Source organism: Nicotiana tomentosiformis, chromosome 1 (assembly GCF_000390325.3).
Source record: "Nicotiana tomentosiformis chromosome 1, ASM39032v3, whole genome shotgun sequence".
Taxonomy (NCBI): Eukaryota; Viridiplantae; Streptophyta; class Magnoliopsida; order Solanales; family Solanaceae; genus Nicotiana; species Nicotiana tomentosiformis.
In genome coordinates this window covers 47,318,761-47,390,849 of record NC_090812.1, presented here as the reverse complement: position 1 = coordinate 47,390,849, position 72,089 = coordinate 47,318,761, and the positions used below count along the sequence as shown (strand labels likewise).

Sequence of the window (72,089 nt, the reverse complement as noted above, 5' to 3'; positions counted from 1 at the left end):
CCATTAAAATGGGTAATTAAGCTAAGTATGTATTGTTGGCTTGCCTGACAGATTTTGGGTCGTGACAATCCTAAAGTATAATTGTAAGGATAAATATGTCAAAAAGGTATAACGAATGACAAATATAACTCTTTTGAAGAGTATATGGGCAAATATGATCCTAAAGTATGACGATAAGGATAAATATATCTAAAAAGTATAACGAAGGACAAATATAACCCTTTTTAAAGAGTACATGGACAGATATGACCCTTAACCGTATTAGATATCAAACTTAGGGGTCATTTGGTAAGGTGCATAAGAATAATGTTGAATATGGTGTATTAATTAGAATTTAGTAACGTTGGTATTAGTTATGCTTGCATTAGTTATGCTGACATATTTATTATCCATTGTTTGGTTTGATGTATTAAAGTATTGCACAATTTCTAAAAGAATTGTTTGTTTACAAAAATACCCTCAAAACCAGTCCATCACTTTATCCTTTTAAAAGAAACATATGTTGAGGAATATTTTTATATGAAAAAAGGTTTAAAAAATTATTTGATTTGTCTACCTATATTGTAGTATAGAACTGAATATATATTTATATAAGAAAATATACTAAGTATTTATTTATCTAATAGGGATATAATTTTATTTTTCACTTTTTTGAATTATTAGGCAAAGAAAGTTTGAATTAAGAAAATAAAAGGAAAATGAGTTGATTACAAATGCACTCCATTACGTAGTAGTAGTAGTAGAGTGCATATTTATAAATTTACAATGAAGAAATTGGCAGAGTATAGATATAAATAGTAAGAACAATTTCAGTATCAAACTTTACATCAAAGTCAAACTTGCATTAATATAATAGCTTATTTTAATCAAGCATGAATTTTGAAGGACAATTTTATCTTTAACTAAACTAATGTATGTATTAAAACTCATTGCATCGTTAATACCATGGTTTCTCATGCATTAGTTATGCACATGATAATACCAAATATGATGTATAACTAATGTTTGCATAATTAATGCATATGTTCAAAAAGTATACCAAACAAAATATTATTAATACACAAAGTTAATACATGCATTATTTTATATCTGACGCATCCTACCAGACGACCCCTTAACATCTTCCTTTGTTTATCTTATCAAATCTAAGTTTAACAAATTTTATTTATACTCAACTTGCACATGAAGTTCAACTATCTTATTATTTTTCTCCTTATTTATTATTGTACTCCTTTCATTCGATTTTATTTGTCCATTATATTAAGTCATAAAAAAGATAATTTTTTTTTCCAGTTTTACCATTATAATTAACTACTCATTCTCTAAATTATTTTTCAAGACTTTTGAAAATACTATTATTATTATGAGTAAAATTATAAAATACATATTTTTTTTTTTTAAAGGAAGTACAAAGTCAAATTTCGACAACTAAAAGTAAACGGATGAAGTATTAGTTAAAGTTTGAGTTTAAACATTTTTAGGAGGCACCTCTCACCGACTCCTCCTATCTTTCGCCACGTGTACTCAAGATTCAAGACTGCATGAGCCACATTAATATCAGACTCATTGGCCAATTGGTCATATTCTAATTTCTAGGGATCTAATCTCACTAAATTCAATCAAGCCAATGTTTTTTTAATAAAATAAGCTGGAAAATATTTTGTCAATAATCATTATGTTATGCGCATCCTGCAATTTTCACCTCCTCATTTCACCACTTTAAGAAATTTTCTAGTTGAGAAATAAGAATAACGTTTTCTGTAAATAGGTAATTGTAAATTTCTCCAAGAATTACCATAATTCGTTAAAAGAAAAAAGGAAAAAATACAGTCCTAATTACTTCCTCGTAAAGGAAAATTTGATTTCATTCAAGCAGTATGAAAACACTGATTCTGTTGCCAAATTGTGAATTATTACACTCGTTCACAAGAAGGGTATTTTAGTCTATAGACCCAAGCTTCAATTTCACTTTACAGACAAACAAACCCTCACCACTAGGCAGCGGATCTGATATCGCACTAAATTCTCCCTCACGCCTACTAGCCTTCTCGACAAATCTAAATTATCGTTTCTTTTTCAATTTCTCGTCTAGGACAGCTCTTTTGTCCAAAAGTTTTTCATTTCCCACTTCTGCAAATCAATCTACCCCAAATTAATTTAAAATGATATCCAATAATAATAGTATTATCTCTGATTCATTTTAATTGATATTTTTAGTTATTTTTATTTATAAAAAAAAAATTTACCTTTTAATATTAATTAACAGTAAAAATAATCATATTAACCTTAATTTGTTCATTGAAATACAATAAATACTTCTAGGTTCTTTATTTTTAGGTTAATTTTGACAAAAAAGAAGTTATTTCCTTTGTGATATTTGAATAAATTAAACATTTTGGACTACAAAAAAATCTAAAAAATCACGTGAGAAAGTAGTACACAGTGAAGTTTGACTGCTTCTAATAAATTAAATACCTTCAGTCCTTCACTTTCCTCTAGGTTATTGACTCACATATTCTCCTCTAGAGTATAGAAGATTACTTGTAATTGGTTAAGTAATTTAATTGTGTAATATTTTCTATTACTCCATTAAGAAACTTAACTCCTAATTTTATCGAATAAGATTTCTAAATTTCTACAATAATCTGTATACTTTAAAAATATGTAAAATATTATACTCAATTTGTAAAAAATTACTTGCATCATATCCATCATAATAATCCATTAACTTCCCACAACATTTTTTTGAACCAAATGGATGTACCAAAAAAAGATTTAGGTTATGCAAATAATTGCAGCAACAACAACAACGATCCAGCGAAATTTTACAGGTGCAACATACAAAAAAGTTATAATGTAATGGCTATAACAAATTATTTTTTCTCTATTTTAATATTACCAATGTATACTTTTAGTGTAAAATTATATGTAATTAGTCTTTTAAGCAACGAAAAATAATTAAGTTTTTTTATATGGAGTATTTGAATTGAGCAACTTAGATATTTACAATCTGTTAAGCTTTTGTTCGAAAATTCAAATATTTTGTGTACCATCATTGTAGTTAGTGCTATTACAATCTGCGTGTATTTAGTAGATTGTGTATATTACGGTTGACTAACGACGACGACCAATGCCACGTAAGCAGAGCAGCCGCATGGGCTCTATCTTAATCTCTTATTGCATCCTCTGCTCTGTTCTTTCTTGCATCAACAATTAGCCATATTCTCTTTCCTTTTTCATATAAAAATTACTTAATATATGCAGATTTTTATTTTTTATATTTAATGTGATGTAAGCTGCCTTTAACTCAAGAAAGAGAAAAAAAGAAGAAGAGAAAAACTCACAGGCATCTTCTTGATTTCTTTAGTGGTAGAAAACAAAGACACTCCCTGCTATTTCTTCTTTTGACATCACAAGAAATATTCTTTTTAAGCTCTTCCAAATACGACTAGGAGAAGTGGATAGCTCTGTTCTTGAATTTCCGAAAGGTTCTTTCTTTAGTTGCTTTTTGCTTCTATGAGTTGGTGCTGCATATAAGATTTTTTTGTGATTATTTTGATGGGACTGTAAATGGGTTCTCTTGAAAATGGGATTTCTTTGAAGAAAGATCAAAGCTTGCTTCGTTCTGCATCAGCAACTGGTGGGAGGAGTAATGCATTTGGTCAAAGAGCAGTCAGATCGAGATTTGCAAGATTCTTGTTTGTTAACAAGATCAATTATTTGCAATGGATTTGTACTGTGGCTGTATTTTTCTTCTTTGTTGTTCTCTTCCAGATGCTCTTGCCTGCTTCTTTAATGGAAAAATCAGGGAATCTGAGTTCTCAAGATAGTGGAGTAGTGGATTTAGCTTTCTTGAAAGAGTTGGGGGCTTTGGATTTTGGGGAAGATATCAAGTTTGAGCCTTTGAAGCTTTTCGCTAAATTTCGCGATGAGGCTGTTGAGGCCAATGGAACTTTTGCTTCAAGAACTGTACTGAGATTTGGTTATAGAAAACCTAAGCTGGCTTTGGTAAGCATTACTCCAGTTCAATTCTTACTAATTTAAAGTAAATCTTGATTGTGGTTAAGTCATAATTTCAGAATTTTGTTACTTTAACTGTATGTTTTTGTTCCTTTGAAGTAGTTTCTGATTCATTCTGTTGGCTGCATATATAGGTATTTGCTAATTTGTTGGTTGATCCATATCAAATAATGATGGCTAATGTTGCAGCTGCATTACGGGAGATTGGTTACGAAATTGAGGTAATTTTTGTGTGTTTTGCTTAGTACCTGAAGACTCATAAAAATGTAAGCAATGCTAGCTGCTATGTAGTTAAACTAGGTTTTGGAATTGATCAGAAAGTTAAACAAGGTTTTGGATGTTTTCCTCTGAGATTAATGATAGTGATAACACGATTAGGGATGTCAAATACTTTCTTCCTCTTTATTTAGACTTCGTAAGTACTGGTAATCAATGGGATGTCTTTAGCCAACTCAGAGTCAGTATGTTATCACTATCAAGAGGAAGAAAGCATCTGACATCCCTAATTGTGTTATCACTATTAGGGATGTCAGCGCCGGAGCGGAATTTTCACTAAGGGATTCAAAATATAAAGAAGTAAACATGCAAAGCAGCCAAGGGGATTCAACATATAACATGTAGTATGAATACATAAAAGAATTTTTTTTGACCTATCTACACAATGTAAGGAGAGTCAATCAAGGGTAGCTCCGCTCCTGCTCATAGTACTAGTGACTACTGAAGTCAAGAACTAACATCACCTTAGCTTATTGTATAAAGATGCTGGAATTTCAGCTTTTGCGCACTTGGTGGTTTAAGAATGGGCAACCTGAAAGTGTTCAACTTATGGATAGCACCGTGAAAGATTGTTTGTGCAATCCAACAGGACCTGTAAATAAGTTCATGTCAATAATGTATTCTCGAAACAATTACTGTTTAGTTTCCTTAATAATTTTTACTAGCACAAAGAAGGCATGAATGTTGCTTGGTCTCTACAACTACAGCTGGCATATCCTGCTAGGTTAGAAGTATCAGAGGTTATGGGATAAATCAAGTTTGCACCTTATCTTGAATGAGATGGTTATTTCTTTTGCCACTTATGACCTTCCAAAAATGTGCAGGTGCTCTCACTTGAAGATGGTCCAGTGAGGTCCATTTGGAAAGACGTAGGAGTTCCAGTCATCATCATGAACACCAATGGACATACAAAGATCTCTGTAGATTGGCTAAAGTATGTATCTTTCTATTTTGTTCTAATAATTGCATAAATTTTGATTAATGTTGATGATTATTGATGTTAGAAAACTTTTTGGCTGTAGCTCAAGAATCATTGTTCTACTTGTTGTATACCTTTACTAGGCTTCTGGAATAGACGTAATTTTATCTACTCTTCATTAGATATATTTTTAGACTACATGGCATGTTAGGGGTTGTAGTTTCCTGTGCCTTAGAAATTTAAATATTTCACCACCCAGAATCCATCCATTACCGAAAAATCGGAGTGACGTACTTTCTGATTATTTTACAATACTCTATGTAGCTATGACGGCATACTGGTGAACTCTCTTGAAGCTGTCCATGTCTTGTCTTGGTAAGGACTTCTTTTTCTTTTCTGTATCAGATATCTTCGTTCACTCTCTTGTTCGTTAATACTTTTGTCATTTTCTTCCTTTCATTCTTCATGGAGTATGCGAATTGCTGCCTTACCTGATAAATATCTACATAACCAATTCAACTCATAATTGTTTGATATATCCAAAGATACACACAGGAGATGCTATAAAACTCAATGAATTCAAGTTAGTTATGTTCTGGTTCTGGTTGAAAGAATTGCTGATGATTTCCTAGTTGGGGCTCTTCAGGAGTGATTTCGTGGGTGTTTTAATTTAGTAGGCTGATGATCTTCAGCTCCCTTTTCTTTAGGTAGAAAATGATCTAATCTGGATTTTGGTTTTATGTGGTGCATATCTGGTGCAATTTTCTAATATATTTTAGGCCAGATCCTATTAATGGTGTGAACATATACTAGACTGTACAACCGTGCATTTTAGAAACGGTATAGGTGTTTAATAATATATAGTATTATGTCTTCCTTGTTTTGAGTTTTTTAAAAAAAGATTACGTCTTCTTGTGAAGATCTCATAATTTTTTGAGTTCCAGACAGGTTTGGTTTTAGATTGAATTTTTGGTCAATCTATCTCACATGTTATATAGGCTCAGAGAGAGTCTTGTTAGATAACTTTGTCACTTAAAATGATCACATTCTATTAAGTATTGCCCATTTCTTGCGTATCTTATTTTCAAAGCATTTGTATTTATGTTGCACTTTCTTAACTATGGTGATAAGAAGTCTAATTTGCATCATTTTCCTTTCTCTTATCGCACTCTTTTCCAGTGCCTTTTTCTAATGATATTTGTGACAGTGTAATGCAGGAGCCTTTCAAGAATGTACCTCTGGTATGGACCATTAATGAAGTTACACTTGCTTCTCGGTTGGAGCAGTATATTTCAAGTGGGCAGAACAATGTTGTGGACAACTGGAGAAAAATCTTTACTCGTGCCAATGTTGTTGTCTTCCCAAACTATATCCTACCGGTATTGCTCTTTAATCAAACTTAGTTCTCTCCTTTGTCTCTCAAGTACAGGTGTGCAACAAGAGTCTAGCTTCCATGCATGTCTAACTACTGAAAATTCTGGGTGAAAAATGATTTGCACTCATTTTATGTGTTGGTATTCTGTAATGCACAATAGAGTTGTCATGGTAGAGGTCATCTCACACATTATATTGCCTTCCCAAGAAGGAAATAACATGTAATCCATGAAATATTTAGATATCCTTAATTTCTGCCAAAGCAAACACAATTTGTATGTCCTCATCATCAACTATTAAAATTATTCTCCTTCTGAAACGGCTGTTATTCAAACTCCCTTCCGCATTCTCATACTTTGGTTCTTGTTAGTGAGGAATCAGTGTTATCTGTGCGCTAACTATGAGTCATACATTATTTAGATAGCTTATTCAGTCTGTGATGCTGGAAACTACTTTGTTATTCCGGGTTCTCCTAAAGAAGCATGGGAAGTTGATATGTCGATGGATGTATCCAATGATAATTTACGAGCTAAGATGGACTATGCACCTGAAGACTTTGTTATTGTGGTTGTGGGGAGTCAGCTTCTATATAAAGGCCTCTGGCTAGAACAAGCCCTTGTTTTACAGGCTTTATTACCGGTTTTTCCTGAATTAACAAATGATGGCAATTCAAACTCCCGTTTCAAGATTGTTGTACTGGCTGGGGGTTCAAATGCCAATTACAGTGTGGCTGTGGAGGTAGGATCTTTTTTTCTTTTCTTGGTATATACTTTAGCAATTTGAATGTCTGTAATTTTTTTTTTCTTTTTGGTTCTTCTCATATGTACGGGTAGTAACTTGGCAGTATGATTTCCATAGGCTATTGCGCGGAACTTGAGATATCCCAAGGGAATGGTGAAGCACGTTGCTCCTGCCGAAGATACAGATAAAACTTTGAGTGTGGCTGACCTTGTCATATATGCATCTTTCCGTGAGGAGCAATCTTTTCCAATCACTTTGCTAAAGGCAATGTGCTTTGGGAAACCTATAGTGGCTCCAGATCTACCAATGATAAAGAAATATGTACGTATCTTAACTCATTAATGGTTAGTACTTGATATGTTTTAAGACAATTATAGCTTTTCTTTGGCCTAGTTTAACACACCCAGTGCACAAAGCATTTGGTCAAACATATCTCATGCACTGAATAATTTGTCTTCACGGACTTAAATGTATAATAATAATTGACATTTAAAGAAAGGAATTAAGTGTTTTACTTATTAGGTCGATGTAGGGTGGTTTTGACTTTTAAAGCAAGGGACTGACTATTTTTACACTCTTATTAGGTCAATGATAGTGTGAATGGCTATCTTTTTCCAAAAGAAAATGTCAACGTTTTAACACAGATCATGTTGCAACTCGTATCAAATGGTGAACTATTAGTTCTAACCCACAATGCTGCTTCTGTTGGACAACATACTGCAAGGAACCTTATGGTTTCAGAAAGTGTGGAAGGGTATGCTTTATTATTGGAGAACATTCTCCGATTTCCATCCGAAGTTGCTTATCCCAAGGCTGTTACTGAAATTCCTGAAAAACCAAAAGCAGAATGGCAGTGGCATCTTTTTGAAGCGATCGAAACAAAATATTCTCAGAACCAGACTTTGAAGACCTCAAGTTATTTGAGTAAGATTGAAAGGCAATGGAATCCGACTCAAAGAGAGGGTTCTGCAGCTGTGGTGGAGAAGAATGAGAACTTTTTGTACGGCATTTGGGAGGACCACAGAAATACTGAGATAGCCAATGTGAGAAAGCGAAGAGAAGACCAAGAGGTAATTGATTCTTGGACTTGCTGTTGTTTCCCTTACTTCTTCCGTTTGATCTCCCTTGAATACTCGACTTTGTGACGTAGTCATTACTTCTACCACCAAAGCAAAAGGAGTTGTTTTGTAATTGGCACATTCCGAAGATTAATGTGACTTTTATCTGCTTGCATTTGAATTCGATGCAGTTGAAGGACAGAACCGATCAACCTCGGGGAACATGGGAAGAAGTATACAGAAATGCCAAAAGGGCTGATCGGTCCAGGAACGATTTGCGTGAAAGGGATGATGGGGAGCTTGAAAGAACTGGTCAACCATTGTGCATTTATGAACCTTATTTCGGCGAAGGGACCTGGCCCTTCTTGCATAGTACAACACTTTATCGTGGTCTTGGACTTGTGAGTCATCTTGATTTCAAATTGGTTGCTATTTCTCTTTGGCTTGCTTGGCAGGTTATGTCTGGTAGCATAAAGTTATTTGTTCTCTCCTTAGTTTTATTCATTTTCTTAAGTCATACCATGAACCCATATGTAAAATAAACTGAAATTTTGTGCTACTGAAAGAAATAGGAATTGAAGCTTTGCAATAGTGTTTGTATGTTTTAAGCTTAAACAAATCACTTTTTCCAAGCGTGTCACAAAATTGCTTTATATATTTGGTGGTTTTCTCTTTTCCTTTTCTTTTTATCAATTTCTCTGTGGGAAATCTTTTCAAAAGTTGAATTGACAATTTGCTATAGGAGGGGTGTTTCCTTTGGCTTATCAATGCCCTTTTATTTCTCCATTGAAATATGCCAACCTGACAGCGAGAGAGAAAATATAACTTAATTTGCAAAATGACATGGTACTAGCTATAATTGGTGAAGTACTATTTATTTTCATTTAGTGTCGATATATTTAGTTATGATCTTTCAATGTGATTTACTGTCAAAGCTTTTGATAGTACGATTCATAATCTTTTTGATGCTGGTGGATAATAAAACGTCACTCCCCAGTCTGATGTGTATCTGAATTGGCTCATTGTAGTCTACCAAAGGGAGACGATCCGGTCATGATGATATTGATGGTCCTTCTCGGCTTCCACTTCTAAATAACCCTTACTATAGAGACATTCTAGGTGAATATGGAGCCTTTTTCGCTATTGCTAACAGGATTGATAGGATACACAAAAATGCCTGGATAGGGTTTCAATCTTGGAGAGCATCAGCAAGACAGGTACTCCCGCCGTTTCAATTTATGACGTAGTTTGACTTGGCATAAAGTTTAAGAAAAAGATTTTTGAAACTTGTGGTCTTAAACATTCTATAACATTTGTGTGGCTATAAAAACTTTTCATTAAGGGTAAAATGGGTAAAAAATGATACTTTAAAGTTAAATTGTTTCCAAATATAGAAATGTGTTATTCTTTTTGAAACAGACTAATAAGAAAAGTGTGTCACATAAATTGAAACAAATGGAGTATATATTATTCATGGATGTCACCATTTTCGTTTGTACTTTAGGCAACTTGTTCTTTTGCTACATGATAGCATATCCACAGAAGAGAGAGTATGGCCCTTGTCCAATTTAGTTTAGACGCGGCTCAAATACCTTTTATGCTATAGGTTGTGTTAAGCATGCTTTCACTGTATGGGGGCAGGACTGTCTAGATTTCTCTCGCTTTTTCAGCTCTAATGAATTGCCTTTTTGACAGACTAGTTTTGGTGACAACTATCTCCATTTACCTTCTTGATGTCAAGTAACTATGTGAATGTTGGTTCACCTGTCACGACCCATACCCTGCAGTCTTTATTAGGAATAACTCGTATAAATTTGATTTCAGATGCTTCAACCTCTGCACTCAACATATTTATTAAATAAGCTATCCAACATCCTAAAAATAATTTCAAACCTATTGAAAATGGTAGTCTATACCTGGAGTGACCTAGAGTCGAAATCACATATGACTGTTCAAATTTAAATTCATTCAAGTAAAAGTCTTGAAGAAAAACAAAGGTCCAGATGTATGCATCTAAATCATAGTTTAAGAATTTCCCGCATTGGTTGAGAGAATGAACTGTTGTCTCCTACATTCCTTATATGGTCTTGGAAAATCCTCACCTCTTTAGCTAGTTTATGTGGTTGAGTTACGCCCGAGGTCCATTTTCTTAAAAATAGTTACAATATATGCATCTATATCATCACCAATGCCTCATGGGTCTAAGTGGAGTATGATTTCTTCAAGTTAGGTTGTGCATAGAAACCTAACCTTCCCAGATGGGAAGTAAGGGCTTAAGGTGGTCCACACATGGTTGTCTCCAAAGTACGAAGTTGTAAAATAAATTCCAACTCTTCCCAAGGAAATTTGACTTAATATATTATGATCAAATAGTTAAATTCTATTACCAGAATATGGAAAAAGAATTTTGAAATCTTCTAGTATTAACTCATGCATAACTATAAACATGGCTGTGAGTCATTTTGATGAAGTACAAACATAATCATTTCTGTTATAAGTTTATGGAAATGTTGAAAATCCAGTAAAGTATCAACAAAGGCTCAAGTCTGAACATAACTTTCTTTAGCAAAATGCATAAGTTCCGTGTTATTATTCCCTTTGAGATAATGCGTAGCCACAAATATCCTATTAAAATAAGAAATTTCAAGGCCAATCACCATAATAGGCCACAATGAATCCGTTTTAAATCCTCAATTTTCTGGCTGAATAAACTAGAAACCAAGAGGTCCATCCAATTATAAAATCTAAATGTTTTACAGCATAGAAAATCTTGATAGTTTTTTTTTTCTTTGAGTGGGGTGTGTGTGTGTGTGCTGATCAATGTGGGCTTTGGAAGGTAGTTGCTATCCTAGGAGGTAACTTGTCGTGTATTGTCTCGGCCAAACAATGTGACTCATCAAGTAAAGGACTGCTAATTTGCGCTCTCAAATTTACTGCTTCAGCTGAATCTTGTCTAGATTTAAGTGGCCAGAGGTTCTTCACTTCTGCCTTGAATGGGACAAGTAACTTACCAGCAAGTTTGTTTGAATATTTTTGGTGTTGATAGGTCTAGCTTGGCAAGTGAATTAAGTGAATTGATGCTTTTAGTGCAAGTTGCATTACTGTACCCATTGGTTTTTATGATTTACAATTTACACTAACATTGTTGCATAAACAGCAATTGTTGTCCAACACTGCTGAAAAGTCACTAGTTGATGCTATTGAAGCGCGAAGGCATGGTGACACACTCTATTTTTGGGCTTGTATGGATGCGGACCCAAGGAACCCGCTTAGACAAGATTTCTGGTCATTTTGTGATGCTCTTAACGCTGGAAATTGCCAGTAAGACTCCCTACATTTATTAAATTTACTGTCATGATTCGCAACATCCTTGCTTCAAATAAACACTTCCTATGTTTGATATCTGTTCGTGATGTATTACCTAATGTCTTTCACGTGATCTATTGAAGGTTTGCTTTCTCTGAGGCGCTAAAAAAGATGTACGGCTTAAAACAGAATTTGAGCTCTCTTCCTCCCATGCCTATGGATGGAGACACATGGTCTGTCATGCACTCTTGGGCTTTGCCTACCAAGTCCTTCCTAGAGTTTGTAATGTTTTCAAGGTTTGAACGCTTTTTCTTAGTTGAATCCTGAGATTGAGGTCCTGGTTTATTTTCCTTAGTGAAAGTTCTGTTAAAGATGTCATCTTTCTTCGCAGGATGTTTGTTGATGCACTCGACTCACAATTTTACGAAGATCACCATCGAAGTGGCCGATGTTATCTGAGTTTGACCAAGGTAGTGTTCCTAATTTGGAAGGCACACAACATTAAAATGTGAACAAAATGCATCTTTACCATCTTTTATTCATGCATTTGCACATGCTATGGAATTTGCTCACTAAGCTCCTGTTTCTGAGACCTGGTTATTAAACAACTAGCAGATTGAGCTAAAGGAGGGAGTTATGTGAAGTCTTTAGGAAATAGAGAAGAACAACAACAAGAAGAAACCCCGTGTAATCCCATAAATGGGGTCTGGGGAGGATAGTGTGCACGCATACCTTACTCCTACCTTATTGAGATAGAGAGGTTTCCGATAGACCCTCGGCTCAAGGAACAGTGGAGGAGCCACCCAAAAAAAAAAAGGAAGAAAAAAACTTGGTGCCCAGAAGAAAATAATATTATTGTTGACATTGTTATGGACTTAGCTTGTAACCATCAAATTTTTCTGACATTTTTCAGGACAAACATTGTTATTCTAGAGTCCTTGAGATGCTTGTAAATGTTTGGGCATACCATAGTGCAAGAAGAATGATGTACGTGGATCCACAGACGGGCTTAATGCAAGAACAACATAGACTAAAAAGCCGTAAAGGCAAAATGTGGGTGAAATGGTTTCAACTTAACACTCTTAAGAGCATGGACGAGGAGCTGGCTGAGGAGATGGATACCGACCACCCAAAAAGAAGGTGGTTGTGGCCGTCAACTGGTGAAGTGTTTTGGCAAGGTATCTATGAGAAAGAGAGAAATTTGAGAAACAAAGAGAAGGAGAAAAGGAGGCAACAAAGTAAGGATAAAATCTCGAGGATTAAGAAACGAACTCATCAAAAAGCATTAGGAAAATATGTCAAGCCTCCACCCGAGGAGTTGGAACATCCAAACACAACGACGACAACAGCAACAGTTATGAGGTAGCACTAGCCTACAGTAGTCTGTCCAAAGTTAAGTAGTCTAATTTGGTTAATATTATTTTTTCAAAATCCCCACCATTTTTTCATTTTTGTTCAGAGGGATGCTATAGGTTTATGTTGAGTATGAGAGGGTATTGAGCATAGATGCATCCTTCTGATATTGTTGCCAAGCATGTGCATGTATGGTAGTGTTTCTTTTCTACATTTTTTTTTTTTTTTTTTGCATACCTAATTTTCTCTCCAAGATTCCCTCTCTACTCGTTCATTTAGGAGACAGTTACACGCTGAGCTTCAGCGATTGTATGTGTTGTAACTTAAAAGAAAATTCTCTATACCTTTCTGTTAAGATAATAGTTACGTTGGTGTATACTAAGATGTAACTGAGTTCAGCTGAACATTTGCAAAAATCCATCAGATCTGTGAGAGGCCATTTGGATCATATATGTTGCTATCGATTGCATTACTCCCGTTCTAGTTTTGTTGGAAGTGAATCTAAATTCTATAGGTTAGATCATTTATCAAGCAATTATGTATAAATCTCTTGGTAAGTATTAATCGGCGATCTAATAAATTGTGTAACTAAGTTATAATCATAGGTTAAATTTCACTCCAAATCATAAAAAATCGAGTGTTAGGTAATGATCGTTTGACTACGCAAAAAGTAGCATTGTTCTTGGGGGTGGAGTATATGTTTTTTCTTGTCCTTTAAACCAAGAAATAAAATTCACAAAAAAGCTGCAATTAAGTCGTAACCAGAGGCAGCTTAATCCGATTCATCAGAGCAAGAGAGTTTGTTGTGAGCACAAATTGTGGCAAAGGAAAGATGGCCAAATCAGACAAGGTTGATAACACCCCCTTACACATTAAAGGAGGCATGGATTATAGTTCTGTTTGGAATGCCTTAGGACACCGCTATTGGCTGTTTAATTAAGACACACGGGGGCAGCACCTAGAGATACTAACTAAACAAAATCGAACATATTTCTTTATCATTGAGGAACACATAACAATCCACCGGGTACAAAATTGAGATTCGACTGATACTTCAGCATTTTTCGTTGCACAACGCACCGAGATCTGGTAATCTATGCAGCGACAGCCGTGATGGGAATTCGAACCACTATCCAAGGTCTTGGAAATTCCATTGTTTGACTGCTCGAAACACGTACTCAATATCTTGGAGCTGCAAACAACGATGCAACGTATTTAATTTTGCATCAGTGGACGTTTTGTATAAGTAAAAACAATAGACATTAGCAGATAAATTAGCAGGAAATAAGAAGGATAAGGAGAAAGAACTCAAGTAATTATCCTTCGTTCTCTTAATTGAATTGCAAGAATCAGATGAGAAACCAATTCAGGTGGAAAAGAATTTTTCCTTGATATTTTGAGTAGAAGGTTTTTGCAGCTAAAACAAGTGTATAGGCTTTACCTCCACCGATTGTTGCTTCAGGCAACCTTTCAATGGAGTATTTATGTTGAGTAATGTACATGATTGGTACACCAGGGACCTGACCATCCAACAGTTAACAGTATAAGTGAATAGTTAGCAGTAGAAAAGATGAGGAGGAGGTAGGGAAAAGAACAGGAATACCAGCTTAATATGTCATACCTTGCGTATTCTACGCTTCAAATCTCGATCACATGTTGCGACAATATAGCACTTGTGCTGTAGAGGAACAAAATCATCCACACACGTAGTAAAGATCATAAACAAATTTGCTTCAACACGACACGACAACCACAACTAATACATTCAGAGAACATTTATACATGACGGATTAAGATCATACTTGAGTAACTCTCTCAACAATACAATCATCAGCATATGTTCCTTTGTGAGTGCAGGGAAGCCTTTCAAATCGGGGATCTTTTGCAATTCTATTCATAAAAAAGGAAGAAAAAAAAGAGAGAATAAGAACATCATTAACATAGGGATAACAACCGAAGGCCCTCTGGTTTTGCCACAAATTTTACTGATGCTGAAAGATATTTTTCGTAGAAATATAAAACATTAAAAACAAAAGGGAGACACAGATATATTCTTTGCAACAGAACTTCCAAAAGAATATAGAAATATAAATCCAATAATACCATCTAAAATCTCCCGTGCTGGTTCCATCAATGCTCCTAATAACATGGAATTTACTGACTCAATTTACGACCATGCTATCCCGCTATTGCTATCAAAAACAGACTCTGGAAGGTAGTTTCAATGCACACATGACATGGATGGCTAGCCTAGAAAGCTTAAAATAAAAAACTAAGAGAAACACACAGATAGAGAGACATAACTAGTTTATTGTCCATTTTCCCCGATTTCAGAAGTTGTTTAGTGTCTACATAGGTCAATAATGTCAAGTTTTTCTTCTAATCATCATGACTGAGTTCCCAATTCATATTTCAAGCATAGTTCCAAAACCACGTTTAACAGGTAACCATCAAATTAAACATGCTAGGCTACGATATCAGAAAAGCTGAATATGGTATTGAGCTGTAACAATTTATATCCAAGCCGTGCTTCACATGAATATCGTCCAGTTTCCTTCATTTTAACAAGTGGCATAGAATTAAAAGATAATATGAAACAAGAAAGTACCTAAGAGCAACACGGTACTTCTGACCCAGCTTCTCCAGCTCAGCCATAACACAGTCTGTTATACACGGAGTACCTGTGGAAGGAAAACATATTCAAAGAAATTAAAATCACTGTAAAAGTTAATATAAAGCTTCACGTCTTTGGGATATTGCGGTGAACTCATAAAGGTTGTAACTCGAAGTACTTGCTTCACGAAAAATTTAAATGCATGCACTAAACAAACTACCACATTTCAAAACACAGTTATTGATCATATTCATCTGTTAATTGCTATTTGATTTCCAAATTTTACTTGGAATTATACTATATCATCCTACCCTGAAAACAAGTGCATAGATTTACTTTTGTTACTTTGATCACAAAAGTATCCTACTGAGGGAAGACTAGATCACGAATACAAGGCTTATAGCCAAGAGAAACTGTATAGGATAGAGAGAACTTACATTTGGCATACAAACAATCCATCATTCCTTTCTCCAAATCCAACTAAAACATAAGAGAACAGCTCGATCAGTTACAGCAATCAGAATTAACATATATCAAGGCAAATGAATTCATTAGACAAAGACCAAACAAAAACTATATATGACCCACATTGTTTGCTAATAACCACTATCATCTAATTGAAAATTAAGGGAGGGGAGGGCAACGAAAAACAAGAGAAGAGAACGTTTTTTGCTCTTTCTCATTCTAGGTGGGGAGTTGGAAGAACGTTCTCCAATTGGATGATGGTTGTTACTAGCGAAGTCTTCCTAGCACCACAGAAAGCTAAGCTAGAACTTCCATCACTTGTAAAATTTGAATATAAAAAACTTTATGATACTCAATTGAATACTGGCTGTCAAGCATAGGCAGGTCGATAAAATGAGATAACATGGGCTTAAACGACGGTGAGTGAAAAACTGTAAAAGCCGAGATAATATATATCATGCTCCCCTTTTCACCATAACTTCTCTTTTCTATAGCCAAAGGACACCAACACCGAGCAGCAATAATAATTTTTTAATTTATCAAAGCCAACAAAAGGTCACTCACTTTATTCTGAATGGAGAAATTGATAAAGTTAGTATCGACCAGAACTCGATAAGGCGGTCCCAGAGCTGTGTTGTACTTGAAGAAAAGCGCAGACGAAACGTAAGGCCTGAAATCATAACAAAATTCTGTGTTTTATCTTGTGAAGAATTTCTTTTGTCAAGTAATTTCTTTAGGTCAGAATTAGAAACTTACACGTTTTTGGGGAGCTTTTCTTTAGTCAAATCTTTCTTATTAGGGTTCAAAACGTCCTCTTTGTACCTGAAACAGAACACCATTGAAATTCGAATATTGAAAATCAAATACACAAGAAAGTCGAAGGGCTAGTGGAGAAAATCAAAAGAGGGAATCAATAACTCACTGTTTGATAGCTTTGTGAGTAACCATTTTCTTCATCACCGCGAATTTGGGGGCTTTCTTTGCTTTTCCCATTTTTGATTCTCCAACTGTGTGATCGAGCAAGTGCTTCTAGCTGGGAACGTAGTGCGCTTTCTGAAACCCTAACACTGATTTGGAGCGGGTCAAGGGTTTTTACTTAGTTCGGACGGGTTCGCATCGATACTAATTTGGACCCAACTCCTAAGGCCTCTCCAAACAGCACGGGCTAGCCAGTCCGGATTGATCATTCAAAAATAGCCGGCGTTTGCCAAGTCATTGAAAAATAACTACTATTTTGCTGTAACAGAGATCGGTCCAGCATAATATACTGGAGTTCGGTGCACCTGTGTATGAACTTACAACATATTATGCTGAACTGTTATACTTTGCTGGCTCCAGTATAATATACTGGAGTTCCAGTATACTTTGTTGTAACTCCAGTATATATACTGGAGTTCCAGCAAAGTATACTGGAACTCCAATATATATATAATGGAGTTCCAGTATATTATGCTGGAGTATTTTCCGGATTTTGAACAGTGTTTTCGTTTAGATTTATCTTTACATAAAAAGTGGCTAAATTTCGATGGTTTTTGAAACTGTGGCTATTTTTGAATGACCACTTGTAAATCTGGCTATTTTTGAATTTCTCCCGTGTTTATGCCCATTCAAATTCAGATTTTCATCTGTTTTATCATGGGGATTTTGGCATGGTGTAACAACTTACCCATATAATTAGCACTAAAAAGTCCTAGTTATAGATATTGGCACCAGATAGCCAATAAATATATATATCACAACAATAATATGTATATCAAGATGAATACCATAATTTATTTTACCTATTTGTGTATATTAAAATTTTATTGTATATCTAAAATATGAAATTATAAATATAATTGTTTAAAATTTATTGTTGACTCTATGTCAATGCATATCCAAGTGTATAACAAAAAATAATTATATTGTTTGTATATCACAATGTATAACACATCAAATAATATGTATACCAAAATGTATATTACAATTTTATTTTTATTTTATGTGAATATCAAAATGTATATCAATTGTTTTTTGTATATCAAAATATATATCAATTTTTTTTTCTATGTATAGCTCAATGTATAACACATAATTTCTTATGAATATACATGAATATAGATGGTAGAAATACATTAATATACAAGATGAGAATTAGAACTATTTTTCAATCAAAAAACAAAAGAAAAAAGCGAAGAAAAAAATGAGGATGAATCCACCCATCAAAAAGTATTGACCCCAAATGTATGATACATGTGCATATATGTGTAAGTATATATCTGCATTTTTTAATAACAAAAAAAAATTATATTTTGTTTGTTTGCAATCTAATTTGTCTTCTAAATAACGAATCTCAAGTTCATAGCAAAACAGTGACGAGGCGGAGTTTGAAATTGCAGTCGTCGAAGGAGGTTAGCATTTCATGCTCTTTTTCTCGTGCAGAAATCAGATGTAGTTGAGTCATGCGAGAGAATAAATAGGGAAGTAGGGTTTTCTAGAATTTGGCTATACAGTGCCAATTTTTTTGGGTTGTCTTTGCCAAACGTAACTAAGGCTAAAAATTTACCAATTCATGTTATATGTTGTCACACGGTGCCAATTTTTCTTTATTATGTTACTAGGAGTATTTAGTTTTAGGCATTTAAACTTGGGCAAGTTACAAATTTGGCCAGTCAGCCAAAAATAATTACATTTGTTAGTCAAATAATTTAAAAAATATGTATACATATAAATATTATATGTATATTATATAAGGGTGGCAAGTGAGTCGGACCGAATCCGGGCCCGCAGGCTAAACAGGCTGGGACCGTTAGGCCCGCTAGAGGTGGGCTCGATCCGGGCTCGTGGGCCGGTTCCCGTCCCTTGGAGGGCCAAACGGGCCCAACGGATATTTTTTTTTGGCTTTTGAAAAAAAGAGTTGTTGGGGGTTTAAAAAATAGTCATTTACCCCCTTTCCCCCAAACTTAGTTTTAACCCCAAATTTTTTATTATTACACTTTTTCCTATTTTCTACTATAAATATCCCCTCATTCTTTCATTTTCTTACAAAATCAATATCAATCTATCAAAATCTCTCTCTAATTTTCTTATATACTTGCTACAATTGTTTACTTTATCAAAAAAAAATAGTGAAAAAATTGTTTACAATTGTGCTCATTCCATAGGGGGGAGGAAGACTAAGAAATATATTGCCATATTTTTTATTGCTATAATAAAATTACAAGGCATTACTTTGAATAACTTTTTACAATATTTTTGTCATTAAATTTGAATTAAAAAATTAGGTCACAATTCTATAATATTTACAAGGCATTGCCTTAGATAATTTTTTAACATCTTTTTGTCTCTAATTTTTATTTAATTTTTAAAAATAATTATTGCTTAGTCGTTGGGCCCGTTGGGATCGCGAGCCCGGCCCATTTAGCCCGAGATCATGAGTTCATGGGCCCGATTCTTGCAAAAAGCACGTTTAGTCCGGGACAGTTTAGCCTGTTTATTTAAGGACCATTTAGGGCTCGACCCGGCCCACTTGCCACTCCTAATATTATATACTAATATACAAAAATTATATATTTTGTCAGTTATTATTTTTTAAAGCAGTTATACTGTATAATTTTTCCATTAAATTAAATTGACGTTTAAAATAAGAAAAGAAAGTATGACTCATAATTTTATTATTTTTGAGAAGTTATTTAAGTATCGCCAACCCCAACTTGTTTGGACTGAGGAATAGTTATTGTTATTGTATTTACATGGAAATAAAAAAAAAAAGTGTGGCTTCCATTCCGTCTACCCTTTTTAAGTACTGGTAAGGAGTACTATATAATCTCTCCATCATTTTTTGGGGTTGTCGTCTTTTATTTTATTCCGAATTTGGACATCTTTTCTTTAAAAAAATACGAAATAACACTCACAAGAGCTCTATTGTATGCCCTAAATTTATAAACCAATCTCCAAGTCCAGCCGTTCAGGAGCCAATATTCAATAGTTACAAAATAATTTTAATAAGTAATAATTAGAAAATTCTATTTTTATGATGTACAAAATACACAGTAAGCTCAAGAACAATCCAGTTCAATGCCACGTCAGCTTGGTAATTAAAAGTTAGTTAGGGGTCAGCTGAAGTTAGTTATGCAGTTAGAGAAAGATTCCTTCAATTGTAAGAAACAATAGTCAACTCTCAGTTTTTATATAGCATTGCAATTCATAGTTACAAATCATAATCAGAACTATTACATCTCTCTCTCTCTCTCTTTATCTCTTTACACTTCTTCCTCTTTACAATTCCATAGCTAGACTTCTCGAGTTCTCTGTAACTCCTGAACAGCTGGTCGATCCTCGAATTCCTTGTTGAATTCCTGCAATTGAGTTAACAGTGGTATCAGAGCTTATTATCCTCGGCAGTCATGGCGAAAGGTGTTCGATCAAATGACACATCGACAGAAGAACTAGGAAATTTACGTGAATTGATGCAGAGATTAATCATAGATGATGGGGCTTTAGCTGGAGAGGTCTCAAATCTGAAACGTTTGGACTAGACTATTCTTCTCATTCTGGAGAAAATCAAAGGGATAAAACTCCGATACAACATGAAGGTGAACATCTGATGAAAGGTCACCAAGAGAAAAGAGTCCTGCCAGTTATAACCATCACAACTCCAATTTCTCGAGGTGGTCGAGGATGGAATTCTTGAGGTTTAATGGGGAAGATCTGAAATCATGGTTGTTCAAAATTGAGCAATTCTTCTCCATGAAAAAGGTTCCTGCTGAAGAAAGGGTGGAGGTGGCTGCAATGCAGTTAGAAGGTGAAAGCTATACAATGACATTTAGCATTTATGAGATATAGGCAATATTTTTTACCGGCTACATGGACTGAGTATGTGATGGTATTGTTGGAAAGATTTGGAGTCGACTTTGATGATCCTACGGAAGAGATCAAGAAGATCATACAAACGGGTATTGTTAAGGAGTACCAAGCTATTTTTGAAAGGAATCTCACCAGAGTTAGTCTGTCATAAGAAAATGTCATCAGTTATTTTCTTGGTGGACTGAAACATGAGTTGAATATTGTTGTAAAACTCACCAACCCTACTACCTTATCCCAGGTGTACAAAACGGCTAGAATGCAATAGGCTTATTTAGCTGCTATTAGACAACCTTCTTCAGTAAACAATGCACCAACCAGTGTTCCCAGAATGATCATGGATCAAAGAAATAATAGCAGACCATTATTGTCAACTCCTAACCAAGGTAATGCTGGAACTTCTAAGCGATTGAACAGAAGGACTGAGTCTAGACGAGATGAATGAAAAATGGGCTAAAGGTTTATACTACTTTTGTAATGAAAAATATGTAGTGAGACATAAATGTAAGAATTTGAAGCATATATACTTACTTGAATTAGAAAAAATAGAAGAAGAGCTATTTTTAGAGGAATCAGTGAATGAATTAGAAGAGCAAGAGATGGATTTTTCACAACCAATGGAGCAGGTGGGAATTTCCATTCATGCTCTGAATGGATCCTTGGGGTACAGGACACTAAGAGTGAATGGGTATCATTCTAAAAACCATTGCACATCTTAGTGGATACAGGAAGCTCTCACAATTTTATGGACCCCGAGTTAGTTGAGAGATTAAAATGCCATGTGATAGCAACTACACCACAGATAGTAGCAGCAACCAATGGAAACATGTTGAATATGGATAAAGTTTGCAAAATCTCTTGGCTTCTACAGGGTGCTGAATTTTCTGTTGAGTTCTTGCTACTGCCCTTGGGATCTTGCGGGGTGGTACTAGGAGTTCAATGGTTATTAACATTGGGGGATATCAAAATGAACTTCAGAACACTCGCCATTGAGTTCTATTACAAAGGAAGGAAGCATGTACTTACAGGATCGGGAAAACAAATTCTGACTCCTGGAGCTAGAAAGTTGGCTATAATTTCAGGTAAACAATCTGAATTATGCACGATTCAAGTAACGCATGCTATGTGTAATGAAGTACAATGCTATTCTTTGGAAACTAAATAGATATTTGAACAAGATCCTAGACTACTGAACTTGTTAAATGAGTTTAGGGAGTTGTTCAAATAACCTACATAATTGCCACCATCTAGAGGAGTGTTTGATCATAGGATTATCCTTCAAGATGGAACTGAACCTATAAACAAAAGACCATATAGGTATCCCTCAGTCAAGAAGGATGTTATTGAAATTTTAGTAAAACAGATGTTAGATCAAGGTATTATCCAGCCAAGTAGCAGCCTTTTTTGCTGCACCTGTAGTTTTTGTTGGAAAGAAAGATGGTACTTGGAGGCCATGTGTCGATTATATAAATTTGAAGAAGCAGACAATAAAAAATAAATTTCCTATTCCTATTGTAGAAGATCTACTGGATGAACTAGGAGGATCCAAAATCTTCTCAAAGATAGACTTGAGGTCTGGTTATCATCAACTAAGTATAACAGTTGAGGATATATCAAAGACTACTTTTAGAACTCATACTGGTCATTATGAGTATTTAGTAATGCCCTTTGGGTTGTCAAATGCCCCATCAACTTTTCAAAGATTAATGAACTCAATTTTCTAGAAGTTCTTTAGGAAGTATGTCTTAGTCTTTTTTGATGACATGCTGATATATAGAAGCAATATGGATGACCATCTGTTACGTTTGAATTCTGTTTTTGGAGAAATGAAGAAGCACTAACTATTTGCTAAGCAGAGAAAATGTTTCTTTGGGGTTCAAAAGATAGATTTGGTGTATTTTATTACTGCTGAAGGGGTTTCAACAAATCCTCAAAAGGTAGAAGTTGTGAAGGAGTTGCCCTTATCTACTAATGTTAAATAACTTAGAGGATTCCTTGGGCTAGTTGGTTATTATAAGAGGTTTATCAAAGGGCTTGGTACCATTAGCAAGCCACTAACTGACATTCTCAAGAAAGATAATTTCAAATGGTCACATGCTGCTTCAGAAGCCTTTGAACAACTGGAGACTGCATTGATTCAGGCTCCAGCTTTGGCATTGCCTGATGCTAACAAGACCTTTATTGTTGAAACTAATGCAAGTAGACATAGTATAAGGGTTATTTTAATGCAACATGGACATCCTATTACTTTTATCAGCAAAGTACTTTCTCCCAGATATGCTGCCCTTTCAGTTTATGATAGAGAACTTTTAGATATTGTTTATGCTGTCACAAAATGGTCCCAGTACCTACTTGGTCAGAAATTTATTATAAGAACTGATCAGAGGGCCCTCAAATTCCTAATGAAGCAGAAACTACACACAAATTCTCAACTTATGCGACTAACAAGGTTGATGCCTTTTGATTATGTTATTGAATACAAGAGAGGGGTGGAGAACAAAGTAGCAGATGCCCTATCTAGGGTACCTGGAGCTGAGTTATTCTTATTAGTAATCTTCATGACTAGTTCAAAGCTGTTGCGGGCTATCTTTGACAGTTGGAATGCAAATGTTGATTTGAAGACCCTCATTGAACAATTGCAGACCAATCCAGCAAGTCACAGTCAATTTACATGGACTCACAATCAGTTGAGAAGGAAGGGGGAAGCTAGTAGTTGGAAAGAACCCTCCGCTTGGAAGGAATATTATATCATTCTACCCCTCAAGGTGGTCACTCTAACATAGAAGCAACACTTAAGATGATTCTGTCATTATTCTACTGGAAGGAGATCAGAGAAGATGTCAAGCTCTTTGTTCAAGGGTGTGATATTTGCCAGAGAAATAAAGCTAATTTGGCAGCCTACCTTGACCTTTTGCAACTACTCCCTATTCCTGAGGTAGTTTGGTCTCAAATTAGTATGGATTTTATAGATGGCCTTACTAAATTCCATGGATATGAAGTCATCTTAGTCATAGTGGATAGATTGAGTAAATATGGTCATTTTATCCTTTTGAAACATCCCTATACTGCTCAGTCTGTGGCTAAGGTATTCATGGCGGTCATATATAAACTACATGGACTACCGTATTCCATAATGAGTGACAAAGATGCAGTATTTTTAAGCACATTTTGGCAGGAGTTATTTGCAATTCAGGGAGTTCAATTAAACACCTCGACAACTTATCATCCTCAATCAGATGGTCAAACTAAGGTCCTAAATAGGTACTTAGAGACATATCTAAGATGTTTCTGCTCTGAAGAAGCCACAAATTGGTATTCATATTTACACATGGCTGAGTATTGGTATAACACCTTTTTCCACATTACCACAAAAACTACACCTTATGAGACACTTTATGGCAGGTCACCACCACTTCACTTGCCCTATTTACCAGGAGAATCAGCTTCCACTGAGGTTGATAACACCTTACTTAATAGGGAGATGAAGCTCCAATTATTACAGTATCACCTATTGAGAGCTCAACTCAGGATGAAACAACAAGTTGACAATCATAGAAGTGACAGGAATTTTGAAGTGGGAGATTAACCTTACAGACAAGTGACCATTACATCATAGCCTTTCCACAAATTGGCTTCCAAATATTATGGACCCATCCAAATTGCTAAGAAAGTAGGTCATGTGGCATACACCCTCTTATTCCCACCATCAGTTAAAATACACCCCATTGTGCATGTTTCTCTCCTGAAAAAATACTATGAGTTACCTACACAAGTTACTTATCCCCTACCAATGACATTGCTAGTCCTTATTGCTCTGAGCCAGAATCTATTCTGCAGAGAAGGACGATAAAGAAGGGAAATAAGGCCGTTGCTCAGGTTTTGGTTAAATGGGCAAGGTTACCATCTGATAGTATTACATGTGAGTTCTTTAATGCCTTGAAGATTAGGTTCCCTCACTTTGATCCTTGTGGTCAAGGATCTTCTGCAGGAGGGGGTAATGATATACAAAATACACAGTAAGCTCAAGAACAATCCAGTTAATGCCACGTCAGCTTGGTAGTTAAAAGTTAGTTAGGGGTCAGCTTAAGTTAGTTAGGCAGTTAGAGAAAGATTCCTTCAGCTGTAATAAACAGTAGTCAACTCTCAATTCTTATATAGCATTGAAATCCATAGTTACGAATCATAATCAAAACTATTACATTTCTCTCTAAATCTCTCTCTCTTTCTCTCTTTACACTTCTTCTTTACAATTCCATAGCTGGACTTCTCGAGTTCTCTGTAACTTCTGAACAACTGCTCGATCCTCGAATTCCTTGTTGAATTCCTGCAATTGAGTTAACATTTTATGAGTTACGGTCTAATGCACAATATAAGAAGTTTATTTTTGTGAGTTATGGTCTAACACCCATTACATGTCTAAACCCCGTCTACATTTATTTTGTGATAAACTAATTGATTGAAATTTTGAATTTACCTATGGACATTACTTTCCTTGGGTGAAGAGGAATAAGGTTCACCATCAGGTAACATATGTATATCTAAAGATAAGAACAGAGAAATGTTTTAAATTGTAAGTGTTGAACCAAAAAAAAAAAGATTAACCCAAAACGATATCAATCTCTCATAAACAGACTAATTAGTGGTAGTGAATAAGTTAATTATCTTTAGAACTTTGGTAGCGTTTGGTTATTTGCTTTCAGTTTTCTATTGTCTATCAGTCAATATTGAACTGAACAACTTCCACGCCACACAGAAGCACAAAATAACAGTAACAGGGCTTCTGTTTTGTCTACAATGGTACAATGGACAACTTTTCACAACCAATCAAATTCAATTCTTTCCCTATAAGAAGCATGTAGCTTTGCTGTGTTCTAGCAAGAACAAACTTCAGATCACATTAAAATCCAATTAAAACATGGCAATCAAGACTTCATTTTTGTTAGCTTATGTCCCAATATTGTTGATTTTAGCACTAGTGGCGAGGTCTGAAGCTGGTGGAATTGCTATCTATTGGGGACAGAATGGCAACGAAGGGACACTAGCTGAGACTTGTGCTACTGGAAACTATAATTTCGTCAACATAGCATTTCTCTCATCGTTTGGCAGTGGTCGAAACGCAATGATCAATCTAGCTGGCCATTGCGATCCATACACTCCAAATGGATGCGTTAACGTGAGTTCTGATATAAAATCTTGCCAATCTAAAGGAATCAAAGTAATGTTTTCGATCGGGGGAGGGGCAGGAGCATATTCAATTGCCTCATCTGCTGATGCTAGTCAAGTTGCTACATATCTCTGGAACAACTTCTTGGGTGGAAAATCGACTTCACGCCCTCTCGGCAATGCAATTTTGGATGGAATTGACTTTGATTTAGAGAGTGGAGAAGGACCATATTGGGGTGATCTTGCTAAGTATCTAGCAAGATATAGCAAGATAGGCAAGAAAGTGTACTTAACTGCAGCACCACAATGTCCATTTCCTGATGCCTGTGTTGGAGGGGCATTAAAAACAGGTCTTTTTGACTATGTTTGGGTACAATTCTATAACAATCCTCCATGTCAGTATAATTCAGGAAATTTTACTAGCTTTCAAGATTCATGGAATCAGTGGATTTCATCAATTCCTGCTAAGAAAATATTTCTTGGATTGCCAGCTGCTGCAGATGCAGCTGGAAGTGGATTTATTCCAGTGAGTGATTTAACATCTCAAGTGCTTCCAGCTATAAAGGGTTCTGCTAAGTATGGAGGGGTTATGCTATGGTCCAAATATTATGATGATCAAACTGGTTATAGTTCTTCTATTAAAAGCCATGTCTAAAGATTTGTATCTTTATATATGTATTAATATGTGAAATAATATTATTTAGTTTTCAATATTTGATTGGTAGTCCTGCCCTCTTTTCGTTTTAATATTAATGACCAAAAATTCCACAAGAAAATAAAGTCATTAGATTATGTTGTTCCAAGAAGATAGCTAAAATGCAGCATTCAAAATGTGTGACTTATCAGTCACAGATGGATTGGGAGACTATGGTTCAAATCTCAATTAAGATAATAAAAATTTAGGTAAATTTATTTTGTATATTTAAGTCTTACCATATTAAATAACCTAATAATTTACTCGTAAAATATAACAGTTGTTCAATGCAGCATTAGTCGAGGTGTCCACCCCTAGTACCACCGTTATTAATAAAAATATCAGCCATGAAGCATCTTCAGATCTGTAAAAAATATATTACTGAAAGCAATTTGCGAAACACATAAAACCCCACAATAATTTAGAAAAAGAAAAGGAAGTAAAGAAAGAATGTTATCTTGCAAATGCAAGGTCTAATTCTCATTGGACTATTGACTTATCTTTTTCCTACCCAAGTTTATCCACTTAGACCGGGTGGATTTAGGATTTTTATAACATGGGTGCATCACTAAAGAAAGGAGAAAAAAATATTAATTGAGATTTGAACCCTAATGCTCTAGGTAAATAACTTAGCATTCAACCAAATATATCATTTAGTTTCTTTGTAGCATGAGCGCCATCAAATAATATTAAACTAATTTTAAAAAATATATACATAAAATATCTAGTTTGACGGAGAGACCATAGGTTCACGTGACCCATATATTTACCTATAAATCCACCCCTGCACTTATAAGGAAAAATAAGATGAAAGAAATAAGAATATAGCTAATACATGTATTTTAGGAGGAGTATGTCATGTTTTTGATCCAGACTCCCATTGCAATAAGGAAATTGAGGTTCTTTAATTGAGTAACAATAATTCAATGATCAAACTTTTTCTTTAACTTCAATTTCAAGCAAGTTTTTGTTCAATATTTATTATCTAAACGTCTGAAGTCTGTATTTGTTAAATTTTGCACATTTATTCTTCAGCTGAAAATTTTTCTTTTTTCTTTTTGTAAGGCCTACCTGTTAAGACGTTGTTAGTTATATAAAAGTGCAAAAAATAAAAATAACACCACAAAAAGTTTTAAAATTAAAAGAGTAAAAGTCAGCAAACGATGGAAATATCTAGAGGCAAATGGAAACTCACGATTATGCAAGTCAAATAATCTAATAAATCTAGAAAGTTCATAAATTCAACGGTTACAAACAATTCAGAATCCAATAACCAATAACAGACTGTCAGCTCATCTAAAATCAACGTGGCATATGATTACCTTAGGAGATCATGGAGATAACCTGTGTCCCATCATATCCAATCCCTTACCATGAAAATTATTGTCAGAAATGACTACGTGGCAAGAAAGGAAGAAAAATCGAGACATCTTAATTAACCAACGATTGCGCGCGAAACATCTCGAAAACCGTAGAACTTCTCGAATTTCCCAAGTCATTTCATAAGAGTATAAATATAAATAGAAAAATGGCGAAGCAACTGATCAGAGAAAGAACATTTGATTTTCGGAGCAGTTACAAAGAGAGAAGCAAAGTTCGAGCACTAAAGAAGTTGGGTTTGTTGGGTTGGTGGATCGATTTGTACCGGAAACCGAGTCATCTGGATTTGTGGAACCGATTGGACGGAGCATTTCTTCTTTCTTAACAGTAAGTTTAGCTTTTTAATCTTTATTTATTTATTTGGTTGTGTATTCATATGCTGAAATGATGGTTGCATTTTCCTCTTTTTGATTGTAATGGTGTTTTGGGTATTCTCTCAGTTATATATGGCCAGGAATGCTTTGTTCATTTCTGTTATTTCGCTGCCACTTTTCAGATACTTTCATGTTTATCTGATGTGATTATAGTGCATTGTATATGTAAATTATGTTTTAAAACAAAAATTTTGACAAATGGATTTTTTTAACTTTTTAACATCAAAGCTAAAGGGCCGAATGTTAGTAAGTTGTTAGATGCGCTAACCATTATAGTTCGAAGTATATTACGTATCTTTTTGAGACCGGGGGGGGGGGGGGGGGGGTAGTTTGATAATTAGGACACACTGCCTTGTTATTTGGCCTAGAGGTCTGAAGATGGATTCCTTTTATTTTGATGATGATTTGGATTAGATGTACTGTTTTGAGCATAATAATGATTGAATAAAAACAGTTCTGCCATCTTCCAATCAAAGAAATTAAAAGGGGTGTTGGAATTTGCATTAAAGGGTGTTTAAATATTGTGCCTAAATGCGGTTTCTTTTGCATGTCTTGAACTTGTAGTTGTACAATTTCTTGGGTGTATCACTTAAAAAACTATGTGGTGCCCAAAGATTGTTCAAACAATATAGACTGTTTTGGTAACGGATGAGGGAAAATATGAATGCAAGTAAATGCTCTTTAAAACAGTATGCATGGTTTGGAACAATCTTAGGACATTACATCTTTTAGTAACAGAAGAAGGAAAATGCTACTAATATAAAGAAAGGCTCTGTAATAGTTTCATAGTCTTAGGTTGTCTTGCTAGAGGTGATGGAGATGATTAAGCTTGGCTTTAGATCTTTCCCACAACTGCTAATTTTATGCAAAGCTGTTTTTTTAAATATCCTTTGCTTGTATTCCTTTAATTCTTTTCCTTCTTTTTTGAGGATCCGCTAAAGTCTTAGTATTCTTCTTTTCCAATAGGTTACCACATAAACTTGAAAGAGTAGCTTAAATTTGGACCTGCATTTGTACCAAGCTACCAGTATTTTTTCCTAAATATAGAGGATGTATCCCATGTACGGGTTCATCGACACTCATCCTTATCAAAGAAACCGAGTACCTCACAATCCTCCTTATTATCCCCAGTTTGAACCCAATCGTCATCATCTGAACATTGATCCAGCTAGATCTTCTGTAGCTTATGAATCCTGGCCTTGTGGTGGTAACTATGAGCATCCTTATCCGCCGCGGTGTCACAGTTGCTGTATCCATAACAATTCCCCGAGCCAGTGTGCATTGGGTCCTCCTTATCCCTACCTTCCACTGCCTCCCTACAGCGACTGTAGCAATCCAGCATATCCGGTGATGTATGCTGCTAATTATGTTTCTCCCCATTTTACTATGGAGCAGCCTCGGTACGAATATGAACAGAATATGGGAAGTGGTCATCACTGCTGTGGCTGTCCAAATCATCCATGTTATACGAAAGGAGGGAGCAATGTTAAAATAGAAGAACAGGACCAGGGTAAGAAAAACCAAAGCAACGAGTCCTTGGTTCCTTTTGGGTTCAAGAATTGTCCTTATCCGGTTGTGTGGATGAAACCTGATTATATGAAGAATAGCGCAAGCATGAAGCCTAATGGATTTGAAGATAAACAGGATGAGGTGGAAGATGTGAAGACATTAGGTGATTGCAGATCTTTCGAACAACCAAATGTCTGGAAAGCATGGTCTCCTTATCATGGGAATGACTCAGAATTACCAAAGCAACGAGGAGATCTACTCAGAAAACAACATGACGATGATGTAAACAAGAAACAGTTTCCATTTCCGATGATATGGATGCCTTACAAACCTGAGGAAACAGATGGCAAAGTCAGCAAGGAGATTGGTGTTGAGCAGGAGCAAACCTCCCCCTTAAAATCTACCACACCAAGGTTACATGATGTTGAAGACAAGAGAAGCAATTCTAGAGAAAATGAAGCGAATAGTGGAAGTGAAATCTGCAGAAAGGAACTGAATAAAGATTCTGTTACGAAAACTATTCCAGTAAGGCAAGTGGAGCAGATTGAGAACGTCTTGGATGGAAAACTGGAAGATGCTTCCCAGCGGCATGATGTTGATGCTAAAGGGAAGAAAACCACTGAAGATGGTGGCAAAAAGCAGTCGTCTTCTCCTACAAAGTCATCCAAGCTGCCCCCTGTTTGTCTAAGAGTTGATCCCCTGCCTAGGAAAAAAAGAAGTAACGGCAGTTCTAGGTCTCCTAGTCCTCCTGGCAGGAAGGGGAAATTAGTAGAATCGCCAAGTGACAGCTCCAAACCTCGCATCTTACCAAATGAGATGGAGAATGTTCATCTTGGCAAATCATCCACAACAGGTACGCCGGAGAAAAGCATAGAAGTGGAACCAAGTAAAGGAAACAGAAAAGTCGTTGAGGTCGCACAAGGGATTAGCAAAGAAGATAAACTTCAAGATCATTATACGGTTTTCCCTGATCTGAAAGGGCAGGCAATGGGCCAAAGCAGTGAGGGTGATACTAGTAAAGTAGCCAATGAGATCAACCATCAACCTGATGGAGTAGCAGCAGAAGCTCATGCCAACAATCAAGGACATCAGAGTGGTGAGGCCAGAGAAGCAGCGAAGGGAAATGCGGGTGTAGTTTTGGACATGAAACCAGATAGGACTAAGCTGTCTGATGATAAGGCGGCTACTGTGATTCAGTCGGCATACCGAGGGTTCAACGTGTGGAGATGGGAGCCTCTGAAGAAATTAAAGCAGATAACCAAAGTAAAGGAGCAGATGGCTAAGCTTAAAAACCGTATTCAGGCTTTGGAGAGCTCAGCTGACAATGCAGTTGACAACAAACAGATGACTATTGTCACAGAAGCCATAATGGGTCTTCTGCTGAAGCTTGACGCTATTCAGGTATGTGGATGACATAACTTACACAAACCATCACGCAAAATGTGATCTATCTTCTTCTATATCCATTTCAGTGGACAGTTAGGATAGCAAAAGCTGTGAATCTCTAGTTTGTTTTCCTTACTTCGAAACTTAGCTAAGATGAAAACTGTGATTGATTATGCAAACTCAACTTCATTATATTGCTTCTTTACTTCATGATTTTATATTGTGTCATGGTTTTCGTATATTTTTGGCTTACTGTTTTCATTTGTGATTTGATTAAGTTTTTGGTGATAAATCCTTTTTTCTTTATTTTCTTTTCAAGTAACTAAATCACCTAATATCCTAATTTTAATATTCTTTTCTAGGGGTTGCATCCAACTGTTAGGGAATATAGAAAATCTGTAGCAAAGGAACTTGTTAGCCTGCAGGAGAAGCTGGATCTGCTGAACTGTAAGAAGCAACTGGCAGAAAGTGAACATGCTTTAACTGCTCAATCCAGCAGGGATGCATGCAGGACGGTGGAAGATAACATTTCCATGCAGGGAGGCCAGGAGGTGCCAAAGTTTGAACAAAATGATGATTTAGCGAAGGGGGATGAAGGAATAAAGTTAAATGCAAAGGAGCCCTGTCAAGAGCAGCCTCGTTGTGTAGCAGAGACACTGGCCAACTCTCATCACATAGGCAATGTAGAGGAAGTGGTCGGTAAAGAAGAAAACGAGAACATTGATGAGGTGATGGAGAACTTTTCAAGTGGTGGTGCAGTGGAGATGGTGGATGAGGAAACAGAATCACTTTCTGAATCTGAGGAAAATTTGAATGATAAGTCACCTGATGAAAATGCGGTAGTAGTTGAGAAATCAGAAGAGCATGACAAAGCTGAACAATCTTTGCCAAATCCTACTCCATTTTCTGTAGAACTAAAAGAAAATTCTGGTTTAGAGTTCAGAGGTTGTGGTTTGAAGGGGAAGGGGGTCAGAGGTTATGGTTTGAAGGGGAAGGGTGAAGGTGTTGATGAATTGGAAGAGCTCCATCGAGGAGTCCTTGATGAAGAGACTAGTGTTCAAGGGTCTACTGAGATTAGAAAAGACGAGGTCCTCCAACATGACAATGGAGACCTTACTGCTCATATTCCTGAAGAAAAATTCTCTGATACAGAGAGTCGAGAGCACCACCACTTGGAAGCATTAGGTGAAACATTAGTTGTTTTGGGGCCAATGAACATGCACAGCAGCAATGGACAAGACAAAAATTCACAAGTTCTGGAAACAGATAAACCAGTACGAGTTGACGATCCAGAACAAGAGAAAGAAGATCTCAGATCATTAAATGAAGAAGGGAAGATCTCTGATGTTGATGATAAGGTTGGTATGGAGGAGGATGGCGAGGAACTTGGACAATGCGGCGCTGGGTCAGATGTGTTTCCAATATACTCACAGGAAGAAGCAATCACCATGAAGCAGTCTACAGATGTCACCAACATGGAGGAATTGGAAACAACTGAAGTACTGCAGGAGAAAATGCAAAATGCAGTAGAGAGAGACATTGAAATCCTTGATTCAAAAAAACCCACTGAACTGTCAGCAGAACCTCAACTATCTACTGCTACCATTGACGAGGTCAAAGAATATTATGTTCAGGATAAGCAGAATGTTGGGGAGAAAAATATGGAGGTGCAAGGTGAGGAATTGCCTGCTCGCAGTGATGCTTTGGTCTCTGTACTCAATAGTGAATGCGAAGAGAATAATGTGGAGGTTGAGCAGAGGCATCTGGAGGAAAACTTTGAGATGCAAGAGGAAGAACCAGTGGCTGCTGATAACGCTGCACCGATGACCGAGGAACCAGTGGATGAAAGTATAGTGATGACTGCTCCAAAATTGGAAGCTGCAACTACTGAGACGCAGCTGTTAGGGGAGAAAGAGCTTAGTGTAGCAGAGGACCGCAGCACATATCCATCGACATGTGATACTGTGGAAGGTAATTCAGCTGATGCTGTCCATTCTTTTGGTTCTACGCCTAATGAAGTACGAGTTATGGATGCAAAGGAGCTTAAAGAATGGAAGAGAGTGGAAATGTCACCATCATCACCTACAGCTAGCCAAGTATCCTTTGATAATGATGCATTCTCAGAGAGCAGTCAAAAGCTTATAGAAGAGAATGAAAAATTAAGGGAGATGATGGAGAAACTAATAAAAGCAGGGAAAGAACAACTCGCTGTTGTATCCAGTCTCTCTGGAAGAGTTAAGGACCTGGAGAAGAGATTGTCCAGGAAGAAGAAGCTGAAATTGAGACGATATAGGGTTCCAAGAGCAGGATCAGTCTGTATGAAGCCATCGAATGACTCACTGAAAGACAGAGCTGTGGGATTGGCAATGTGAGTACATAAATCTTGGTGAAACCTTTTGATGAGATAGTAGTTTGGTTGATGTGGTCTGTATCTGTGTTTCTTTGTATGCTATGTATCTGGAATAACAGCTATGAATAAGCCTTTTTCTTCTCAGTTGTTGGCCCTTCTTACCACAGCAAAATTATACCTAAATTAGAATTTCCCATGTAGTACCATTCTTGTGGTCCCTTCAGAAGAATTAAAATTTAACATCTTTTTTTTTTTCCTTATGATATCGTGCCCTCTTACCTGAGATGAATCCAAATTGAGTATGTAGTCAGTGAGAGTCCATATAGTCAGTCTTAACTCGTTTGGGATTGAGGCCTAACGAGTTGTTGTTATTACATCTCAATGCCCTCTGCCTTGATATTGGATTCACTTCCTCTGGCTTGGAGCACTTCTTCCCTCCTTTTTTCACTTGCTATTCTGATCTCTACTCTTACTGTATTTGTACTTGCGAGAAGTTCGCAAGATGTTTATCTCCACTTGGACATCACTCTCTTCACGGACATGTTATATACTTCTCAAATTATCTTTTCAAGCTTTTAGTTCCGCATTTGAACTAATGATCATACTAATAATAACAATAAATGCATGCTATGGAATTACGAAAAGAAGAAAAGAATAGCAACGGTTAAGAAATGAGGTAAAAAGAAATGTACTATATAAAGTAACTAAGCAAAGTAATACTCTGTAAACATCACTAATATCTCTATATATAAGCAAGATCACAAGTTTCATAATAACTACCAAGAGAAACTAACTAAGAAATATACCTTAATTAATAGGCTAGCTAGCGTTCAATCTATGCGTAGGAACACATCAATGCCGCCCATCCACCGGGACTTCCATTTATATCCTCCATCATAAAATCTTTATATTTCATGCCAAAGCATTTCCAGTTAAAGCCACCTACTATTGATGTATTCTTCTCCATCACAATTTCTACATCCAACTTTCCCTTGATGATCTTCCTTTTCCATATCTTAAGACTTGTCGAGACCTTAAGCTCATGATCAGGAGCACATAATTCGTCTAATCCAGTATCCGTTTTTTGTGGCCATTCCATAAAATGGGAACATGACAGATAACCATCAGTATCAGTATCAGTATCGTATTCCCTATAGGTATCATATACAGTTTCCTCTTCTTCCGTATCCAATTTGTATTCAGCAACACCTACTAAATAGTCTGGTGATAAAAAAATCGTACCAGCCTTAAAAATTTCGAAACGAAGGGAAGAGCTTTCATTGGATGGAACGACAAACACAAACTTTTGTTTCCATTCCTCGGTCCTGATGTTAATCTTACTTGTTTTGAGTTGGTTTTCTTTATGTGTGGAAACTTTCACGTAGCATCTGCCACCTTTTTTGTCACCAAATAGAGCAGATTTTACTTCTACGGTCAACAATCTATATTTCCCCCCCATGATAACTATAAAGGTCTGTTTGAGTGACTAAAGCATTAAGTGAGTGATTTACGAATGGGATGCATTACATATAAAGGAAGTAGTCTTTTTTCATCTTAATTCACTAGGGTTTTCAAAAGATTTGTTTACTTTTTTAGGATTCGGACACTTCTTTTACAAATATACTTTCTTGAAGAGAAGGACTCCCTAAGTCAGAAATTCACGAATCCCGCGGCCGCGGGTAGTATAGTTAACGTAGGTTACTATTTCTTGTACTACTTAAGTACAGTACCGTAAATTGTAGGGAGGTTGTATGTAAATTGGAATTAGATGGCCATTTACAGATATCGACTCGTAGCCAGCCCAACCCGGCCCAGCCCATTACCATTTCAAGCAAACAGATTTCAGGGTATATATGTAATTCCAAAGAGAAACCTTACAGCTGGCGGCAGGGAGAGAGACTCTGCCCTCTCTTTCTCTCTCTCGCTTGCGGTCTTGCTCATCTGAAACCATGAATTGAATCAAGAAAAGTTCGTTCATTTCTTGTTAAGCCCAATCAATTTTTCAGTCATACATCAACATGTATTATTAGCACACGAAGAAAAGAAGCAGAAATTGAGAGAAACAACAACACAAACTGAAATGGAAGAGGAAAATACTCAAATTCTGGAGATCAACTTGATCTCTGCTCAATCCCTCAAAACCCCAATCGCTAACTTCCGCCGTTTGCAAACTTACGCCCTTATCTTTGTTGACTCATCTAATAAACTCCGTACCAAGATCGATCATTTCGGCGGCGAAAACCCTACCTGGAACGACAAATTCCTCTTCCGTGTTTCGCCAAAATTCATTTCCGGCGATACCTCCGGCGTCTCCGTTGAAATATACGCCGTTGGTGTCCTCAAGGATTTCCTCGTCGGTACTGTGCGTCTCCTGTTAAGTAGTTGTTTCAAAGGAATGGTGAATTCTGGAATTAGTACTGCAACTCCGGTTTTCACAGCTGTACAGATTAGGCGGCCTTCTGGAAGGTTCCAAGGAGTTCTGAATATCGGTGCCGCGGTTTACAGTAGTACGGATTTTTCGTTGTTGAATGGATTGTCTGCTGTGTGTTTTCGTGATTTAATGGAAGAGAAAGAGAGCGGCCGATGGCGGCGACGGCGGCTTAGCCGTGGAGGATCGAAGCGGAGTGAGCAATCATCAGGCGGCGAGTCTTGCGATTTCTCCGACGGCACTGATTCGACGACCTCTTCGTCGTCGTCGGTGGTTTCTACGGCGTTGAAAGACTGGAACAGTGTGCGAACAGCTGTAGAGATGGCGGAAAAGAAAGATTTGAAATCTGACGGTGGAGGTTTGCTGTGCGGTTTAGTGATGCAGAAGAAAATTCAATTGTGTCCGTTTGATCAGAATTCACGGTTCTGGACTGAATCCTTTGAGAAGGATCCATAATCAACGGTCTATATTCTTCTTATACAAATCAACGGTGGTAATCAATTGAACAAGTTAAAAGTTTTGCTTTAACTAGATATACTAGATACTAGATAATCCATTTCGTTCGCCAGTTTACCAAAAATAAATTCCATCCTTTTAGTCCCTTTACTTCCAGATTTTACCCATTCATTTGTTCCTTTTAGTCCCCTTAATTCCAGATTTTACCTATTCATTTGTGCCTTTTAGTCCCCTTAATTCCTAACTTTACCCATTCATTTCTTTTTTCGTTGCAATTTTTGGTTACTTTTGATTAGCAAACGACATTTGTGATGTGTAATCCAGTTTGTATCGTCTTGTTCTTGATCCTGATTCTTTTTCCTTTTTCTTGATTCTGTCTTTGAAGCTTATTTGCTCAAGATGAAAATGATCATATAGTATAACCCAGCTGAGTAGGATTGAAATGGAAAGTAAATTTGGGTCCTGTAGTTTTATATTTGAGATTCGGTTTAACTTTTACATATTGATTAGGTTATAAAATGTATTAAAGTAGTTTTTTTCTTTAAAGCCATTTTGAACTAGATAATTCATTGAAAGTTTCATAATTGTACTTGCAGGGATAATCTTATGGCCAATACTTAGACACGTCTCGTATTATTAGTCAGACTTTTTTGGGGGAAATTAATTATTTGTGGAGGTGAAATCAAATGCATGTTTTCATTAGAAAATTAAAACATTTTCCCTATATTTTCATAGTAATTGCATTACTATTTAGACGATTTCTCTCTCACTTTGATTAAGTGGTCAATGCCCCCAATAAATTCTAAAGAGGTTAAAATCATAACTCCTATACTTGATGGTGGTAAATTGATAATCCTTCTAATATTTGAATTTAATTAGTACTTAGTACCAAAGAAAAAGAAGGGTAAAAAAGCAACACATTGATATTTTCATTTTTTACCATGAGAAGAGGTTTGGAACGTCACAAGCTTCAATACTTTTGTTAAGCAAATAACTGGTCACTGTTAAGTTTAAATAATTTATCCTAAAAATTTTCAAAATACCCACAGCTGCTTTGGTCCCATAATTTGAACTTAAAAAGAACTCCCTTTCAATGTGGACGTATCGTGACAATCGATTTGACCGTTCCTGCAACTTCTGCTCCAAATAGAGACCCTTTTCATTACGTGTCTATGAGAGATTGGTATAGAAAAAACTCCTAGTACTCTTATTACCTACTATGGTATTGAAAGGAGGCTAGTTGGTAAGTGTTTACCCTCAAAATTGATTAACAATTGAATTTGTTAGTGGTTATAAAGTCATGTGGATTAACTTGATACAAAGTAATAAATTAGATTGTAATTAAAATAAATAGCGATAAAATAACTGCAAACCATAGGAATTGGATGATTCTAATTTAAGAATGTCAGCCCCCCTTGAGTTGAATACACTTTTATTGACAGAAAAATATCAAAGAGTAGGAGCTTGGAGAATATATTGCTTATCAGTATATGTTACAATATTCTTAATGGATTGTCAAGTTCCCTTTATATATTGAGGGAGACCTACCCTTTAGGGTATTATTTAATTGTACTAAAAAAACATAAGTCCTTGATTTTGAAGACCGTTGGTTCCCTTTTTGACTAATTCCGTAATTTTTGCCATATTGACTGGTTAATGGCGAGAATTACGGACCTCTGTCGGATGAGTTGGCAAAGCTTTCTCCTAGGCCATTGGAAAAATGACCGGTTATGCATTCGGTAAACTCGAGGGCATATCTGATGGTTTCAATGGCTAACTTCGACAATGCTTTGGGTTCGATCATAATCATCATGTGCCGATCTTGGCCGATGATGTTTGGCATCAGATCGATCTTCGAGCTCGACTTCACTTGATCACAGATATTTCGACCTTGGCCTAATCGGGGAATTCGGAAGCTCGATCGAATATCGAACTTGGTTTTACCCGTATACAGATAGTCCCCTCATTCTTCGGAGAGTAGATGACGATGAACGACACGAGCCTCCTATTCTCACTTCGATATATCATGATGCAAGTGAGAAAAACGTGGCGTCAAATCCTCTTATTTTTTGGAGAGTAAATGATGAGAAATGATACGAGCTTCCGATTCACACTCCGATCTATCATGACGATGAATTCATGACGTAAGTGACAAAAATAGTTGAAATGTCCCGTCGGTCCAGTCTTCAAGGCATTAAATGTGTGTCACTCAACGGTCGGCCGCTACAGGATGCGAACCGTCGTTTTGAGAAAAATATAAATACCCCTTTCATCATTCATTAGAACTTTTTACATTCAAATATTTGCTCTTGTGTTCTCAGAAAACTTCATCACTCTCATCTACTGATTTTCTGAAAGCTTAAGTCCAAACTTCTTCCCTTCTGGTTTTCTGACAGTTCTTATAAGTTATCTCACAATTATACCTTCTCTTTTACCAGCATCTTCTTCTCTCCTCTATTTAGAAGAAATGGCAAAGACTTCAAAATCTATTCCTCAAAAAGAGAACCCATTTTCCTCAAGACCATCTGTTGAGAAGAATGTTTCGTCTATTGCTGCTGAGGAACCGGTACCGAAACCCCCTCTGACATTATTAGTACCTACGGGGTGCCCAACCGGTGCTGATTTTAAGGTCGAGAAGACCTCCTCGGTGCCGGGTCAGTATGAGCCGGTCTCGAGGTATATCTGCTCGGTCACCGAGGACGTCCTCTCCGAGGTAAAAAAAAAAGATTGTAACTGGGTTGGCAAGTATGTGGTGGTACCCAAGCCCGAGAAAGCTATTACCACCTACGTGGAGGGTTTTTTGAGTGTTTACGCTTATCCCTTCACGTTGGGCCCCTTGGACCCGGTCATCGTCACCTTCTGTAAGAGGTACGAGGTGACCCTTGGTCAAATTCACTCCTCGTTTTGGATGATAGTAATTCTTCTTCGCTTTTTTGTGAGCAAGATCGAGGGGTGTCCCTTCACCATCGATCATTTAATGCGTTTGTATAGTCCCCGACTTTATCGAGGGGGACTAATCAAGTTTGCATGTCGGGCCAGTAAGGCCCCATTCTCGAGCATTGACGAGGATCAGGACCGAGGCTGGTTGGGCCAATTTGTGAGAGTGAAGACCTCGAATTTAATCCCAGTCGAGGATATGCCATTTCCTGAAAAATGGAACATGAAACGTAAGTAAAACCTTGCCTTCAAGATTTTTTTCATAGCTTTTCCTTTTATTTCCTTCTTCATCGATATTTTGTGATGGTGCAGCTACTGCTCGGATGCCTGATGCAGTACCCCGACTCAAGGAGTGGGTCGAGGGTATCGCAACACAGAGATCTTACTCCGAGCGCTCATGGCGTGAGCTTTCTAAGGGTCGATGGGAGGCTAGTTCTCATGGTGAGATTTTTTCTTTAAGTTACATTCGACCTTACTTTCACGTCGTCGATTTTTAACTTGTTTTACTTTCCTTTAGCAGGTTTACCGAAAGATGTTGAAATGAGGCCTACGTTTGGTGATGATTATATCTTCGCCGAGACCCCTTCCTCGGGGCAGGATAAAGAGAAGAAAAGGGAAAAGGCTCCGAGTTCCCCGGGCCCTGGGAATAAAAGGCCAAAGAAACTATTGGCTCGTAAACCCAAGGGAAGCACCAGTGGTCGAGCATTGTTCCCGGATTCACTCCATAGACTGAGGGATGAATCCGAGGGGGAAGGTGAAGCTTTTGGTCTTGTGTCCAGTATGCCGTCGCAGCTCGAAGGGCAAGGGGCCTCCGAACTAGGGAGAGGCGAGGCCGAATTTCATCACGTCGGGGAGACTGAGGTGGAGGCAGGAGTTGAGGCTCCCCGAGATTCTGGCAAAGCCCCACAGGAAGCACTCAGCCTGATAGAGATTATCGACTCGACCTCGTTCACAAAGTCGATGTTTAACGAGGCCCAAGTTGCAAAAGAACTCCCCCTCGAGGGGGTCCATAGATCGAACGATCCTTTCCGTGGTTTTTTCGACGGTGTGGATTCGACGGCTACAGAGGAGCTATTGGATTTGGCGATCTAGAGATACCGAGGAAGAGCACTCCCTCAGAAGCAAGCGGGCCTTCCTCCAGCCCGAAATTGGTTGATCGGTTTCGTGCCCCGAGTGCATATCCTGATCGGAAGCGCACCATTATGTTTTCACTTCTGGAGGATGCTCGATTTCTCTTCGCCCCCGTAGGGGTGGCTAGCTATGTTCGGTGCTTGGTGACCGAGGATGATCAAGCTAAGATGAACGAGCTGGATGCACCCTGCCTTTTCAATGAAGCACAACAAGCAATGAATCGGGTAACTTCTCGTTTTTCTAAGTGAATTTTTTATTTATACTTAGATTATTTCACAGATGTTTTAGTGTTTCCCTTCTTGCTCATAGGCTTCAGTGCTTCATCACGAGCCTTTTTTGAGGTACCGGGATAACTTGAAGCACCTCAAAGACGGAGTTCGAGAGCTTATTGAGAATAGAGTCGCCTTTAAACTTCTTAGTGAGCAGCTTGAAGGGGAGACTAAGAACCTCCGTGCCGAGCTGGAAGTGGACCGAAAGAATCATGATGACTTGGTCGAGCAGGTAAAAGTTTTCGAAGTAAGTGATGATGAATTTGATTCGGTGACTGATGGTCAAAATCCACAGGTTCACCAAAAACTCAATCGGATTGCTCAGCTCCGAGCTGGAATAGACATAATCAAAGCTGAGACCGATGAATTTTCATGACCTGAAATTTCCACCTTCAGGACCGTGATGGCGCCTAATATTTCTCTTGCTAGGCATGCCAACATTGAAATGATCTTAACCATTTTAAAGCAAATTAAATTAAATAGAAGTCAATTACTGAAATAAATTGCGGAAGACCATAACTACCGAATCATCAAAATACATCCCCAAATATGGTGTAACAAGTGCACGAGCTACTATAATAATACAAATAAAGGCTCGAATAAAATTTAAGTTGTTTAAAAGATAATACACAGCTAAGATAAGAGAGAAAAGGAATTCAGAACTGCGAACGTTGTGCAGTTATACCTCAAGTCTCCTCGGAGTAGCTGAATCCGAGCACGTCTAGGGTACGTCGCTGGGACCAACTCCAAAATCTGTACAAGAAGTGCAGAGTGTAGTATGAGTACAATCGACCCCATGTACTCCGTAGGTGTCGAGCGTAACCTCGATGAAGTAATGACGAGGCTTTGACAAGACACGTACGCAAACAACCTGTACAAGTATATACAAATACGAAGCAATAATAACACAAAAAATATTAATTTATAAATTTGGGAGGGAACATGCGAAGGGGAATGATATAGAAATTTCAGCAGGAGGAGTGTCACGTAACAACCAATTAATTCATCAACAATAAAATGAACAATTGAATAATATAAAAATGGCACGTCACCACCCTTCATGCTTTTACTCTCATTCCTCCCATAAACTGATAAATAAATAATAATAATTGGCACCACATCACCCTTCGTGCTTTTACACTCTCTGAAAATGACACGGTATCACCCTTTGTGCTTTTATACTCACAAATGGCACGACAACACCCTTCGTTCTTTTACACTCTTTCTCACCATGACAATGATAGCATAAATAATAAAAATGGCACGACATCACCCTTCGTGCTTTTACACTCTTCCTTACCATGAAAATAATAATATAAATTCGGAAGAGTATTTAAATGCGGGGATATACACTCATCAATCAATTCAGTACCAGAATACCGACTTCACCTTCCAAAAAATTCAACAATAATTAAATGAATAATAATTTCATGAATAATGATCAAATAATCAATAATAAACTCAAGTAGGAATATCTTTATTAAATAGGCAATTATTCTTGATAAAAACTTCCATCTGCATGCTTTGACTCAACCACAACGCATAAGTACTTGTCACCTCACATATACGTTGTACCCGCACATTCAATCACGTAGAAAATAGACAAATAAGTCCTACTCCCTCAAGTCAAAGTTAACCACGACACTTACCTCGCTTGCAACCAAATTCAAGAATCCAATAAACCTTTGCCTCGTGAATTCGTGTTCGAAATCCTCAAATCTAGTCATAAACAATTCAATATATTGAATATAAATCGTAGGAATTAATTCCATATGAATTTACTAATTTTTCGGATTAAAATACGAAATTCATCTCAAAATCAACAATGGGGCCCATGACTCGAATCTCGAAAAAACTTACGAAATTCGAACACCCATTCCGAGACGAGTCCAACCATACAAAAATTATAAAATTCCGATATCAAATAGACCTTCAAATCTTAATTTTTTTCGTTTTTGGAAACTTTTACAAAAATTTCAATTCCTTCATTCTAAATCCGAAATAAATGATGAATATAGACATGGATTTATGAAATATAATCACTTTACGTTATAGAACACTTACCCAATTCAAAGTCGTGAAAAATCCCTTTGGAATCACCAAAATCCGAGACTCAAAACTAAAAAATGAGTGAAAATGGCTAAAACTCGATTTTAATTTTAATTTTGCCGAGCATTTTCGCACCTGCGGACTATATTTTCGCATTTGCGAGACAAAGCTCGCTTTTGCAGAATAGGGCAGCTTGTCTAGTGGCCGCATGTGCGCCCAGAAATGTCGCACCTGCGATATCGCAGAAGCGCTCGAGTGACCACAGAAGCGGTCTGCCTCGCAGAAGCGGCTTGTCCATCGCGGATGCGGTTGCGCACCTGCGCTCATTTCTCCGCAGAAGCAGAGCTCGATAGGGCTGTCCAATGTCGCAGAAGCGACTGGAATTCCGCAGGAGCGACCACGCACCTGCGCACAAAATGTCGCAGGTGCGACACACCAGAACCAGCAATGGGCAGCAGGTTCCAATTGCTCCGTGGCTCGTCCGAAACTCATCCGAGCCACTCGGGACCTTGTCCGAATATTCCAACAAGTCAAGAAACATAATACAGACTTACTTGGAGTTTCAATTCACGTCAAACAACATCAAAATTACAATTCACACCTCGATTCGAACTTTTGATTTTTTTAACCTTTTCACTTTGCAGAACTCGTGCCAAAACATATTAAACGAATCCGGAATGACTTCAAATTTGGTACACAAGTCATAAATGACATAACAGAACTATTACAATTTTCAGAATCGGATTCCGACCTCGATATCAAAAAGTCAAATTCGTGGTCAAACTTTGGAAATCTTTAGCCTTTAAATTACTAGTTTCCATTAAATGGCCATAACTTGACCTAGGGACCTCCAAATTAAATTCCGGCATACGCCCAAGTTTCAAATCACGATACGGACCTACCGAAGCTGTCAAAACACTGATCTTAGTCCGTTTTTCTCAAAAGTTTGACTAAAGTCAATTTAGTTGAGTTTTAAGGCTCTATATCACATTTTAATTAATGTTTCATATAAAAACTTTTCGAAAAATGATACGGACTGCGCACGCAAGTCGAGGAATGATGAATAGTGCTATTTGAGGTCTCAGAACACAGAAATAATTATTAAATTTAAAGATGACCTTTTGGGTCATCACATTCTCCACCTCTAAAATAAACGTTCGTCCTCGAACGGAATTAGAAAAGTACATGACCTGGTGAAAAGTTATGGATATTTACTCCGCATGTCCGACTCGGACTCCCAGTTAGCTGTCTCAATTGAATGACCTCTTCATTGCACCTGAACTGAAGGATAACTCTTAGACCTCAATTGTCGGACCTGCCGGGCTAGAATAGCTACCGGCTTTTCTTCGTAATCAAATCCTTGTCCAATTGGACTGAGTTGAAATCTAACACATGGGACAGATCATCATGATATTTTCGGAGTATAGACGCATGGAATACCGGATGAACCGCTGATAAACTAGGTGGTAATGCAAGCCTGCATGCTACTTCGCCCACCCTTTCAAGAATTTCGAAGGGTCCTATATACCTAGGGATCAACTTGCCCTTCTTTCCAAACCTCATTACACCTTTCATAGGTGCAATCCAGAGCAATACTCTTTCTCCAACCATGAATGCAATATCAGGAACCTTACGGTCGACATAATTCTTTTTCCTAGACTGAGCTGTACGAAGACGATCCTGAATAATTTTGACCTTATCCAAGGCATCCTGTAACAAATCGGTACCCAACAACCGAGCCTTTACCGATTCAAATCGGCCAACTGGCGAACGACATCGCCTCCAGTACAATGCTTCATACAGAGCCATTTGAATGCTCGACTGGTAGCTATTATTACAGGCAAACTCCACAAGTGGTAAGAATTGATCCTAAGAACCTCCAAAGTCTATAACGCACTATTCAGATATCTTCCAATATCTGAATAGTGCGTTCTGACTGTCCGTCTGTTTGTGGATGAAATGTTGTACTCAACTCAACCCGCGTGCCTAACTCACGCTGTACAGCCCTCCAAAAGTGCGAAGTGAACTGCGTACCTCGATCAGAAATGATAGACACGGGCACACCGTGAAGGCGGACAATCTCACGAATGTAAATTTCAGCTAACCGCTATGAAGAATAGGTAACCTCCACTGGAATGAAATGTGCTGACTTGGTCAACCTATCCACAATGACCCAAACTGCGTCGAATATTCTCTGAGTACGTGGGAGCCCAACAATAAAATCCATAGTGATACGCTCTCACTTCCACTTAAGAATTTCTAACTTCTGAAGAAAACCACTAGGTCTCTGATGCTCGTACTTAACTTGCTGACAATTCAGACACCGAGCTACATATGCACTATATCCTTCTTCATTCTCCTCCACCAATAATGTTGCCGCAAATCTTGATACATTTTGGCGGCACCTGGATGAATAAAATACCTGGAACTGTGGGCCTCTTCCAGAATTAATTCACGAAGCCCATCCACATTAGGCACACAAATACGACCCTGCATTCACAGAACTCCATCTTCCCCCACAACAACCTGTTTGGCATCACCGTTCCGCACCGTGTCCTTAAGGACAAGTAAATGAGGATCATCATACTGCCGCTCTCTGATGCGCTCATATAAAGAAGACCGAGCGACTGTGTAAGCTAGAACCCGACTGGGTTCTGAAACATCTAACATCACGAACTGATTAGACAAAGTCTGAACATCTGCCGCTAGCGGTCTCTTACCCACCAGAATATACACAAGACTGCCTATACTCACAACCTTTCTACTCAAAGCATCGGCCACCACATTGGCCTTTCCGGGGTGATACAAAATAGTGATATCATAGTCATTCAACAACTCCAACCATCTTCTCTGCCTCAAATTGAGATCCTTTTGTTTGAACATATATTGTAAGCTATGATGATCAGTAAATACCTCACACGAGACACCGTACAGGTAATGCCTCCAAATCTTCAGCGCATAAACAATGGCTACCAATTCTAAGTCATGAACATGATAATTCTTCTCGTGAACTTTCAACTACCGCGATGCATATGCAATCACCCTGCCATCTTCCATCAATACTACACCAAGCCCAACGCGAGATGCATCACAATACACCGTATAAGATCCTAAACCTGTGGGTAATACCAACACTGGCGCCGTAGTCAAAGCAGTCTTGAGCTTCTGAAAACTCAACTCACACTCGTCTGACCGTCCGAATGGAACACCTTTCTGGGTCAGTCTGGTCAATGGGCTTGCTATAGATGAAAACCCCTCTACGAACCGACGATAGTAACCTGCCAAACCCAGGAAACTCTGGATCTCTGTAAATGAAGTAGGTCTATGCCAATTCTGAACAGCCTCAATCTTCTTAGGATCTACTTTTATACCTTCTGCCGATACAACATGCCCCAAAAAGGCAACTGAGTCTAACCAAAATTCATATTTTGAAAATTTGGCACATAACTGATTATTCTTCAAAGTCTGAAGTACACTCCAAAGATGCTGCTCATGATCATCTCGACTGCTGGAGTAAATCAAGATATCATCAATGAATACAACCACAAAAGAATCCAAATGCGGTTGGGGTATTTGTCAACCCAAATGACATCACTAGGAATTTGTAATGCCCATACCGAGTCCGAAAAGCTGTCTTAGGGACATCAGATACCAAAAACTTCAACTGATGGTAACCAAACCTCAAGTCGATCTTTGAAAACACCTTGGCACCCTGAAGCTGATCGAATAAGTCATCAATTCATGGCAGTGGATACTTGTTCTTGATAGTAGCCTTGTTCAACTGGCGATAATCTATACACATTCGCATTGAACCATCTTTCTTCTTTACAAATAACACAGGTGCACCCCAGGGCGAGACACTAGGCCTAATAATTCCCTGATCAAGCAAGTCTTGTAGCTGCTCCTTCAGTTCTTTCAATTCCGGCGGGGCCATACAGTATGGTGGAATAGAAATGGGCTGAGTGCCCGGAGCCAAATTAATACAGGAGTTTATATCTCTGTCGGGTGGCATCCCTGTCAAATCTGTAGGAAATACTTCTGAAAATTCACGAACAACTGGTACTGAGTCCATAGAAAGAACATCCGCACTGGAATCGCGAATATAAGCCAAATAAGCTAGATACCCTTTCTCGACCATACGTCGAGCCTTCATATAAGAAATAACCCTGCTGGTAGAATGACTAGGAGTTCCTTTTCACTCTAATCGAGGTAACCCCGACATGTCTAGGGTCACCGTCTTGGTATGGCAATCCAATATAGTTCGATAAGGTGACAGCTAATCCATACCCAAGATGATATCACAATCTACCATATCAAGAAGTAGGAGATCCACACTAGTCTCAAGACTCCCAATAGTAATCACAAATGAATGATAGACATAATCTACCATGATAGAATCTCCCACCAGAGTGGACACACACATAGGAGCACTTAGAGAATCGCGAGGCATCACCAGATATGAAGCAAAATAAGAGGACACATAGGAATAAGTAGATCCTGGATCAAATAGAACTGAAGCATCTCTATGGCAAACTCGAACAATACCTGTAATTACGACATCGGATGATTCGGCCTCAGGTCTAGCTAGAAAAGTATAAAATCGGGATTGGGCCCCACCACTCTGAACTGCATACCTGGGACGGTCTCTAACTGGCTGGCCTCCACCTCTAACGGCCTGAACTCCACCTCTAATGGTCTGGCCTCCACCTTTAGCTGTCTGACCCCTACCTCTAACTGACTGAGCAGGCGGTGAAGCAACCAGTGGTGGAATCATAGCACGAGAACCCTGTTGATGCATGCTGCCCTAAGACCTAGGGCAGAATCTAGCAATGTGCCTCGGATCACCGCAAGTATAATAGGACCTCGGCTGCTGTGACTGCTAACCCTGAAATTGTCCCTATCGACATGAGTAACCACCTTGGAAACCCTAGATCGGAGGTGCACTAATAGGTGTTGGCGGTGCACTGTAGGATGCCTGGAGCACTGAATGAAACGGCCTGGGAGGATGACCCCTACCAAAATTACCCCTGCCTCCAGTCGAGGCACCACTGAACCCACCGAACTGCCGAGGCCTTTTATCAGACCCCTGCCCTCTTTCCTGTGCAAGAACCATCTCGATCCTCCTAGTAACATTAGCAGCCGCCTGAAAGAAAATCTCACTTCCGGTCTCCTTGGCCATCTGAAGCCTAATAGGGTGAGTAAGTCCCTCAATAAACCTCCTCACGCTCTCTCCCTCAGTAGGAAGTAAAAGGAGAGCATGACATGCTTAGATCCACAAAACGGGTCTCGTACTGAGTAACAGTCATACTGCCCTACTGGAGACGCTCAAACTGCCTGTGAAAATCCTTTCTCAATGTGATAGGGAGGAATTTCTCTAGAAATAGCCGTGAGAACTGCTCCCAAGTCAGCGTAGGCGACCCAGCTAGTTTGGTCAACTTAAAATCTCTCCACCACCTCTTGGCGGTACCCGTCATCTAAAATATAGTAAAATCGACCCCATTGGTCTCAACAATACCCATGTTCCGCAGCACCTCATGGCAGCGGTCAAGATAATCCTGTGGGTTCTCAGAAGGTGTACCACTGAAGTGAACTGGAAAGAGCTTAGTAAACTTATCTAGTCTCAATAAGGCCTCGGAAGATATGGATGGCCTATCACCGGCCTATGCCGTAACAACTGGCTGAACTACCCCAACAGGCGGGGCTACTGGAGCCTAATACTGGGGAGCCATCTGTTATAGAGCGGGAATAGTGGCCATTTGTGCTCCTCCCCAGCTTGTGAGACGGTTGATACCACTTGAAACGTACCATTCTGGGTCACGCCCTCCATAAGACTCACCAAACGGACTAGAGCGTCCTGAAGTACTGGAGTAGCTATGAATCCTTCCGGGACCTGAACTGGTCCAACCGGTACAGTCTGAACTGGAATCTCCTCCTGAAGATCCACCTGAGGTTCTACAACAGGTGCTAGTGCTCGAGCTCTAGACTGAGCTCTACCTCTGCCTCTACCTCTGCCTCGGCCTCTAGCACGACCTCGGCCTTGACCTCTACCCCTGGTCATAGTTTCCACCGGGGGCTCTAGTTTCTGTCCATTGGTAGATATATTACGTGTTCTCACCATCTGTGAGAGAATAAGAATAAAATGGTTCAATCATCGATGATAGAATAAGATCGCACGACAGATTAAGAAAGAAGTGATATTGTTCCTAAACTTCATAGCCTCTGAAAGATAAGTACAGACGTCGCCGTACCGATCCTTCGGACTCTACTAAGCTTGCTCGTGGCTCGTAAGACCTAAGTAACCTAGTGCTCTGATACCAAATGTCACAGCCCGAAATTCCCACCTTCAGGACCGTGATGGCGCCTAATATTTCACTTGCTAGGCAAGCCAACATTAAAATGATCGTAACCATTTTAAAGCAAATTAAATTAAATAGAAGTCAATTACTAAAATAAAGTGCGGAAGACTATAACTACCGAATCATCAAAATACATCCCCGAATCTGGTGTCACAAGTGAGCGAGCTACTAGAATAATACAAATAAAGGCCCGAATAAAATTCAAGATGTTTGAAAGATAATACACAACTAAGATAAGATAGAAGGGGACTTCAGAACTGCGAACACTGTGCAGTTATACCTCAAGTCTCCTCGGAGTAGCTGAATCTGAGCAAGTCTATGGTACGTCGCTGGTACCAACTCCAAAATCTACACAAGAAGTGCAGAGTGTAGTATGAGTACAATCGATCCCATGTACTCCGTAAGTATCGAGCGTAACCTCGACGAAGTAGTGACGAGGCTATGACAAGACACGTACGCAAACAACCTGTACAAGTATATACAAATACGAAGCAACAATAATACAATAAATAACAATTTATAAATTTGGGAGGGAACATGCGAAGGGGAATTAATTCATCAACAATAAAATGAGCAACTGATAATATAAAAATGGCACGACACCACCCTTCGTGCTTTTACTCTCATTCCTCTAATAAACTGATAAATAAATAATAATAATTAGCACGGCATCACCCTTCGTGCTTTAACTCTCTTTTGGCACGGCATCACCCTTCGTGCTTTTACACTCTCTGAAAATGACACGGCATCACCCTTCGTGATTTTACACTCACAAATGGCACGACAACACCATTCGTGCTTTTACACTCTTTCTCACCATGGCAATGATAGTATAAATAATAAAAATGGTACGACATCACCCTTCGTGCTTTTACACTCTTCCTTACCATAAAAATAATAATATAAATTCGAAAGAGTATTTAAATGCGGGGATATACACTCATCAATCAATTCAATAGCAGAATACCGACTTCACCTTCCAAAATATTCAACAATAATTAAATGAATAATAATTTCATGAATAATAATCAAATAATCAATAATAAACTCAAGTAGGAATATCTTAATTAGATAGGCAATTATTCTCGATAAACAAATTTCACCCGCATGCTTAGACTCAACCACAACGCATAAGTACTCGTCACCTCACATATACGTTGTACCGACACATTAAATCACTTAGCAAATAGAGAAATAAGTCATACTCCCTCAAGTCAAGGTTAACCACGACACTTACCTCGCTTGCAACCAAATTCAAGAATCCAATAAACCTTTGCCTCGCGAATTCGTGTCCGAAATCCTCAAATCTAATCATAAACAATTCAATATACTCAATACAAATCATAGGAATTAATTCCATATGAATTTACTAATTTTTTGGGTTAAAATTTGAAATTCATCTCAAAATTATAATGGGGCCCATGACTCGAATCTCGGAAAAACTTACGAAATCCTAACACCCGTTCCGAGACGAGTCCAACCATATAAAAATTACCAAATTCTGATATCAAATAGACCTTCAAATCTTTATTTTTTCGTTTTTGGAAAGATTTACAAAAATTCAAATTCCTTCCTTCTAAATCCGAAATAAATGATGAATATAGACATCGAATCATCCAATTCAAAGTCGTGAAAAATCCATTTGGAATCACCGAAATCCGAGACTCAAAACTCAAAAATGAGTGAAAATGGCTAAAACTTGATTTTATGTATTCTGCCAAGCATTTTCGCACTTACGGACTATATTTTTGCACCTGCGGCCTCGAATTTGCGAGACAAAGCTCGTATTTGTGAAACAAAGCTCACATTTGCGGAACAGGGAAGCTTGTCCAATGGCCGCATCTGTACCCAGAAATGTTGCACCTGCGACATCGCAGAAGCGCCCCAGTGACCGCAGAAGTGATCTGCCTCGCAGAAGCAGCTCGTCCATCGCGGATGTGGTTGTGCACCTGCGCTTATTTCACCGCAGAAGCGGAGCTCGGCAGGGCTGTCCAATGTCGCAGAAGTGACTGGAATTCCGCAGGAGCGACCACGCACCCGCGCACAAAATGTCGCAGGTGTGACACACTAGAACCAGCACTGGGCAGCACGTTCCAATTGCTCCGTGACTCGTCTGAAACTCATCCGAGCCACTCGGGACTCGTCCAAATATTCCAACAAGTCCAAAAATATAATACGGACTTACTCGGGATTTCAATTCACGTCAAACAACATCAAAATTAAAATTCACACCTCAATTCAAACTTTTGATTTTTCAAACTTTTCACTTTGCAAAACGCGTGTCAAAACATATTAAATGAATCCGGAATGACTTCAAATTTGGCACACAAGTCATAAATGACATAACAGAGCTATTCCAATTTCCAGAATCGGATTCCGACCCCGATATCAAAAAGTCAAATCCGTAGACAAACTTTGGAAATCTTTAGCCTTTAAATTACTAGTTTCCATTAAATGACCATAACTTGAGCTAGGGACCTCCAAATTAAATTTCGGGCATACGCCCAAGTCCCAAATCACGATACGGACCTCCCAGAGCTCTCAAAATACTGATCCGATTCCGTTTGCTCAAAATATTGACCAAAGTCAACTTAGTTGAGTTTTAAGGCTATCACACTATAATCAATTTTTCATATAAAAACTTTCCGAAAAATTATACAGACTGCGCACGCAAGTTGAGGAATGATGAATAGTGCTATTTGAGGTCTCAAAATATAGAAATAATTATTAAATTTAAAGATGACCTTTTGGGAAATCACATGAATGGTGAGGCAAAATGGATCGCTTGGCCTCGGAAAAAGAGGCTTTTCGGGCACAACTATCTTCGACCGAAATTCTGCTAAGAGCGGTAAAGTAAAGGGCCGAGGTTCAGACAAAGAGGGTTGAGGAGCTTCAATCTCGGCTCGGTTTGGCTATCTCAGATCGAGATAATCTGGTCAAGGAGCTCTAAACGCCTAAGTCGGAGATCATCGTGGCCAAGTCCGAAGCAGTTGAAATGGTGGCCTTGTACAAGGCTGATGCCAAAGATGCTTAATACTAATAGAAAAATATAGCCGAGCATACGAAGTGGCAATCTCGAAGGCAGGCCCTTGAGGAAATTCACGCTCGAGGTTTTAACTTATCGGCCGAGTTCAAGGATGCCAAAGTGCTCGAAGCTGAGAGCGGGAAGCTGGCTTATCTCGAGGAGGAGGATTCTAAAGAATCAAGCGGATCCGAGGATGGAGAAGACCCCAGGAATCCAGATGACGAGGCGGGCTCCGGCCAAGATCAGGCGGCCTCTGTTTGATTTTGTTTCTTTTTGTACTTAGTATTTTGTTTCGAGGTTTCTCAGCCTTTGTAAAGACAACACTTCGTAAATATAAATTCTCTATTTTTGATAATTTTTGGAGTTCTTCCTTTGCTTTTCACTTTACGTTTTTGCAAATATTGAAATGCTTTAGCATTAAATAGTCATGTTCGAACAGGCTTTGCCTTTGATTTTATTATCTCTAGAGGACCGTAGCATCTAGTATGTCCGGGAACTCTTCCCGAATACTCATATTTTTTAGGATACGACTCGCCGATAGTGAAGTTTGTTCAAGTTTTTGTAAACTTTTGCAACCTCGCGTTTTGTTAACTCGGAACGGCCTTAACCTTTAAATTCGAGCAGTGCCAAATAAGCTTCATGCCCTCGAGTGTTGTTAACTCTGAACGACCTTAGCCTTTTAATTCGGGAAATGCCAGATAAGCTTCATTCCCTCGAGTGTTGTTAACTCGGAACGACCTTCGCCTTTTAATTAGGATAATACCAAATAAGCTTCATGCCTTCGAGTGTTGTTAAATCGGAACGGCCTTAGCCTTTTAATTCGGGCAATGCCAAATAAGCTTCATGCTCTCGAGTGTTTTTAACTCAAAACGGCCTTAGACTTTAATCTGGGCAATACCAAATAAGCTTCATGCCCTCGAGTTTTATTAACTCGGAACGGCCTTAGCTTATTAATTCGGACAATGCCAAATAAGCTATTTGCTCTCGAGTTTTACTAACTCTTAATAGCCTTAGCCTTTTAATTCGGGCAATGTCAAATAAGCTTCATGCCCTCGAGTATTTTTAACTCGGAACGGCCTTAGACTTTTAATTCGGGCAATGCCAAATAAGCTTCATGCCCTCGAGTTTTATTAACTCAGAATGGCCTTAGCCTTTTAATTCGGGCAATGTCAAATAAGCTTCATGCCCTCGAGTTTTATTAACTCGGAACGACCTTAGCCTTTTAATTCGGGCAATGCCAAATAAGCTTCATGCCCTCGAGTGTTTTTAACTCGGAACGGCCTTAGCTTTTTAATTCGGGCAATGCCAAATAAGCTTCATGCCCTCGAGTGTTTTTAACTCGGAACGGCCTTAGCCTTTTAATTCGGGCAATGCCAAAGTGGTAGTACCCGAGTGAGAGTGAATATTCAAACTTGGATTAAGGTGGACCTTGAGCTCGATAGCTTTAGCTTTAGGAATTTTCTTGAAAGATGTAAGAAGTACTTTAAAGGACAAGATGTTTATGTGCAAGGAAGAATCTTCTTTTATATTCTTGTGAACAATAGTTGTACATGTATACATGTTTTGTGCCATTGAGATAAGTGGAGATTATGATTACTTATTTGCGCCTTTTGACATTCGTTTTAGTTCAACAATGTTTAAAGGTATTCCAGAAAACTGATGAAATATGCTTACTTGCAGGAGTATTGGAAAATGAGCCATTACGATGAAATCCAACTTAAGAAGGAGTGCTTTTGAATAAGGACAAAAATCAAGCACACGGGCTCAAGTGCGGACCGCAAAATTCTATCTGCGGCCGCAGAATATGAAGAAGAATCAACAGAGCTTCAGTGTAAAGTGCGGACCGCACAATAATTGTGCGGCCGCAGAAGTCAAAGTTCAGAGAGTTTCAAATTCAAGCCCAATAAGAATTGTGGACCGCACTATAATTGTGCGGCCGCAGAAATCAAATATGCGGCCGCACCCAAAATTATGCGGACCGCAGAACTCAAGATATGCGACCGCAATTCAGGATTGTGCGGCCGCATAATCCACTCTTGTCAAGAGCTGAAGAAAAGTGCAAACCGCACACAGAATTGTGTGGTCGCAGAACCTCCGAAAGGGCAATTTTGTGTGAAAATTCCAGCTTTGTATAAATAGACTACTTTCAAGAAATTTGGTCAAGTTTTTTAATACCAGAAAGTCTGGAGCCATTTTTCTTTACTCTTTTTGGCAACTTTAGTTTATATTGTTGATTTTACATTGGATTTTCATCTATTAATCATTCAATATGAGTTTTATCATCTTTTCTTCTTTATTTTCTTCAATATCCACTATGAGTAGCTAATTTTCTAGCTAGGGATGTGACCCAACCCTAGTGTGGGAACCTAATGGGTGTTTGATTTAGGGCTTGTTTATGGTTGAGTGTGTATTATTTAGCCTAGTTCTTGCTATAATTGTAGAATTAATAGTTGCAAACATTGGTTCAAGCATATTTGACTTGGTCTCTACTTGAGAAAGAGAGATTTAGTCTAGGAAATCTTGGTTAACAAGAGTTTGAGATTAAATCAAGAGATTGATAGTCCCAATTAAAGGGTTAAACCTAGAGATAGTAAAACCCAACTTGAGCAATTTGTCAACTTTTTAGTTCAATACCCATTAGTACTTGAGAAAGCCAAATTGGACAAAACAACTCTCTTACCGAGAGGTATTGAGTGGGTATTTGAGTGTTGATTGCTATAATATACCCCGACCAACGAAACTCGCTCTAAAGCCTACAACCCGTTAGGCAAACACCTAGGTGAAAGTCACATCCCTAGACCTTTTACAAATTTAAAAAACAAAAACAAAAATATTCTTCTCTAGTTTCATATTTTTCAATTGCAATCCTTAGCATAATTTTAGAAGTAAAATCAAAACAAAGTTTGTGGAAGTGCAACTTAGACAATTCACGTGCTTAGACCAAATACATACCACTAATCCCATCTACGCTCCTTGTGGATTCGATCTCGACTCCTAGTTGGGTATTATTATTGCAATCGACCGCTTCACAACCCCAATTTGAGGTGTGACTTGGGCGAGATCAATTTTTGGCGCCGTTGTCGGGAGCATAAAAAACGGATTTAGCTATATATTTGGTTTTGTGTATGAATTATCTTCTTTTCCTTCCGTGTTATTAATCTTTTTGGTGAAACAATTGTAGGTGAAACAATGGCTCTCAACAACAATGATCCTATCGGAAACATGCCTTTGAGGGATGTGGACGTGGAAGATGACCAAGTTGAAGAGGTTCTTCCTGAACCTCAAGCAAATAAATGAGGCCGACAGCCTCAAGACAACGTTCCCGTTCCACCCCCACCTCCACTAAGAGCGGCTCTACATCGGGTGTTTCTGAATGAAGGGTGTGCAAGTGACATAGTCCTGCCCCGCATTAAGGCGGGCAACTTTCAAATCAAAAATGTTATGCTCACATTGCTAGAGCAACAAGGATTCTTCACCGGGGCTCTGAATCAAAATGCGTATAAACACTTAAAAGGATTTGTGGACACTTGCTGGGGGAGTAAACAGACAAACGTCTCCGAGGATGCTTTAAGGTTGAGGCTATTTCCTTTCTCACTACGGGGGAAAGCCTTGGATTGGTTAGAAAGGTTGTCAAACCATTCCATCCATACATGGGATGAATTGGCGGAGAAATTCATTGCTAAGTTCTTTTTTCTTGGGCATATGGCTACTCTTAGAGATGCGATTCTAGCATTCAAACAAGAACCCAATGAGCCTTTGCATGAGATATGGGAGAGGTATCGAACTTGTCACGACCCAAACCGTAGGGCCGCGACGGGCACTCGATGCCTAACTCAACCTAGTACCAACGTAACGTATCATTCTTATCATACTATCATGGGTAAATGAACCAGAAAGGCTATCATGAGATAACTAGAATAAAATATAAGGGAATACTAGAAATAGGACGACCCAACATGATATAGAAACTTATACATGTGACATACGAGCCTATAAGGCCGACATAATCATTTGTATACTCAAGACATAGAATGATAAGGCCATACAAGTATCCATATACATGTCATCTGTCTACAAGCCTCTAAGAGTACATAAATGTCATAAAGGTCGGGACAGGGCCCCGTCATACCAATCAATACATATTCAAATTATACTGACCAAATAGTCAACTCCAGAGCAAGTAGAGTGCACAAACTATCACGACCCAAACTAACCCTGTCGTGACGGCGCCTATCATAGAACTAGGCAAGCCGACTCATTTCCAAAACAAATCGATATTTTCATTTCAAAGATAATTTCAAGACTACTTAACATAAAAAACTTCGTAAAGGAGTTCGAATCAAAACAAAAGTGCAGAAAAGAAAAGCCCGACATCGGGGTGTCACTAGTCATGAACATCTACTATAATTTGTCTGATAATATCGAGACTAACATAATCTGGAAAATAGCTAAATACAACTAAAGGAAGATAAGAGGGAGAAGAGCAGGGCTGCGATCGCCAGGCAGCTACCTTGCCATCCCCGAGAAATATGCAACCGGAATAGTCAACAGCCGCTACCGTGTCCAGCTATACCTGGATCTGCACACAAGGTGCAAGGAGTAACGTGAGTAGGCCAACTCAGTAAGTAACAACAGTAAATAAAGACTGAGCAGTAGTGACGAGCAATAAAGCATATAAAGTTCATATCATGAAATTTCGGTAAAATACAACATGCTTTAAAAATTAGTGTTTGAATCAAATCATCTCGTTTAAACCAAATTCCAGTAAAAAAAAAACATGAAATCATAATCAGCCCCTCGGGCAACATCACTCGTATACAGCCCATCGAGCAAACCTCACAACCACTCGTATACAGCCTCTCGGGCATGCCTCACAATCACTCATGTCTCTCGAGTATACCTCATAATCACTCATGCCTCCCAGTCACTCAACACTCGGCACTCGCACTCAGTAGGTACCTGCGCTCATTGGGGGTGTGTACAGACTCCGGAGGGGCTCCTTCAGCCCAAGCCCTATATCAAGCCAAATCGTGGCATAAATCAATCAATCCCTCGGCCTATATCAAACATGATGCGGCGTGCAGCATGATCCCATAAATATCCTCACAAATCAAGCCCTCGACCTCACTCAGTCATAAACCTCTCAAGCCACTCGGGCTCTCAGTAAAACAAATAGGGTACTCAGCCCAAAACAACATTTATATGCATCAAAACAAAGTAATAAAACTAAGTTATGCAGTAAACAAGTATAACCATGACTGAGTATAGATTTTCAATCAAAAACAGTGAGAGGATAGTAAGAAAAAGGTCCCTAAGGGTCCAAACAGCACTGGCACAACGCCCAAACATGGCATTCTGCCCAATTTACAAAAACTCTTTCTAAAACACATAAGTATCATATAGTTTCAACAAAATATGCAATTTTACATTTGTTATGGGACGGACCAAGTCACAATCCCCAACGGTGCACGCCCACACGCCCGTCACCTCGCATGTGCGTCACCTCAAAATAGTAGGATGATACGAAATCCGGGGTTTCATATCCTCAGGAATAGATTTACAATCGTTACTTACCTCAAACCGATCAAATCCCTACTTTGCGATGCTCTTGTCCCTCGATTCGGCCTCCAAATGCTTTGAATGTATTCACAATCAGTACAATACCATCAATTTATGCTAACGGAATGAATTCCACAAGAAAAACTACCAATTTATACCAAAAGCCTGAAATCGGCTCAAGCCCGGCCCCCGGGCCCACGTCTCAAAATCCGACAAAATTTACAAAACTAGAAAGCACATTTACTCACGAGTCCATTCATATGAAATTTATCAAAATCCGACCTCATTTGTTCCCTCAAATCCTTAAATCAAACTCTCAAAAATCCCAAGCCCTAACCCCTCATTTTCACCCCTAGTTTCCACTAATTACATGATTAAACAATGGGAAATCACCATATATACGAGTATTAGGGCTCAAGCAACTTACCTCACTGATATCCCCTTGAATCCCTCTTCAAAATCACTCCCAAAAGCTTCAAAGCTGACTAAAAATGGTGAAGAATGGATCAAAATTCGCGAAGTGTGCAATTTATACTATTTTCCCAGGCTTTTCGCACCAGCGACCTATTCTTTGCGCCTGCGGGACCGTACCTGCAGTCAAATCGACTCACCTACGAAACTCACTCAATTCTTCAGCCTCCGCACATGCGCCCTGGCCTCGCACCTGCGGGCTAGCAGGTGCGGCCAATCCTTCGCATCTGCGCTCCAGCCTTGGCCTCCCAATTTCCGCATTTGCGCTTCAAGTCTCGCACCTGCGGGCTCGCAGATGCGATAGACTTCTCGCACCTACGCATCCTGCCTAGCCCAGCACTGTCCGCACCTATGAACTTCCCAAATGCACCTACGGCCTCGCACCTGTGACTCCTCTTCCGCAGGTACGGATACACTAGCAGAATTCACACCAGCAACTCTCAAACACCAAAAACCAATCTGTCGACCATCCGAAACACACCCGAGGCCCTCGGGACCTCAACCAAAAATACCAACAAGTCATATATCAACATACAAACTTAGTCGAACCTTCAAATCACTCCAAACAACATCAAAACACCAAATTACCCTCGGATTCAAGCCTAAGAACTTCAAATCTTCCGAATTCCACAAACAACGCCGAAACTTACCAAACCACGTCCGAATGACCTCAAATTTTACACACACGTCAAAAATAACACCACGAACCTACTCCAACTTCCGGAAATCCATTCCGATCCCGATATCAAATTTTCCACTGCCGACCGAAAATCGCCAAATTTCTAATTCGCCAATTCAAGCCTAATTCCACTACGGATCTCCAAATCACATTACGGACGCACTAATAAGTCCAAAATCACCTAACATAGCTAACGAAACCATAAAAATTCAAATCCGAGATCGTTTATACATAGGTTAACATCCTGTTGATTTTTCCAACATCCGGGTGTCGTATGAACGAACGGTTAAGAACGTTGGAAACTAAATTCCAAGAACTTCAATTTAGTATATAATATGTACCAAAAATACCTCATATAGCACATGAAATGTATTTCTCAAAAAGCTCTGTTACAAGGCAAATCCTTCGTCGGTTTTTCCGCAACTTTAATCCGATTTTTTTCCAAACTTCATATTTTCTATCCAAGCATCTTATATAGCCATATTATGACTTTAAAATCATTTAAATCATGATTAACAAGTCATATATTCATTACGTCACCTTGGAACGCACATGGTGTAACAATCTTCCCCCCTTAGAAACATTCGTCCTCGAATGTTAAACTCCCAGAAATTTATAGAAATTTTGGCAGAGTCTCCTCTGTAACGGTAATACTACCAACCTATCACACATCAAACCCAACAATACAAAGCCACACATGGCCACAATCATCAATAACACCAATGGCCTCACACGACCAATAACAATAACTAACATAAGAATCAAGTACCATATACGTACCTAAAGGTTGTGATGTCTCAGTATGATCCTCCTCCGGAAGTGGAAACAAGTGAGAATACCTAGTCTTCATTTCTTCTTCAGCTTTTCGAGTCATCTCCTCCACATTATTGTTAATCCAAAGTACTTTAACCGAAGCTACATCCTTAGTTTTTAATCTCCGAACTTGTCTATCTAGTATAGCAATGGGAGCTTCCTCATATGATAGCTGCACTGTAACCTGAACATCGTCAACTGGAATGACTTTAGAGGGATCTCCAATACACCTATGGAGCATAGACACATGAAATACTAGATGTACAGACTCCAATTTGGAAGGAAAGTCTAACTCATATGCTACTTGGCCTACTCTGCGTATAATTTTATAAGGTCCAATGTACCGAGGGCTAAGATTTACTTTCTTACCGAATCTCATAACGCTTTTCATCGGTGATACCTTTAGGAATACCTAGTCATCTACCTGAAACTCCAAGTGTCGTCGTTGATTATCTGCATATGACTTCTGGCGACTCTTTGCTGTTAATAGCCTTTACCTTATAAGATTAATCTTCTCAACTGCCTGTTATTCCAACTCTGGTCCTACTAACTTAGTTTCCCCAATCTCGAACCATCCTATAGGAGACCTACACTTTCGTCCGTAAAGAGCTTCGTATGGAGCCATCTGAATGCTGGAATGATAACTATTATTATATGCAATCTCAATAAGTAGAGGATGATCATCCAGCTACCCCTTAAGTCCATCACACAAGCCTGTAGCATATCCTCTAGTGTCTGAATAGTACGTTTAGCTTGTCCGTTTGTCTGGGGATGAAATGTTGTACTAAGACTTACCTGAGTCCCCAATCCTTTTTGGAAGGACCTCTAGAAATTAGATGTAAACTGAGCACCTCTATCTGAGATAATAGATATAGGGACACCATGAAGTCGTACTATCTCCCTAGTGTTTAGCCTTGCATAATCCTTTGCTGAGTAAGTAGTCATGACAGACAGAAAATGGGTTGTTTTTTTAAGTCTATCGACAATAACCCATATAGCATAGGACTTACGTTGGTACGAGGTAAGCCTATAATGAAATCCATATTAATCACTTCCCATTTTCAAGCTGGAATCTCTATAGCCTGTAATAATCCACAGGGTTTCTGATGCTCAATCTTAACCTGCTGATAATTAGGGCAGTGAGCAACAAACTCGGCTGTATCCTTCTTCATTTCTTCCCACTAGTATATTCCCCTGATATCATGATACATCTTTGTCGCTCCTGGATAAATAGAATAACGAGAATAGTGAGCTTCTCCCATAACCTGCTGGCGCAACCCTGCCACATTAAAACACATAATCGACCTCGATATCTGAGGACTCCATCTCCTGTAATCTCAAATGGTGTCTCCTTTTAAGGGGATGTATCTCTGTAATGAGCTAGCACAGTATCCTCTTACTGGCGTTCATTCACTTCAGTTACTAAAGAGGATGTTGGCGTGTCCTGAATAGTAACTCCGGTATCACCTGAGTCCAGTAATCAAACTCCAAGACTAGCTAGCTGATGAATCTCATGGGCAATCCCACACTTCTCTGGCTGTAAATATGACAGGCTACCCATAGATCTAAGGCTGAGGGCGTCGGCTACAACATTCGCCTTCCTCGGATGGTTTACAAAGTCTTTCTATAGCTCCAACAATCTCCTTTGGATTAAAATTCAATTCCTTTTGATTGAAGATATATTGAAGGCTCTTATGATCCATATAGATATCAACATGAATGCCATACAAATAGTGCCTCCACATCTTTAGTGCATGAATTACTGCAGCTAACTCTAAATCATGGGTCTGATAATTCTTCTCGTACTTTCTTAGTTGTCTTTAAACATAAGAAATTACTTTTCATGGTCGTTCTGCCACTTGTTGCATGAATACATGGCTTATATCATTGCCCACAAATACTGGAATTTCCTGTAACTCATATGATCTCAAATATCATCTTTTGATTTTTTTCCCGTTCATTAGCCACGATAAGTGCCACTTTCTAATGGAGTACATACAATGTTGTTGTGAGACTGTTGTTACAAGACCATTTCTTCCTTATGTCATTATGCTTAAGTTGAAGCCTTCTTCCTTATTCCCTCAGCTAGTCTTTCTTTGTAGTAATTAAGAGAGACCCTTTGACTCTTGTAAAGCTGTGAGCTTATTAAATCGTATACCCGAAAGAATTTTTGATGTTCTTACTCGCCTATAATTATCCTTAATTACTTACCTCCTCGCCCTTGTGTTCGTAAGGTTGATTTTGAACTTAAATTTTTGACTGTCTTCTCAGTGGCACCATTTTTTTTTTGTAACACTTATACGGTACCTTTAACAATCCCAACTCCTATCTGAATATTTCTCAAGGATTACGATGTCATCATATTTGCGAGACTGAATTCCTTATGTTGGGTTTCACTATGTTTATCTTGCACAACCTGCTGATTTGTCTGTATCCTCTTGTTTAGCCACGGCTAGGCTCTTCCTAAATCAACTACTAACTACACGTTAGTCCATTCTCATATCTATATTCTGCGTAATCTCTCTTGGGTTATATCCTTTGTCTTAACTTACCCCATACACTGGCTCCTTATGTATCCGGTGTTCATTTGTACTTATTTATCAATAACATCTAGTGGTGGAACCCTTACTGCCTCTCCTCATCGTCATGCTTACATAATGTTCTGGAGTCGTATCATATCCATAGGATCTGAGTAAATGGAATCTCATTCCTTTCGCCTTTCTACCACATTCTTCCTTTACTATTCCATAGTTACCTGCACCACATAACTCCGACTTAATACCATATCACACCATCTTCCCCCTTTAGGGGAGTACTAACATTTAATGCTATAAAGATTTACCTATAAATGTTTTACCTCTTCATCTTTGGCGTCTTTTCACATTTCCACAGTCTTTTACTTGCCTTATGGTAACCTTTTTGTACCACGGATAACTGAATTTCTTACTCACGAAGGTGACACCTAGTGTAACTGGCACACTTAGTTCCTTAAGCTTAACTCTGCTCACAACGCTTGTTTTAGGGAAGCGTCTTCCTGAATGACCTTTAAAGGTTATTCTTTTATTGCCCATTCTATTATTGTCGGAATGCTATCTCTGAAATTCTCATGATGCCGACTATTATAAAATCCTTCGGTCCCTAATTCATGTTCAGTGTATCTTATTCACTAGCCCATACCGATTTCTATTACTCCGGGGGGTCTAACTTTTCCTTCTGGTAATCACATTAGAGTCACCAACTCATTTCTCGAAATGAGGATATGACTTTATGGCTTATACTCTTCTATTATTTCAAGGCATGTCTTCTCTTGTCTTTTCCTTCACTTGACTATAGACTTTGTCATCGTGTCATACTTTTATTTGCCGTTATCATCCATTTATCACATCTTACTCTTGATGCTTCATTTACTCTCTTCTTATTCTCCCGCTAATATTTTTGTCTATCACTTTATTCTGAAAACTTCAAGAAAATATCCTTTCGCTTTTAGCTCCCGTTGATCTATCCGTTGGGTCTTCGGGTCACCTAACATTCTCTCTTTACTAAGGGCGGGATCCATATAACGGTAAATATTTATTCCCTCTAGGATTCCAGTGCCAATCGTCTAATTTTTTTCTGGGCATTCTAGTATTTCATATCTAAATGTACTATTCTGGAGTGCACCATCGAGGTGTCTCTCAAGAGATCTATTACCATATTTGCACTATCCTTCGGAAATAATATCTAATTATAATAATCCATCCACAATTTTGGGTTACTCTAACCCTAGCTTGATCCTGATATCCCATCTTTCTCTTAAGCTATATATATCAGCTCACATAGGGCATAATTGAGATGGGTGTGGTCAATTTTATATATATATATATATATATATATATATATATATATATATATATATATATATATATATATATCTTCGTTACTGTTGAAAGTTACTCAGAATGCTTATATTTATCTGCTTGAATTGTAAATGTTGTTAATCTTCATTAACAATGCTTCTTCACCTTGCTTCTTTTACTTGTTAAAACTTGTGTCTACCTTCTGATTACCTTATTCCTTTTTGCCATACGAGTGGATAGATATTCTTGCCTTAGGGCTCCTTATCAAAAAGTTTACACATATTAGTACACACATGATCTGCTGAAGACCTCACATTTAGTCATCATAAGCATGATGCGAAATCGGGTTCCTCTGACTCAACTCTTCCGCAGCCACATTCAATTTCTTACCAACTGTCTTTCTCGATGTAGGTATCGTTGCATTACGAATAAAATAGAATTTAGGAGTATGAATTCTTACAACCGAGCTCTACCACACGATCTAGAGTAAGAAGAAAGAGTGACAGTCCTAAATGCCATGTAGCCTCCTACTTATAAGTGTGGTGCATAATACACCCATAAACAAGACTCTACTAGACATGACTTATAGACTCCCTAGGACAGAATTGCTCTGATACCACTTCTGTCACGACCCAAACCGCAAGGCCGCGATAGGCACCCGATGCCTAACTCAATCGAGTACCAACGTAATGTATCATTCTTATCATATTATCATGGGTAAATGAACCGGAAAGGCAATTATGAGATAACTAGAATAAAATATAAGAGAATACTAGATATAGGACGACCCAACATGATATAGAAACTTATACATGTGACATACGAGCCTATAAGGCTGACATACTCATTTGTATACTTAAGACATAGGCCGATAAGGCCATAAAAGTATCCATATACATGTCATATGTCTACAAGCTTATAAGAGTACATAAATGTCATAAAGGTCAGGACAGGGCCCTGTCATACCAATCAATACATATTCAAATCATACTGACCAAATAGGCAACTCCGGAGCAAGTAGAGTGCACAAACACCTTCTACTGAGCTGATAGCCTACTATAAGAACTCTCAACCTGTCTATCGAGACCTGCGGGCATTAAACGCAGCGTCCCCAGGCAAAAGGGACGTCAGTACAAATAAAGTACCGAGTATGTAAGGCTTGAAAGAAACATGAAGTAAGGAACTCAACCTGTAAGTCTGAATAGCTCTTTGAATCATGAAAATATTTATAATGTCATGCATGTGCGTATAAATTCCATACCATGCATAAGTATATGCGTACATAACATCATCAAGCCTCTGAGGGCATCCCATCATATCGTCTCAGCCACTGTGGGCGAAATCATCAACGTATACCAGCTCATCAGGTGGTGGTGCATATATAACGCCGTAACCTTTTCCCATATCCCATATACATATAATATACGCGTATATAATGCCAACTGGTCATGGGTCAATGCACATGTATAAGTGAATGAAATGCATAAGAAATATGTTAATAAGATCAATATACCTTTCGGATAAATTTTAACAACTACGTATTTTTCTGAGACCCATGAACAGAAGATATAATAATAATTCACATGGGGAATCAAGAACGTAGGCATCTCTAATACATCTATGAATAGAGTCATTTATGAAAGTTGTGCATTTGCTCGTTTCGTTTGTATCATACGGATTATGCCAAAAGGAAAGAAGGGATAGCTTTAACATACCTTATCACAATATATCCAATCACCAAGTTGAACTCGCCTCTTTGTACCTTAATCTACAACAACAATAATAATAATACTATCATTAAGTTACGAAAGTTACAACTATCGCACAACGAACGGCAAGCTTATTTTGTATTAAAGCGGGTTGCAGCTCCCATATAATCCTTACTTCCTTCAAATTCAAGATAATACAAAAAATAACAATATCAACATGTATACATTATTTTCCAACCTTATATACACTACAAAATACTACAAAATAACCCAACACACCCCAATCTCTTCATACACAAAACGACCACCGTAGTAGTGTCAAACGGCCCAAAAATATTACGACGAACGACCAGCCCACCACCCTGCATTTATGCGGTGTTTCTCCACAACCTTACTCTTCCAAAACTCCACAAAACAGCAGTAAAACATGAAGCCCAACAACAACACAAAACAATCCACAAAACAGTCTGTTACAAGTGAATAACTCAAACTCACGACTTCCGATCACCGTCCCGTGAGTTCTAACTATTAGGAAACAAATTTATCAACCTTCCTTGATATTTAAACACTTAAATACAAAAAGTACACGTTTTATTAACTATGAAGTACCTTCCAAAACTCAAACTACAAAGAAAAAGAGAGGCGATATAGCGATACTTACGTCGTAGGGATTATTTTAATGTTATCGCTTCTTGATTTCTTGTCCGGGATGATAATCTTGTTTGAAGCCCTTGTAGAGAGCTTAAGAGTAAATTTAGGGGTCTTATTTGGTTGTGTGTTCTGAAATATTGAATAAAGAAACGAGATAAGGATATAAATATCCATTTTGTTTGAAAAGTCAAAAGATTCTACTCGGCACCCTAGCATTGGTCCTTCTTCCAATGCATATAACTTTTTATCCGGGTGTCGTATGATTGAACGGTTAAGAGCATTGGAAAATAAATTCCAAGACCTTCCATTTGGTATATAATATGTCCCAAAAATACCTCATATAGTACACGAAATGTATTTCTCAACACGCTCTATTACAAGGCAAATCCATAGTCGGTTTTTTCGCAACTTTAATCCGATTTTTTCCAAACTTCATATTTTCTATCCAAACATCATATATAGCCATATTATGAATTTAAAATCATTTAAATCTTTATTAACAAATCTTATATTCATTACATCAACTTGGGACGCATAGGGTGTAACAGAACTATGGTGAAAGAGTGCCCGAACAATGACATGACGGAGGTTATGATTCAACAAACTTTCTATAGGGGATCAATATTACCAATCAATGCGTGGTCAACCAACCTGCCGGTGGAAATTTCATGACAACATTATATGACGAAGCTTGTGAGATATTAGATGAAATGGCGGATACTTCATCGGCATGGCAAAGTAGAGAAAATGTTTCTCAAGGTGATCCAAATGTGATTCACCTCCATAACAAATTGCATGATCATGGGCAAGCAATTGCCGAGTTGAACACTATAATGAATCAATTAGCCAAAGCTCAACTTCAACAAGTTCAAGGTCCTAAGCAAGTAAATGCAATGGAGGGTGTCAATATGATGGTAAATAAGAGAAGGCAAAAGGGTCAACAAGTGCAAAACCGTGCGGAACAATATGTGAAAGAAGATAGTAGGTTTGACCAAGATGAATCTTACAATGAACAAGAGGAGGAAGTACAATATGTCAACAACTTCCAAGGGCAAATAAACAACTCTCAAGGTCCGAATCAACAACAATGGCGATCTCAAGGTAATCAGGGGAATTGGAACAATCAAAACAACCAAGGTAATTAGAATGGTCAAAACAATCAAGGAAATTGGAATCAAAACAACCAAAGTAATTGGGGTGGCAATAGTCAACGATATTGGGGAGGAAACAACCAAGGGGATGGAACAATAATCAAGGGAATCGGGGTCGGGATTTCAAAGGCCCACGATGTATCAACAACCAAGCAACCTGCCTCCTTATCCTTCCCATGGTCCTAGCTCTTCAAATAATGAGATGGGGCTAATTGAGAACATGTTTAAATAAATGATGGAGAAGAATGCCGACTCCGATGCTCAACTATCCTCTCACAACACTTCAATTTGCAATTCGAAAGTTCAATTGGGGCAAATCTCACAAGTTTTGAACACTCTTCCTAAGGGGGCACTACCAAGTGACACGGTGGTGAACCCAAAGTGTGGGAACAACACGGGAAATGTCATGGACGTGACTACAAGGAATGGAAAAGGTGGGGATACAACCACCCTAAAGGCTAAGGCACCAATGCCAAGGCCTCCTCCTCCATACCCTCAAAGGCTTGCCAAGCAAAATGGCGAGAACCAATTCAAAAAGTTCATTGACATGATGAAAAGCCTATCTATTAATGTGCCATTGGTTGAAGTTTTAGAGCAAATGTCCGGTTATGAAAAGTTCATGAAGGATTTGGTGACAAAGAAGAGGTCGATGAATTGAGAGACTATAAAGATGACACATCAAGTGAGTATAATTGTGCACTAAATGGCTCCTAAATTGGAAGAACCCGGCGCTTTCACAATCCCTTATACTATTGGAAGTGTCGACTTTGCAAAAGCTCTTTGTGATCTTGGGGCAAGTATCAATTTGATGCCCTATTCGGTTTTCAAGACTTTGGGAATTGGGAAACCAAGAACCACATCTATGAGGTTACAAATGGCGGATCGTACTATGAAGAGACCATTGGGTATTATTGATGATGTGTTGGTTCGTGTTGATAAATTCATCCTCCCGGCGGACTTTGTGATTCTTGACTGTGAAGTAGACTATGAGGTGCTTATTATTCTAGGGAAACCTTTCCTTGCTACGAGAACGGATCTTCTTGATGTGGAATCCGGTGAGCTCACTTTCCGGGTGGGTGATGAATAGGTGGTTTTTCATGTGTGCAAATCTATTAGGCAACCGAATAGCAATGAAATTTGTTCGTTTATGGACTTGGTGATCGATGTGGTTATTGATGATACTAGTGCCATGATGAATGTGGATGATACTTTGGAGGCCATTTTGCTCAACCTTTATGATGATGAGAAGGATGGCTATGTGGAATGTGTGAATGCATTGCAAGTAATGGGGGTCTTACACTTATGAACCCAGAAAATTGTCCTTGGATCTTGAAAATCGGAAGACTCCTCCAACAAATCCCTCAATCGAGGAGCCTCCCACTTTGGAGCTAAAGCCATTGCCTCCACATCTCAGGTATGAATTCCTTGGCCATTGTTCTACTTTACCGGTTATTCTTTCCTCTTGTTTGACTAACGTGGAGGTAGACTCCACATTGGCGGTGCTACAAAAGAAGAAGAAAGCTATCGGTTGGACATTGGCGGATATTTGGGGTATAAGCCCCGCCTTTGCATGCACAAGATTATTTTGGAGGAGGATGCCAAACCCTTCGTTGAACATCAAAAAAGACTAAATGAAGCAATGCAAGAGGTGGTAACAAAGGAGATCATAAAGTGGTTGGATGCCGGGGTTGTTTACCCCATTTTCGATAGTTCGTGGACCTCTCCGGTGCAATGTGTCCCAAAGAAAGGGGGCATGACGGTGGTCACCAATGACAAGAACGAGTTGATTCCTACTAGAACGGTGACAGGGTGGAGAGTGTGTATGGACTATCGCAAGCTCAACAAAGTCACAAGGAAGGATCATTTCCCATTTCCCTTCCTTGATCAAATGCTTGATAGGTTGGTCGGCCGTGATTTCTATTATTTCCTTGATGGGTATTCCGGCTACAATCAAATTCTTATTGCTCCGGAGGATCAAGAGAAGACTACTTTCACATGTCCATATGGTACTTTCGCATTCTCGCGGATGCCATTTGGTTTATGCAATACACCAGGGACTTTTCAACGGTGTATGATGGCTATCTTCACGGACATAGTGGAGGATTACCTTGAGGTCTTCATGGATGACTTTTCAGTGGTCGTGAATTCTTTTGATGATTGCTTGAAAAATTTGGATAAGGTCTTGGCATGATGTGAAGAGACGAACTTGGTACTCAATTGGGAGAAATGTCACTTCGTGATCGAGGAAGGCATTGTCATTGACCACACAATTTCAAAGAATGATATTGAGGTCGACAAGGCCAAAATAGAGGTGATTTCTAAACTTTCACCTCCCACATCCGTGAAGGGAGTGAGGAGTTTCGTGGGTCATGCGGGGTTCTACCGGCGTTTCATCAAGGATTTTTTCAAAGTGGTGAACCCCTTGTCTAAGCTATTAGAGAAATAAGCCAAATTACATTTCAACAAGGATTGCATGAAGGCATTTGAATTGTTCAAGTCCAAATTGACAACTACTCCTATTATCACCGCACCGGACTGGAGCTTACCTTTTGAGCTCATGTGTGACGCAAGTGATGTGGCGGCCGGAGTAGTTTTGGGGAAACATATCAACAAAATCTTCCATCTGGTCTACTATGATAGTAAGACCATGAACGATGCCCAAGTCAATTACACGGTGACCGAAAAAGAGCTCCCTGCTATTGTTTTTGCTATGGAGAAGTTTCGCTCGAACTTGATGGGTACAAAGGTGATTGTCCACACGTATCATGCGACACTTCGGTACCTAATGAGCAAGAAAGATTCAAAGGCGCGATTAATGAGATGGGTGCTTTTATTGCAAGAGTTCGATATAGAAATCCAAGACCGCAAAGGCAGTGAAAACCAAGTGGCGGACCACTTGTATCGCTTGGAGGAGGAGGGGAGGCCACATGACGGCCTTGAAATTAATGACTCCTTCCCCGACGAGCAACTTCTAGCCATTTCAATGACCAAGATGCCATGGTTCGCCGACTTAGCAAATTATCTTGTGAGTGGTATTGTACCGAATGGGTTATCTTCAAACCAAAGGAAGAAACTCAAACGGGATTGCCTTGGCTACTATTGGGATGAACCGTACCTCTTCCGGATTTGTACTGATGGTGTGATTCGGTGATGTGTGCCGGAGGAGGAACAAGTGGAAATTCTTGGTGCTTGCCACTCTTCACCATATGGTGGTCACCACGGTGGAGCGAGAACGACAGCGAAAGTGTTGAGTTGTGAATTCTATTGGCCTACTCTATACAAGGATGCAAGTGATCTAGTCAAGCATTGTGATGAATGTCAAAGGGTTGGTGGGATTTATAAGAAAAATAAGATTCCCCTCACCACCATCTTGGAAATTGACATTTTTGATGTGTGGGGCATTGATTTCATGGGACCGTTCATAAGCTCTTGTGGGAACACCTACATTTTGGTAGCTGTGGACTATGTGTCAAAGTGGGTTGAGGCCGTTGCTCTACCCAACAACGAAGCTCGAAGTGTGGTGGCATTTTTGAAAAAGAATATCTTTACAAGATTTGGTACTCCAAGGGCTATTATAAGTGATGGGGGATCACACTTTTGTAACAAAGCTTTTGATACCTTATTCAACAAGTATGATGTCACTCACATAGTCACGACCCCCTATCACCCTCAAGAAAGCGGACAAGTGGAAGTCTCCAACCGGGAGATCAAGAGTATTTTGTCAAAGACAGTGAATGCCAACCAGACGGATTGGTCGAAGAAACTTGATGATGTTCTATGGGCCTATAGGACGGCTTACAAAACACCGATTGGGATGTTTTCATACCGGTTGGTGTTCCGAAAAGCTTGTCACCTTCTGGTGGAACTTGAGCACAAGGCTATGTGGGAATTAAAGAAGCTAAATCTTAAGTGGGATGTCACCGCCAACTTAAGGGTGGCACAATTGAATGAGCTTGATGAATTTCGGTACCATGCATATTCAAGTTCATCCTTATACAAGGATGTTTCCGGGAAAGTTGAAGTCTAAATGGAGTGGCCCGTTGGAAGTTGTGAGTATGACACCCTTTGGTGCATTAAACTTGAAGAATAAAAATGATGAAGTGTTTAGAGTCAATGGTCACCGGGTGAAGTATTATTTGGGAAAAGTTGATGATAGCCACGTTGTGGCATTGATTCATTTCAAGTGATTGATGGTAATTTGCGTCGTGCCGCGACGTTAAATCAGGCGCTTCTTGGGAGGCAACCCGTGTTTCTTTTTATTTTTATTTTTCTTCTTGTTTAGATAGGTTTTGTTTTGTGCTAACTGGTTTTGAAGTATGTTGCAGGAATGAATGTGCTTTGCAAGAACTGTGCTAAAGAAAAATGCTAAGTGTAGAAAAAAGTGCGGGCCGCACATTTATTGTGCGGACTGCACAATCTTGATGGCCACCGCAGAAAGGAGTTTGCAGCCGCACAATTGGAGATTAGAAATTATAAACTCTCTTAAGTTTGCATGTTAAAGAAATGGCCGATCTGCGGCCGCACAAGGAAATGTGCGGTTCGCACAAAAATCTGCGGCCTCACTCAGAAATGTGCGGACCGCAGATCGTCAAAAAAGGTAATTGGTAACACGTAAGGAGTGCGGACCACACACAAAATTGTGCGGCCGCACTCAGCTTAGCATTTTTGCCCTAGTCGATCAAACTATAAATAGCATCTCCCTCACACTGGTCAAACATTACACACTCTGAACACTTAACACAAAA

General features: G+C 38.5%; 6 protein-coding genes across 7 annotated transcripts; 4 read left to right on the top strand and 2 right to left on the bottom strand.

The window, feature by feature from the left end:
• The first annotated feature begins 3,218 nt into the window (after positions 1-3,218).
• LOC104088400 (uncharacterized) lies at positions 3,219-13,495 on the top strand. Its single transcript, XM_009593057.4, has 14 exons — positions 3,219-4,008; positions 4,155-4,241; positions 5,121-5,230; positions 5,540-5,590; positions 6,423-6,594; positions 7,010-7,327; positions 7,448-7,651; positions 7,915-8,400; positions 8,580-8,789; positions 9,417-9,605; positions 11,546-11,709; positions 11,838-11,990; positions 12,086-12,164; positions 12,608-13,495. Exons 1-14 carry the CDS (start codon positions 3,571-3,573, stop codon positions 13,058-13,060), a joined length of 3,114 nt encoding a protein of 1,037 aa, XP_009591352.1. The 5' UTR covers positions 3,219-3,570; the 3' UTR covers positions 13,061-13,495.
• Positions 13,496-13,779: 284 nt separating this feature from the next.
• LOC104088401 (uncharacterized) lies at positions 13,780-17,206 on the bottom strand. The gene is made up of 9 exons (XM_009593059.4): positions 17,049-17,206; positions 16,883-16,948; positions 16,691-16,796; positions 16,099-16,141; positions 15,656-15,728; positions 14,850-14,937; positions 14,669-14,725; positions 14,489-14,567; positions 13,780-14,239 (listed from the first exon to the last, which is right to left on the bottom strand). The coding sequence occupies exons 1-9, from the start codon at positions 17,117-17,119 to the stop codon at positions 14,226-14,228; spliced, it is 597 nt and encodes a 198-aa protein (XP_009591354.1). The 5' UTR covers positions 17,120-17,206; the 3' UTR covers positions 13,780-14,225.
• An 8,535-nt stretch (positions 17,207-25,741) lies between these two features.
• On the top strand, positions 25,742-26,844 carry LOC104088403 (hevamine-A-like). The gene has a single exon (XM_009593061.4). It carries the CDS (start codon positions 25,884-25,886, stop codon positions 26,784-26,786), a length of 903 nt encoding a protein of 300 aa, XP_009591356.1. The 5' UTR covers positions 25,742-25,883; the 3' UTR covers positions 26,787-26,844.
• Positions 26,845-28,358: 1,514 nt separating this feature from the next.
• On the top strand, positions 28,359-33,968 carry LOC104088402 (BAG family molecular chaperone regulator 6). 2 transcript variants are annotated; one of them, XM_018768173.3, is made up of 4 exons: positions 28,359-28,532; positions 29,546-31,489; positions 31,837-32,419; positions 32,450-33,968. In XM_018768173.3, the coding sequence occupies exons 2-4, from the start codon at positions 29,630-29,632 to the stop codon at positions 33,844-33,846; spliced, it is 3,840 nt and encodes a 1,279-aa protein (XP_018623689.1). In that variant the 5' UTR covers positions 28,359-28,532; positions 29,546-29,629; the 3' UTR covers positions 33,847-33,968. The 2 variants fall into 2 exon arrangements, with proteins under 2 accessions (XP_018623689.1, XP_009591355.1); XM_009593060.4 differs by having other exon boundaries at positions 31,837-33,968.
• Positions 33,969-35,682: 1,714 nt separating this feature from the next.
• Positions 35,683-37,053, top strand: LOC104088405 (uncharacterized). The gene has a single exon (XM_009593063.4). It carries the CDS (start codon positions 35,905-35,907, stop codon positions 36,706-36,708), a length of 804 nt encoding a protein of 267 aa, XP_009591358.1. The 5' UTR covers positions 35,683-35,904; the 3' UTR covers positions 36,709-37,053.
• Positions 37,054-47,370: 10,317 nt separating this feature from the next.
• On the bottom strand, positions 47,371-47,892 carry LOC138906406 (uncharacterized). The gene has a single exon (XM_070195112.1). It carries the CDS (start codon positions 47,890-47,892, stop codon positions 47,371-47,373), a length of 522 nt encoding a protein of 173 aa, XP_070051213.1.
• Between the last annotated feature and the right edge of the window lie 24,197 nt (positions 47,893-72,089).

Bases quoted from the DNA above. Each gene is read 5' to 3' on its own strand.
- LOC104088402 (XM_009593060.4), top strand. From the start codon at position 29,630: ATGTATCCCATGTACGGGTTCATCGACACTCATCCTTATCAAAGAAAC. The intron at 31,490-31,836 runs GTATGTGGATGA...ATTCTTTTCTAG, and splicing joins TGAAGCTTGACGCTATTCAG to GGGTTGCATCCAACTGTTAG.
- LOC104088403 (XM_009593061.4), top strand. From the start codon at position 25,884: ATGGCAATCAAGACTTCATTTTTGTTAGCTTATGTCCCAATATTGTTG.
- LOC104088401 (XM_009593059.4), bottom strand. From the start codon at position 17,119: ATGGGAAAAGCAAAGAAAGCCCCCAAATTCGCGGTGATGAAGAAAATG. The intron at 15,729-16,098 runs GTAAGTTCTCTC...TTCCTTCCACAG, and splicing joins GGATTGTTTGTATGCCAAAT to GTACTCCGTGTATAACAGAC. The intron at 14,938-15,655 runs GTACTTTCTTGT...TTTTATGAATAG, and splicing joins AAGTACCGTGTTGCTCTTAG to AATTGCAAAAGATCCCCGAT.
- LOC138906406 (XM_070195112.1), bottom strand. From the start codon at position 47,892: ATGCATCAACAGGGTTCTCGTGCTATGATTCCACCACTGGTTGCTTCA.
- LOC104088405 (XM_009593063.4), top strand. From the start codon at position 35,905: ATGGAAGAGGAAAATACTCAAATTCTGGAGATCAACTTGATCTCTGCT.
- LOC104088400 (XM_009593057.4), top strand. From the start codon at position 3,571: ATGGGTTCTCTTGAAAATGGGATTTCTTTGAAGAAAGATCAAAGCTTG. The intron at 8,401-8,579 runs GTAATTGATTCT...AATTCGATGCAG, and splicing joins AGCGAAGAGAAGACCAAGAG to TTGAAGGACAGAACCGATCA. The intron at 8,790-9,416 runs GTGAGTCATCTT...GGCTCATTGTAG, and splicing joins TTTATCGTGGTCTTGGACTT to TCTACCAAAGGGAGACGATC.